The 72,089-nt window shown below is 41.4% G+C and overlaps 1 protein-coding gene across 1 annotated transcript; it reads right to left on the bottom strand.

The window, feature by feature from the left end:
• Positions 1-26,914: 26,914 nt before the first annotated feature.
• Positions 26,915-42,518, bottom strand: LOC145397078 (putative glutamate receptor). The gene is made up of 6 exons (XM_080270285.1): positions 42,425-42,518; positions 41,644-41,691; positions 40,588-40,753; positions 31,276-31,514; positions 27,518-27,702; positions 26,915-27,184 (listed from the first exon to the last, which is right to left on the bottom strand). The coding sequence occupies exons 1-6, from the start codon at positions 42,516-42,518 to the stop codon at positions 26,915-26,917; spliced, it is 1,002 nt and encodes a 333-aa protein (XP_080126411.1).
• Positions 42,519-72,089: the final 29,571 nt, after the last annotated feature.

Raw genomic sequence — 72,089 nt, 5'->3', positions numbered from 1 at the left:
ATGGTTTGTTTATAGCAGAGGTACTCATACTTTCTCCTGGTCATTCCTCACTTTTCGCAGTGAATCGCATTGAGTCTGTCTCCACAGTAACGAAAAAGAGGTATCTTCCTTTCGAGAATTTTAAATGCCTCTATTCCAGAGTTAACTGCGTCCACTTCGCGGTTCTTCCTAACATTAATGGCAAGAAATCTAGCGGCGGTATGAGGGAGATTTTTTACAAAGTTTAGGGAGCATACTTCATTTTATACTTTTATGTAGCATGATGAATTTTTTTGAGGACCAATATTTTGATCTTATTAAAAAAAAAAAAAAAATGCCATAAGCACTGGACAATATGTACAATTTATAACTGACATTACATCGAAAACGCTACTTTTTATGCAACAGAGAAGGAATCAAAGGTTAGAAGTCAGCAAGATTGTTCTTACTATAAGTGAAATTCAGAAGACCCGTTCTCACTGAGATGCTCGGTCACATTGCCTGTAAAAGAGTGGAAGTCACAGGCAGAGGGAAATACAGACAGATGAAGACAGTTTCATAGTTGGCCTGTTTCGTAGAGCTGGACAGGAAATAGGTGGGAGTTTGCTGCAGAATGCAGTGCGTCCGCTGTAATGGAGGGGGGATGGGGAATGTAAGCAGATAGTTCATTAGAGGAGTGACTATTTAAGCAGCGATAGAGAAGAGTTCAAGATCCAGCGGTGCGGTGAAGAGACAGATTTTGAAGGGAGTCGGTAGATGAGTTAAAGGGACGAAAAGCCTTTGACTCTACCCTGTCGAGAAGCTGTGTATGTTTGGAGCACCCCACCCCCCCACACACATGAGAGTTGTACTCCACACACGGGTGAATAAAACCTCTGAGTCAACAGCTTTGCGGGGGTTAAGAAGGCACGGAGTCATCTTAGCACACTTATTCTCTTGAAAGTAGATTTTGCAAAATAGGTGATATAACCTTTCTGTGATAATTTCCAAGATAATAAAATCTCTAGTTTCAGTCTCTCATCCCTTGGAATATTCAGATTTCTTTCCAGGAGTAATTCCTCCAATCTGAGAACTGCCGGTCCATAGGATTAGGTTAATTACCTCAAAATTTAATGCTGGCTTATGCTGAGCATTCTGTTTGGAAATCGCTCTGTTCTCCCTGACCCTGCCTGCGATAATCTGCTTGAGCCACAGCTGCATGATCCCAGCGTCCTCCAGGCGATGAATAAGTTGCATAAAACGATGGTAATACGGCGACCCTTTCCTGAGGATTAATGTAAGGAATGAACCTATCAACTGTGTAATAAACATTGGCATAGTTATAGGCATCAGCTGCTTAAGCATGATATTAATTATTACGGAAATCATATGAGTCATCATAGTCCTCGGTGTCTAAATCATTGTCTGTTATGAACATTAAGAGTGTGATCATAAAATTCATCAATCATTAACACCATATTTACACCACCAGATTCGATTACACACCTTTTATATTCGTTTTGCCTATAGCTGGTTGTATTTCTTAGCTCGTTGAAGACATTCCGAATTAGAAAGGGTTACATATACGCTTCATTAACCCTTTCACACCTAGCGCTCTGTCGTAAAAAAAAAAAAAAAAAAATGACAGGTAGCTGCAACGATATAGTCAACAAGCAGGAACACTTAGAGTGCAATATTCGCATCCGCAGTTGTTCCAATGGCCGACCATTTGATTTTACCCTGTGAATTTAACCTTCGACCCATTTCCCTAAAATTCCGATTGCTCCAGTTGTGCTTTACCCTCAGTCCTTCCACCAACTTTCACCTAAATCGTACCAAACTTGTGAGTTGATCTTGTCCTGTGACTTTGGTCATTGTTATGTTGCCCTCAAATTAAAATTTCTTCATCCTTCTCTGACCCTTAGACCTATGACCATGTAAAGTCGGAACACAGCCAAAGCTATTTTAGTTACAGGACCGAACATATGACCTTGTCCTGTGATCCTGACCTTTTCTGATTGTTCTCAAAATAAAATTCCTTCACTATTGCTCCACCCAGAACCTACCAGCCAAAATTTTGTGTAGCCTACATTTTATCGGAACTGAATAAGATGACATGCATGCTTCAGTGACTGTTGACACATCCCTATGACCTTGACATTTGATTGGTTTCAATATAGATTTCTTTTTATTTTTTGTAGCATTATCATAAATCTTTCCAAATCTAAATCAGATAAAAGCTGTTAAGTTGACCTTGCCATGTGACCCCTGACCTTTTCTTACCGAGTTTTGTCCCAGTCAAACTAAACCTGTTCATTTTGTTCACATAGTAACACATGGCTTAAAATATGGCCTTGTCCCGTGACCGTGACCTTTGGCTGACTGTTTTCAAATACACCTGGTTGTTCCGCTATACATTTAAGCATTCCAAGAAGTTAGCCTAAATCAGATTAAAACTGGCTATGTTGATCTTGCTAAGTCAAAATTTGATATAAGCCCCGCGACCTTGATCTTTGACCTACTGTTCTAACCCTGAGTCTTTCCATCATGTTTGATTAACATCGGATGAAAAGTCTGTTTGTCTGTCTGTCTGCTCCCTCTCTCTCTCTCTCTCACACACACACACACACACACACACACACACACACACACACACACACACACACACACACACACACACACACACACACAGTCCAATAAATTGCATCATTTTAGGGGTGCAAACATAAAACTTCCTTCTTCGGATGGAAGCAGTTAGTCATCAATATACTACATACAGCACAAGATTATCAGCATTATTAGGTTAATACTCATCAATAAAAGTCTTTGATTCCAATTGTTGTAATAATTACCTAGGCACTATCATCCTGATAGCCAGTATTTAATGACGTGGGTATAATCAAGAAGTACAATCAAGCAAGTCGCTTACCTCAGTCCCCATCCAAAGGTTGTCATGAAAGAGATGGGCTTCTTGCCAATGTGGTAGGGAGTGCGACCACGTTCATCAGTGTACAGGGACTCGATGATTATAGTGATATGATTCGCCATGGTGACTAGTGTGTAGCCTCCTCTAGACACCTTCTCTATGGCGTCTTCATGGTTGATATACTGAGAATAAGAGACATGGTTTTAAAATGAGGAAAAAAATATATATACCCTTATACTGAAACTGCATTAACTGAAGATACAAATGTTTCAGTCTGGAAAAAGATAGTTCAGACAGGAGGCATGATGACATAATGCATATGAAACGGAGAAAAAATAAAAGGGTGCATTATGTGATATGCATACCTTCCTTTCTTAGTTACCTTTCATGACAATAGTATCATATTCCACAACTGTGCTTACGTGGTAGGCGTCAGCGACAATGTTGGGCTTGATGTGTACTAATGAGTCAGCCCACCATAGAGAACTATTAATTATCAGACTGCTAGACTACCTTTGTCCACTCACCTGGCTTTTCTTCAGCCCTGACTTCGACTTCCCTCCAGCCATGGGGATAAAGAAATTAGAGATCGCGCACTCGCAGCCCACCTCCCGTCCAGTTGACACCTCCACACCAGTCCGTGGCGGGACCAGCCCCCCTAGCATCACCGAGGAGGCTAGGCCTGTCCTTTCGACTTGGAGGGCCACGGCCTAGGACCTGCCGACCTGGAGGTCGAGAGAGCCGTTTTCCTCCCTCCGCCCATCTTGACCAGGGCCTGCCCTCCCTACGACCGTGTCTGGGCCTCCCTCCTTGGTCTCCATTCGCTGCTGGGCTGGGCGAGTCTTATTGCCTTTCCATCAGGGCATGGGGGTTGAGGGCAGCGTCAGGGCAGTTTCCTATCTTAGCACTTCGTCGACGCCCCTTCCACCGGCGCCACGCAGTCCACCGTGCTTCGCCGTCCCGCCCTGCTTCGACCATTGTGTGCTTGTTTGCCCAACCACCGCGCCTCCCCCTCGCCTTGTTCGCCACCTCGTCAGCCGTTTTGTTGGCCCAGCTATGCTCTCATTTGGAGGGCTATTTATCTGCCGTTTTCCCTGACGGGCTCTTCTGTTTGCCCGTTCACCACCAGAGCTGTGGGGAAAAATATTTCACAACAGAGATCGCGATATTATAATGAAACTTCGAAAAATTGAATCGCTCTCACTCTTTTCGTACCGTTTAGTTACACATTCCATCAAATGTCTGTATTCTAGATAAGCCCAGACTTCTTAAAATAACTGAGGGAGATCATCTGTAGTAGAGTGAAATTAATTTTCACTGTCGATCACAAGACTCAACTCACAATAGTTACATCATTTATGTTAAGGTTAAGTAAAGTACTGGTCTACGATTGACTACTTCAGACTACATCGGTGCGAGCTTGTGTTGGAGACCATCTAGGTAGCAGCTTTTAGATCTATATGGGTAGAACGGTTTCTGCTGAATAGTATTGTGATCTAAAATGCCAATTTTAGTTGTTTGTATGGTGAGACGATCTTAAGCAGTGAACCAAGTTCAGTCATTAATGTATAGAACGGGTGAGCGGTTATCACCAGGGCAGCAGTGAATGTTGAAATAAGCCTTTCTTGCTTGGTCGCAGGGAGTGCAGACGTGTTTTCGTGTGCTCTCTTCTCCAGCTTTCAGGATTGGCCCAGCGGCAGTAGCATCTTTTCTTCACATTTTTGGTGACCATTAGGGGAACTACTTCTCATTCTCATACGCTTCCAGTCAGCTTGGAAGAGTAGGTGTCTTTACCTTTAAACTGAGTTTACCAATGCTTATTCCTCTGGAGGATCCCTGTCACTCAATGATTGCTCTTATGTGTGAGTGGGGAACTTGTGGAAATTGTCTGCCACCAGATGTTTCTCACTGTTTAACCCACGCCGTCCTGGCGACGTGAATTAACGTCCGCACATGATGTGCACTCATGTTCCGGCTACATGAATTAACGCAGCAACATTGCAAGGTCCCTAATTTGCACAATTTTCAATTTTCGCGAGTGATTTTTGGCACGTATATACGGGACACCTTCCTCTATTCTTCTACAAGATGCCAAGCAGGGACAATGCCTTACACCGCATAACCTCTCCCCCCCCCTGCACGCCATTGTCTTGGCAATTGACTTGTTACCAGTGACCTGGCCAATAAAGACATTCAGGGCCAGAGTGATTCCCCAATGATGACAATGTGGAGGACAAAGTTTACATAGAATTAGAGGAAGAAACAGTCAGAAATGATGATCAGGTAATGTGGGGAAAAAAGGTCATGAATGGTGATGAGTTAGTGAGTGAAACAATGCTTATAATGCTTATATTACTGTTTGAAAACCAATATACTTTTGTACTACATATAAATTCGTACCAAGTAAATAAATAAATACTGTTTATGAGTGGATAATATAGTTACCCTCCCATAGAACTCGTTTTCTTTGGTGCCAGCCTGTTAGAAAAGCCAGTCAGGTAAGGAGGTACTCGTACCTAGATCGAGTATTTTAAACCTCAGGTGAGCGATTTCTCTATGAATTTGCGATGTTTCTCACCAAAAGCGGATGTTTGAGCCAAAAAAAAAAAAATCCAAAAATGTCGGGACTGGGGAGTACCACTGCCCAGAAAACGTCGGGATGGGGCAGGTTAAGCCTTTTGCGCGCAGATAAATTAATAAGTTTTCTGTGCCATGATGCATCAGCTTTTCTCCCCTCCCCCCTGCACTCTGCGGGCTCCAGAAAAGTGTATTCTCGGCTTATTTTCACCACCCAAACATAATTATTTTGCCTCCAAACCCACATATTCCTATTCGCCGATTTTCGTTCTACACGATAAGCAAAAAAAAAGAGCAAAAAAAAAAAAACACACTATACGTACGTTAGGGCCGTGTGAATAAACATTCAGGAACATACATCTCACTTCCCAACATCCTAAGTCGAATGTTTACGAAACAATCTCTACTTGTTAACCATCATTAGAAAGAGAATTTTATTAGCTTTCGAATGCCGGAGGTACCACTTTGATACGATGACTAGTGTTCGAGTAATAAGCGAAAAAGTAAAACCCATTTCTGACAGACAACAGATTTTTTTTATTCAGGGAGCTCTAGCGAAAAACTTTTCTTGCCACTGTTATGTTTTTATTTTATCATCCTATGCAGAATTTCATTGGCTTTCACTTGAGACCACAACGGTGATCCTAGGTCTCATAGTTTCGAGAAAAATGCAAAAAACTACAGTGTACCCACACCATGTCTTGACTGTAGGGCGGTTTCCTGCCTTCCTCTAAGCTACTGCATGTATTTCACCAATTCTGTGTACACTAGATATGGACACTATATTCACATAATTCACTAACACTATTTTTTATAGTTGAATGCTCACATTTGGTGCAGGGTGGTGGCAGCGCAGTTGATTAGAAACAGTAGCAGTATCTTCATTGGGCCAAAGGCTGGTAACGACCAGGAATGTTTCACAAACACCAAATTTCCTATTGCAAACACCAAATCTAATCACAACAATGCCCAAACACTATACACAAGCACTACTGGCATAGTGAAATATGTTGCACAGCCTGAACGAGGGTAAGAGTGGAAATTTAAAGGGACTGAACCACACAGTAGCTTCCCCACTCATAGCTCATTTAGTATTGAATAACCTGTCTGCTCTCTTGCTGGTATAGAGACCCAAAGTTGCCAACTCATTACTTTTGACGAGGAGCAGGGACGCTATGACACCTCCATAAATGATGTCAATTGGTCAAAAACTTTTTTTCTGATGAAAGTTTTTATGCTTTAATGATGACAAAAACGTCAATGTGTATGGGCACAGCCACACCCTAATGACGACAAACACATCGTCATGTGCGGAGGGGTTAACAACGTCTTCACCCTGAGTACATGTAATTTACTGTGATTTTTCTCTGTTGATGTGAGAATCTGTGGGAAAATACTATTATCCATGACTGAAGTACTGAGAAACCTTCGTAACAAAATTGTAACAAAGGAGAATACATTGCTCTCGTGGTTTAATTTCCCCCCAAAACGAAGCCTGAATTTTGAAAATCTGGCACTTATATATTTCTTTCTGTCGTTTTTAATGAAGTAGCCACAGAGTTGAGTTAAATCTTGTTTCCTGAAATGTTCAGTTTACACAGCAGTCTTAGCCAGGCACTTGTTTTGCTTGTGTTAGTCTCTCTTTTGGCGGAAATTTAGTGATGATGTATTAAATCATTCTACATTAGCCATCGGAGTTCAGAGACAGTCCCTGTTCCAACCTGAGAGTGGTGTGAAAGGGTAGTCTCAGACTTGGGTGTAGTACCCAGGGTTTATTGCCCCTTGCTTGTCTTTCTCTTTCTTCTCACTTCCCGCGAGAGAGGGAGGTGGTTACTAAGGTGAACTCACTACCTTCTCCCCTCTCCTCCCATCTTCAGGAGGCTAGGTGGCCATGATGATCGAACGAATGCTGACCGGACTGACTGTCCCCAGATGAACAGGCACCAGACTCATGCCCTGCTCAATGTACTATTGGCAACATGTGAACCTAGTACATTATAAGAGTGTACCTTCGGTGTGGCAGCTGATCGGCCTGCAACCCATGACATACTCATGCGTTTCTTGTGTCAAAGAGGATGAATGAATGGGTTGCCGATTACTGGTTAAAACTGAAACGTGTTTACAGTGCATATATCTAGAAGACTATAGTATAAGTAACCACATGCACTGATGTTTTCCATTAATGCCAAAACTCATTTAATTGATTGATAAACTTCGACTGCAATGATAATCAAATATTAAGAGATTTTTGTACGAGAGATTAATCCAATATGTGCCCATTCATCATAAAACGCTTCTGTCGTACATTGTCAGTTGGTGCAGCACACTCTTCATTAGTGCTTTGAAAAAAAAAAAAAAACAAGTTTTCCAAAAAGTATAAATGGTATTATCTAGTTGTATGTCATACACAGATATGGTTACTGGCTATAATATAATCCTTCCCTTCTCTTTCCTTTTCTTTCAAGTTTTTCATTGCTGGTAACTCATTCCCATCTTTCCCCCACCCCTCTCACTCTCCTCTTCTGTCTCTCAGGACCGAGATCCTCTTCTACCCCCCATCCCTCTCTGACCCAGGGAGGTGAAGGTCGCAGTATCTGCTCTTCTTACATAATACCAACATAGTGGTAATCTAACTTAATGACCATAAGGCGGACTATAAGCTGTTCTTATTGACATTCTCTCTTTCTGTCTCTGTCTCTGTCTCTCTCTTTCTGTCTATCTGTCTGTCTTTCTATCTGTCTGTCTGTCGTGTCCACATTAACTTAAATTGGCAGTCACCCCAACTGCAACTGATCAGGGTGTGGGTATCTGAAAGGGAACTTGATGTAATGTGATGCTCCCACACCTTTTACACCCGCAGCAGCGAGGCGGCACCGAGGCCTCGGCCTTAGAGTTGTTTAATGCACCTGATAGTATATATATATATATATATATATATATATATATATATATATATATATATTTATATATATATATTGTTACATAGCCTATGATTTCATCATCCTTTGTGTAATTCTAACGTACAGTATGCTGCATGTTTGATCACGAGCGTGTTCTACCTCACTCCCTCCCTCCTCCCTTATAGTAGAGTAAGTTGTTCTTTCCGTTGTTCAGAGCAGGAGTGTCAACTCTTTGTCCCCTCTGGCTTCATTTGCACGTCCTTCTTATAAGTTGAATCAAGCTCTGCCAGCCCCTATATAATGAGCTCAGTCTCTGCATTAACCCGCCCCGTCCCGACCACTATTCACCACTGGTACCCCCCAATCCCGACCATTTTTGGACCCAAATTTTTTTTGCTAAAACTTTCGCTTTTGGTCAGAAACAATGGTCAGTCACGAAGAAAATGTTCACCGGGGTCCATAAGTTGCCTAAACAGGTATACCTTCGTTACACCTGGTACCGTGTTCTCTGTAGGTGGTCTGAGGCTCTCACGTTTTCTATGGTATTATAAGTCTGGGAAACCAATGAAAGTAAGTAGATATGTATTTATTACAAACATAAAAACATGTGATACAAGAGTAAATTGGATTTTGTACAAAAATAGAGGTGAAATAAGCATTGTACCATCGTGCGAACCGAGCGAAATCGGCAAAACTGTTCACGATGAATCGCTAACATTGCTGAATCATGATACATATCATTTTTTCTACTTACATAATACATCTCCAATAACATTATACCATTTTACATTTTACTGAACTGTTTTTACGTATTCACATGCCTTTCAATAACATTTAGCATAATGTTAGCGCTTATTTACATAGTGAGTGAACTCGCTGTGACTGTTGTTTCAACTCGTATTGTTTTTTCAACTTACATGATACTTTCCTAATAACATTATACACTTTTCCACTTTAGAGAACTGTTTTGAGATAGTTTCAGGCCTTACGTAAATATTTAGCGTAATAATAGTGCATAATAACACAGAGGGTGAAGTCGCTATGAGTATTATTTCAACTTACAACCTATTTTTGTATTTATATAATACTTCTCCACTAACATTACACATGTTTCCACTTGATATAATTGCTATCACATGATTGGAGACCTTACTATTCTACTGAGCGTCATATTATCGCATATTTACACAGTGAGTGTTATCGCGATATCATTTGTTTCATCTTACACTAGTGTTCAACTTATAAATTACTTTCCTACTAACATTACACCCTTTTCCACTTTATATCATTCCTATCACATACTTACAGACCAGAATGTTCTACTGAGCGTAATATTTTCGCAGATTTACACAGTGGGTGTACTCGTGACATCAATTGTTACAACTTACACTATTTTTCAATTTATACGTTGCTTTCCTGCTAACATTACACCCATTTCCACTTTATATTCTTGCTATCACATATTTACTGACCAGAGTGTTATACTGAGCGTCATATTTTCGCAGATTTACACAGTGGGTGTAGTTTTGATATCACTTCTTTCAACTTACACTATTTCTCAACTTATACATTACTTTCCTGCAAACATTACACCCGTTTCAACTTTATATAAGACTTAGAAAATATTGACTGGCCTTACCATTATACTGAGCGTCATATCGCCATCCCACACAGTTTCAGTAGTGTAGGAAGTTATGGTACTCTCTGAAACATGGCTGAAGGCACAACGCAACATTGGTGGTGGTGGGGGAAGATGGGGAGGTGGAGAGCGGCGCCTTTCATCACTCGCACTTCTCTTCCCTCTCCCTTTTCCTTTACCCTTTCCCTTCCCTTTCCTTCCTTTCCCCACATCCTGGGGCTGTGGGGAGGAAATCTGGAAATATTGTGTGGCGAAAGACGTGCTGAGGAGTGGCTCCACCTCCTCTCCCCTAGGCCTACGTGCACTATGTGCTCATGCTGCCTCCCTCACACCACTTTCCCTTTCACCCTGCACTCCTGCCACACCACTTTCCCTTTCACCCCGCGCTCCCGCCACACCACTTTCCCTTTCACCCCGCACTCCCCCCACACCACTTTCGCCTTCCCCAGACGAAACACTAGGACCATACCTTATTTGCCTTCTCGCCCCACCTTCTGATCCTCGGGGTAAGATTTTTTCCTTCCCCAACCACGAGGCAACATCACGTCCTAAGCCGCCGTCCTCGTCCTCATCCTCGTCCTCATCAGAATCTCTCTCTAGGAGATGGAGAGAGGTCCGTGCAGGTGGTTTGGGTGCAGGCTGGCCTTCCCTTGCCTTACGATACGTGACATACCACTTTTTCCGGGGTGAAGGGACCTCCTCATCACTGCTTGTTATTTCCTCCTCAGGCTGCATGTAATCTCGATCCACCACATCATCATCAAGTGGAGAATCACTATCTCCAGTGAAGGCATCCAGGGCGGATTGTATTTCGTCGTCTGAGAGACATTTACGCGCTATGTCTGACCTGGGTCACTGCTAACAGGTGAGTGACCGAGACAAGGGCGAGCACGGGTCACATAGGGACTGGGATTCTGCCCGCCTGGCGGCAGGTAGGGGAGGCTTGGGTAGGTGGGCGAATCGAAAATCTCGCGTGAATTTTGAAAATTGTGGAAATTATGAACCTTGCAATTGCAGGACGTTGAAGTACGTCAACGGGATTGGCAGTGACAAAACGTGAGGACATGGAAGTACGTCGACGGGACACCGTGGGTTAATTGCCACTTAGATCTACTCCTCATTTTGCTCACATCTCTGTCCTCCCCTGTACAGTTGTTATTATTGTGAGTGCTCAGAAAGTCTCCAGCCTTCTAGCAGCTGTGTAATTTGAGAATAAGTGTTATTGCATTTTTTCCTTGTACTGTATAGCATAAGGTGTTGATTCGTAGGCCTAGTAAAGCTTTTGTAATTCATATTGTCAGCCAGTGGTAAAAATATTTTGTATCTGTAATAATATATCTTGCGTTAACCGAGCATTATCCAGTGTTTTTTCATTTTATCAGGGCTGACTTAGATAAATTTACTCATGCTAATTTCGTGTTAATAGAGGCTATTGCAGTTAACGATATATTTAACCTGTTTTTTGCCATTACATTATCCTTATGAGTCCTGAATGTTTTGTTGTTAGTTTGAGCATTAAACTTCAACTTGTAATTTTACCTAACTCTTTTGTTTTGAACCTGGAACTTTACGGGACAGTAGTGATTTTTAGTATTCTCACTTAAAGTGTACATTATCTTTCTTTGTTCCGTAACATAAATTTGGCGACCTTGCCAGGATATTCAGGATATCATCATAAGGATATTGCTTGATATTTTGTGACTGTGATTTATTCATGATGTCTACTATTACTACTCTTGATGAAGCCAAAGATTTTTTGTCAAATGTGCAGTGTGTGATGTAGAAAACAGAACAAAGAATGAACTTAAGCTTGTTGCCCAACAATTGGGAGTTGTTGTTCGCTCTCATCATTCTAAAGATCAAATTGTTGACATGATTAATGAAAGCTTGTTTAATGTAACTCCTCCAAATGAGCAAACACAGATTGAATTAGCTAAGTTACAGCTAGCCCTGCAGGAGGCTCGTACTAAGGAGGCTGAATTTCAGGCAAATGCTCGTATTCAGGAGGCACAGGCTCAGGCACAAATTGAACTTGCTAGGATTCAGGCAGACCATGAGTACCGTATGAAACAAGGTGGAACTGGATCATCTAGCTCTGATGATTTTGATGTGGCTAAAAATGTTAAACTTGTCCCTCCTTTTAATGAATCTGATTTAACAAAGTATTTTCAGTTGTTTGAGAGGGTAGCTACAGGTTTTAATTGGCCCAAAAAGTATTGGCCAGTACTCCTTCAAAATGTTCTCACCGGTAAAGCTCAAGTAACTTATGCATCTTTGCATCAGGATCAATCTGATAATTATGATGTAGTTAAGAGCTTGATTCTTAAGGCCTATGAGCTTGTTCCTGAAGCCTATAGAGTAAAATTTAGGACAACTTATAAGCAAGATAAGCAATCCCATGTTGAGTATGCAAAAATCAAAGATCTGTTAGAGCAGTGGTTAAATTCTAAGAATGTGGAATCTGATTTTGGTAAATTTAAGCAGATGATTTTGCTGGAGGACTTCAAAAGGTGTATTAATAAAGATGTAAGCATATATCTTGATGAGAGAAGAATAGATAATTTGTCTGATGCTGCAGTTTTAGCTGATGAATATGTTCTCACTCACAAGAGATATTCTAGAGAAAAAAGGAAAGCTGAGAGTAAGTACGTTGCCTCTACTCAGAGTACAGGTAACAGGAAAGAGAATAAAGATGATGTTTCTCAGGAAGTAAATACCAGCTTCACCTCTAGCTTTCAGAAAAGTAAATGTACTTATTGTAGTAAGCTTGTCATACTACGGAGAAATGTTTCAGGAGACAGCGTGATGTGAACAAAAAGGAGTCTTTAAATATTCCGTCAATTGGTCTAGTGTCCACCCTTGAGAGTTCCCAGAATTCTTTAACTGAGTTAACTGAACCTGCTTTGAGGGGTAAATTAAATTCTCATGATGGAGCTCCTCTTTTGAGCAGTAACGTGGGTGACACTCTCAAGAGTTCATGTGCTAATTTCCTGTCTGATGGTTTTGTCAGTCCTCTGGACAGTAATGACAGGAAATCAGTTGAAATATATCGTGCTACAGGTGCTTGCCAATCCCTTATGCTGACCAGTGTTCTTGGCTCTAATGTTAATTCCTCTGATGAAACTGTAATCTTACAAGGTGTAGGGAATAATTACTTCTCTGTCCCTCTGTGCAGAGTGAATTTAGAGTCTGGTTTTGTTAATGGTTCTGTTATGGTTGGGTTGGTTGAGACACTCCCAATGTCAGGTGTACCTTTCTTACTTGGAAATGATATTGGTGGAAGTCAAGTGTGTCCAGCTCCTCAGTTGTCTAGTGAGCCAGTGGCTGAGGCCCAGGATTGTGATGTCCCTGATGTGTTCTCTGCATGTGCTGTCACTAGGGCTATGTCTAAAGTTACTGGTGACTTAGAGGATAATGATGATGATGATGTTATCCTAGCTGACACTTTTCTTACTAATTTGGACCACTCACCAGATGAGGCAGTACCCCGTAGTGTTGATAATTTGTCTCGTCAAGAGTTGGTTGAGTTGCAGGTTGCTGACCCTGAGTTGAAAGGGCTAGCTAACTCTGCTTGCAGTGAGGAAGAGTCACCCGGTGCTTCTACTTGTTATTATATAAAGTCAGGAGTACTTATGAGGAAGTGGAGACCCCCAACAGCATCAGCTGACTGTGAATGGGAGGTTGTACATCAAGTTGTCATCCCTCGTGTTTGTAGGTAGGATATCATTAGAGTGGCTCATGATTCCAGTTTGGCAGGACACCTTGGAGTGAGGAAGACTGTGGCACGCATTTTGAAACACTTCTACTGGCCAGGTATCTTCAGGGATGTTTCCTGGTATTGTAAGTCTTGTCACACCTGTCAAGTTGTGGGGAAGTGTAATCAAACTGAAAAGGTTGCACTTCTAGTTCCCATTCCTCCTTTTGAGGCGCCATTCACCCGTGTGTTGGTGGATATTGTGGGCCCTCTTCCTAAGGCTTCTTCAGGATTTTATTATGTGTTGACCCTGATTGATATGGCTACTCGTTATCCTGAAGCCATTCCACTTAGAAATATCTCAGCAAAGAATGTGGTTAAGGAAATGCTATGGTTCTTCACAAAGTTTGGTCTGCCCAAGGAGGTACAGTCAGACCGGGGAAGTAATTTCATGTCAAATGTTTTCAAGCAGTCTCTGAAAGAGTTGGGCATCACCCAGATCACGTCTTCAGCTTACCATCCCCAGACCCAAGGAGCGTTGGAGAGACATCATCAAACACTCAAATCGATGCTCAAGAAATACTGTTTGGAACATCAGAAAGACTGGGATAAAGGTCTTCCATTCGTTTTATTTGCTGCGAGAGACTCTCCAAATGAATCACTGGGCTTCTCACCTTTTGAACTACTGTTTGGCCATGAAGTAAGAGGACCCCTTAAGTTACTCAAGGAATGCTGGCTGTCGGAGGAAGATGACGTCAACCTGCTGGAGTATGTGATGAAGTTCAAAGAACGGCTGTCCACTGCTTTACAGCTGGCGAGAGAGAATTTAGGAGCTGCTCAGGAGAAGATGAAGACTTGGTATGATAAGAAGTCCAGGTTATGCGATTTTCAACCAGGAGATCAGGTTTTGATTCTGCTACCAGTGCATGGGCAACCTCTTCAAGCCAAGTTTAGTGGTCCTTATTTCATGTAGAAGAAACTCAGTGATGTCAACTATGTTATCGCCACACCAGATCATAGAAAGAACAAGCAACTTTGTCACATCAACATGCTAAAGTTATATCACAGGCGGGACGAAAATAACCCAGTCTGCACTGTAGCTGTTCCACCCGAGTCTGCAAGTGAAGTTCTCCCATGCAGCATGAGCCTGAGTGATCGTTTGGGGAAGAATCCTGATATCATGAATGATCTCCAGACTAAGCTTTCTCATCTACCTCCCGAGGAAAGGCAGGAGTTTTCGGCATTACTGCAGGAGTACCCGCAAGTGTTTCGTGCCACTCCAGGAAGAACCACTGTGTTGATGCATGATGTCGATGTTGGAGACGCATAGCCAATTAAACTGCCTCCTTACCGTGTGAACCCAGTGAAAGTTCCTCTCATCCAGAAGGAGCTTGGCTAGCTGTTGGACCACAAGATGATTGAGCCCTGTCAGAGCGAGTGGAGTTCTCCTGTCACTCTAGTCCCTAAGCCAGGTGGGTCACAGCGGCTTTCCATCGACTACAGACGTGTTAATCAGATAACCAAAACAGACACTTACCCTCTCCCTCGCGTGGAAGATTGAATAGACAAGATCGGAAAGGCTAGGTACATAAGTAAGTTTGATTTGTTAAAGGGATACTGGCAAGTACCTATGACTGAACGTGCTAGGGAGATCTCATGTTTTGTAACACTAGGAAAGACTTTTGCATGTTCTGTACTGCCATATGGTATGAAGAATGCACCAGCCACATTTCAGAAGCTCATGAATGTTGTAACAGAGGGTTTGGCAGGGTGTGTTGTTTATATTGATGATGTATTAATCTTCAGTGACAACTGGAAAGATCACCTATGCCATGTCAGTAAATTTCTTGAGCGTTTGGTTCAGGCTAATCTTGTAGCTGATTTATCAAAGTGTGAGTTTGGTCAAGCTAAAGTTCAGTACCTTGGGTACGTAATTGGTGATGGACATGATGCACCACCAGGAGCTAAGGTTCAGGTTATAAGTGATCTTCCCAGACCTAAAAGTAGGAAAGAGCTACAAAGATTTTTGGGAATGGTAGGTTATTACAGGAGATTTGTTCTTAATTTTTCAATTCTTGTATCACCACTTACAGACCTACTGAAAAAGGGAGTTAAATTTGTCTGGACCGATAACTGTGAATCCTCTTTCAGCAAACTTAAAGCTATCCTATTAAGTCAGCCAGTGCTCGCTACTCCAAATTTTGCTAAGCCATTTAAGATGGCTGTTGACGCAAGTGATACAGGAGCTGGGGCTGTTTTGCTGCAAGAGGATGATCAGGGTATTGAACATCCTGTATCTTATTACAGTAAGAAGTTCACTCCACCTCAAAAGAACTACTTAACTATTGAGAAAGAGCTTTTGGCCTTGATTTTGGGTTTACAGCATTTTCCATTTTATTTGTGTTCTGGTTTTGACCCCATAGTCATTTATACCGATCATAACCCACTGAAATTCCTTAGTAAGTTTAAAGATAAAAATCAGAGATTGACAAGATGGAGTCTACTTCTTCAGGAGTATTCATTAGACATACAACATGTCAAGGGGAAAGAAAATGTTATTGCAGATTGCTTATCTAGACTTTAGACAGATTGTTTTAGAGTAAAAAGAAATTTCGTTTGTAAATTTCTTTTTCTTTGTGGGGAGGTGTTACATAGCCTATGATTTCATCATCCTTTGTGTAATTCTAACGTACAGCATGCTGCCTGTTTGATCACGAGCGTGTTCTATCTCACCCCCCCCTCTCCTCCCTTATATTAGAGTAAGTCGTTCTTTCTGTTGTTCAGAACAGGAGTGTCAACTCTTTGTCCCCTCTGGCTTCATTTGCGTGTCCTTCTTACAAGTTGTATCAAGCTCTGCCGGCCCCTATATAATGAGCTCAGTCTCTGTATTAATTGCCACTTAGATCTACTCCTCATTTTGCTCACATCTCTGTCCTCCCCTGTACAGTTGTTATTATTGTGAGTGCTCAGAAAGTCTCCAGCCATTTAGCAGCTGTGTAATTTGAGTATAAGTGTTATTGCATTTTTCCTTGTACTGTATAGCATAAGGTGTTGATTCGTAGGCCTAGTAAAGTTTTTGTAATTCATATTGTCAGCCAGTGGTAATAATATTTTGTATCTGTAATAATATATCTTGCGTTAACTGAGCATTATCCAGTGTTTTCTCATTTTATCAGGGCTGACTTAGATAAATTTACTCATGCTAATTTCGTGTTAATAGAGGCTATTGCAGTTAACCATATATTTAACCTGTTTTTTGCCATTTCATTATCCTTATGAGTCCTGAATGTTTTGTTGTTACTTTGAGCATTAAGCTTCAACTTGTAATTTTACCTAACTCTTTTGTTTTGAACCTGGAACTTTACGGGACAGTAGTGATTTTTAGTATTCTCACTTAAAGTGTACATTATCTTTCTCTGTTCCGTAACAATATATATATATATATATATATATATATATATATATATATATATATATATATATGTGTGTGTGTGTGTGTGTGTGTGTGTGTGTGTGTGTGTGTGTGTGTGTAAAATACCTATAATGCTAGACACAATGGAAACGTTACCGATATTTATCACAAACCAAGGCGTCCAGGCAAATTACAATCCTTGCACGGGGCAGATGTGTAAACGATGAACCGGCAGCAATGCACTCTCGTCCTTCGAGGGCAAACTGTTGGCAGGCAAGAATGGGAAGTCTACGGGGGAGATGGCCAACACCCTTGGAATATCAAAGACAATCGTTTTATTATGCCTGACATGCTGGACAGAAAGTGGAGACCGGAACAACAACCCAGGGGTACGACCACCAATGCAGACCGCAGCCGAAGTCGATCGACAGATAAGTGATAAGAAAAATTTCTTTAACGACGCGGCGGCCATACGAGAACAAATGAGCTAGATGTGAGTGTTATGACTGTGTGATGGCGGTTATATGCCGAAAGTATTTATCACAGGACACCAGCCAGCAAAATAAAAACAGCAGCTGACATCATGAGGAAGACGTAGATATGTAGAGTCATGTGCAGGAAGATGATAAATACAGGACTAGGGTTATATTCACCGACGAGAAAACGTTCTCCCTAACAACACATTGGAAGATACATTGCTGGAAGAGGAGTAAAAGCAGGTCTAGTATTACAGAAGACATCATACGTGCCTGTACATATACAAGTAAATAAATGTAACATGTGCATTCCACTTATGAAATAAATGTAACATGTAAAATTGTCATGTAAATCAGAACATCTTGCAAGTGCATGCAAAGATGGTTTAAAAAAAAAGAAGTAAGTTCATCTCAGTGTGAAACATCCACGTCACACAATTTGTCTATGGTCGCAGCTTTTGACTCTACCCTGTAACCTTTCCCTTTGACCAAGTATCCAAAAAATCCAGTTACTATATGTATGCCCGTCCTTCAAACACTTAACAAATATTGGTTCAAATTTGATTAAAGACATTTACGTTGAACTTGTCTTCGTGACAGTGACCTTTTCGTTATTGTCCTCGATGTTGAACACTTCATCCTTGTCTGACCTTAACCCCTTCCAGACTTTGTCCAGAGAACCAAAGGTAGCTGAGAAAAAGGACTGAATCATTGCCATTGCCCTGTTTCCCTTGCCTTTGACCAATAGTTTCGAATTATTATTCAGTCCATCCGATGCTGACCCTCAACCATTATACCACATTAGGTCAATACCAGGTAATATGAAGTTAACTGACCGTTTCTTTGAACTATGACTTTGTTCAGCCATAATAGTACCGTTTCTGCTTAGTCTTCTATTTATTCCTTATTTATGATATTCCGTTCAGTAAGATTTTCACACCCAGAGAATAGACAGCCAAACCAACTGAACCAAGAACATACGCCACTGCATAATAACCACTAGTGTAATAGCTCACCAAATGACATTTGTCTTATTTTCCCAATAACAGATAAGACGCCCAAAACATCCATGGAGAAGCACGTAGCCAGCACGTCAAATGAAACTTGTGGGGATGTGAATGTCCCCATGGCGTGGATTTGTCTCTCTCTCATTGATGGACGCTTTACAGCAGCAAAGCATCTTGAAGTTCTTGAAGAGGAAGTTTTTATTTCTCACTTTGAGGAGGACTACCCTTTTCCTTAGGCAGACATTGTTAGCCCATGACAAACGTCCGGGGCACAAAGCCTGGAACGTCCAGAGATGGTCTGACGAACCATCCACACCTGGAACTACTGGACTGGCGGAGTTGGGGATGTAATTAAGATGCAACAGTGCACCGAAGGATAGCGGTTGAAGGAAGCAAATAAAAGGAGGAAAATTAACTAGACGAAATGCCTTTGACTCTACCTTGTTGAGAACGGCTGTATACGGGAAGCTTCCTCACACATAAGAGTTGTGTTTTATGCAGGTGCGAACAAAACATCTGTATAAAGTCAACAACTGTGCAGCGGAAAAGAAGGAGTCGGCCTAGCAAATCTAATATTTTGGAAGCAGATTATACAAGAGACGTAACATGATATTTCTAGGATTAATCCGAAATTAATAAAACTCAGGTATGCTCAGTGACGATGCACGGTGGAGCTGGACATTGTCAGCAAAGAGAAGATACTCCTACGTAAGATTTTGAAGTTTCGAAAGATGTAGGATCTGAGTTTTTGATGCATTAAAAACAAAATTACCTTTACCCAAATCAGAGATATGTGTGCCAAGTCAGACATTCGGTGTGCCATAGCCTCATCACTTTTTTGTTGCAACTGCTGAGTTGGACGCTGTGGAAAGCAAATGGAAAGGCTAACGGGTGGAGTCATCACTGTATGAGTGGACAGGGTTAGATGTACAGCTTAGAAGGTCATTGATGAATATAAGGAAGGGTTGAGTTGGTGATAAGACAGAACCAAGAGGAACACCACTATTGACTGCTCTAAGAGAAGTGTGATCGCCGTCTACAACAGCAACGACCTGAAAGGAAGTTAGAGATGAGGGCACAGATGGAAAGATAGAATCTTTAAGGGGGCAAATGGATATTAAAGTTTTATTCCAGACTCTATCGAAAGCCTTTAAGAGTCATGTGCAATGGCAAAGCTTTCGCCAAAATCCTGAATGGTTGCATAATGTGATATATATATTCTAGAATATTGTCATTAATTCTATCATCTCTATGTAAATACTTTTGCAGTATTTCAGTGCTAGTGAAGAAAAGGGTGAATATCCAACAAGGTAGTGTCAGATATAAAACGCATATGAAACCTACTACTGTCTATCTATGATGTATAAAAGTTATACAGTCACGATAACGTATATAATTGTTCATACCAAATTCATGGTGGGTATACCAGATGACCAGTTGCCCGTGTTTTAGTCAAAAACACATTGTTGATATTTAATGCCATTAAACATATGTGTAGGTAAAATAACAAGTATTCTACTTTTAATCGGTTTGTCTCTGATGCAGTTGAACTAACACAGACAGTGAACGACAATCAGAATTATAAAACTGAAACTGACGTGAACTGGATATTTATTTATTTATTTATTTATTTATTTTTTTAAGTAGAAGAGAACAAATGGAAGGTTAGAGTTGAAGCCTGCAGATGGAGATAAAGGAACAGACGAGGGAACTTGGTGGACAAATGAATATCGCCAGTTGACTAGGACTGGATGGTGAAGCCGGTGGTCGAGTCGGTAGAGAAATGGTCTCAGGTTCCATAGGACGTGAGTTCTATTCCCGTTGCGGCAAGGAACAGAATACGAGTATAAAGTTTTGTTAAATAACAAACCTCCCTGATCTACCATAGGACCTGCAAGCATGCCTTAAGAACACCCTCACAAATACTAATACACCAGCCCTATAGAAGACAGCCCTAGAATGGACGATGGGTGTTAGAGCCGAAATGGCGACATGTGGTGGCGTATGGTTACAGATGTCAAAGAATTGAATGTTTGATAGCAACAGTGACAATCAGCCCAGATGATATTCCCTGATTTCATCCAACATCAAAGAAATAAAAGGAAATTCAGCTTATGAATATATTGCAAATAAACAAAACAAGTTCACTCAATACACATGCCACTAACACACAGTATACTCATTCTCACAACAATGATATCATTCAATATTACAAGTGCACAATAGTCCAAGTATGCAACTCAGCACAACAACCACATTCACATAACAGTTCACTCTAGAGTTCGCCGGTTTTGCAGTTGAGTAGTTGATCAATGGAAGTCAGTTCATGCCAACATAGTAAATAACACAGCTATCCTTCGGGCAATTGGTACTGCAGACCAGGAAGGAGACTGTTTGATAGCTAGGTCCCACCGGCTCATCAATATAGTCTCTCTGGCAGAACGCTTCAACCCTGCCTGACTGAACCTCTTTGCCCTAAAATCCTGTGAAGACACCAGTCCCGGACCAGATACAATCACATACGGTATGATCCAGGATCTTAATCAGGAACCCTGATTATGCTGTAAGGATTTTACATTGAGCTTAGTGCGTTGTTAACGTTCCCAGACTCATGGCATCGTTAGCATTCCCATACTCATGGCACTTTGTGCAGGTCATACCAATATCCAAATAGGCTGGTCGTTTTATGAATCCTACTTAATTTTCTCCTCTTATGTTGACTTTTTGTCTATATAAGGTCGTGGAACGAATGGTTAATAATATTGGCCTCTTTTTGTTTTAGAGATGAAGAATTCGTTAAATGATCGACAATGTGACTTCAATAAAATCAGTTCATTATATACGAGTAATTTAATGAATTTGGAACATTGTGTTTTGTAGGCATCTGTCAATAAAGAATCCATGACAAGTGGTCTTGGACACCCATAAAGTCTATGACATGACGTGGTGACACTGTATACTAATGAAGCCCTACAATTTTTATACAAAAAAGTAATTTGCCCGTCCTTCTTTCCAGATATTTGAGGAAAGGAACTTTATATAGGAATTTGCCCCATAACATAATAGCAGATGGGTTTACCCATTAAAACGGAGTGCCTAAGGGCAACTTACTTAGCCCTACCTTGTTTAATAGTACGATCAATGATATTCTGTCAAAAGCTCCCATCCCGAGGAATCTTAAATACCTACGCCATGCTGACAGTTGTAGAATGCAACACTCCTCCAGTAATGCACAATTTTTGGCTGGGCGGATTCAAGCAGACCTTGATTCCGTCCACCAGTGGGCCTTGCAGTGGGGAGTTAAGTTTTCTCTTCTAAAGTGTGTTGCTCTTGGTTTATCACTTTTAACGTCCCTGTCTTGCATTTGACATTGGATATCAGGCGGTACCTTTTCAGAATTCTGTAAAACTTTTGGGCATACATTATGATTGATGATTGACCTTTAAATTTTATTTCAATGATTTTCTTGTTCGTTGTGCTAAACCATTGAATGCCCTTAAGTACCTAGCGATTACTATTTTGGAAGCCGACAGAAAAACTGTATTAAAGGTGTATAAGTCCCTAATTTTATTAAAGCTGGACTATGGCTCGCCGGTGCATGGGTCAGCACCTGATACCACACTGAGGAAGTTGGACGTGTAATAGAATAAATCTTTGCAAATGTTTGTTGGAGCCTTAAGGTGTACAGGTGTAGCTCATAATGGAAGTGGAGGTGATGTGATTGCACAGACACAAGTTTCTTCCCAGAGTTTGACGAATACATGGCGGAAAAATCAAAGCAATTGAAAGACGCACTGGTATATCGCCAGTTGTACAGTTTCTTCAGATGGAAGTGGGAAGATCATTGTTTCTTTGAGTGTACCTCTTCTTTATATTCGTCAGGATCATCTTTTCTCATACAGCATATGAACCGTTTGAAACAGTGATATAGGCAATGTGGCCCCTACTCCCCCTGCATCAACACCCCCGTCTTATGCAGGGTGCTCATTGGCCACTTGCCGCTCACATCCACTTACTGACACAGAAACTTGGCGTGGACATGAATGACTGTGGCTAGATGTTTAAAAATATACTGCCATGGGAACCACCCAACTTCAGTGGTAATATATCATGGCTCCCAACATCGAAGACCAAGGCTTCGGGGTAGGAGGTCCACCACTTAATTGATAACATCATCAGGCACCATCTGGGGTCCCACCAATTGTGCACCGATGGCATGAAGTCGAGTGAATGTGTGGGTGCTGACTTGTGATTGAATGAATATGTCCTCAGGTTTTAGTTGCCGACTTATACATCTGTGCTTACCTTTGAACTTTTTGCGACAGGCAAAACCATAGAATGTGCTCTTAATTCTCGTTATGGTTCATTTGTCATTTATTGAGATTCTACATCAAACCATTTGGGATTTCTTGCACTACTGATTCTCATGAGATGAAGGGCCGCATCATAAATATTCATGGAACAAGACCTTCACACTGATCTCGGTGACTGGTCATTGTCGTGTTTACGACACTGAGCAGGCTGACTTACTTACGAAGTCGGCTGTGGAACTCGCTGAGACTTGGAACGTTCCTCATGATCTACTATCGAGTCTCTTCCTCGGAAAGCAATCATTAACTTTTCTGGGGCAAGGTCAGTGGACTAGACTTAATATTCCAACGTGCAAGCCACTCCTTGACAACGGTGATACTGCACATCATCCCAGTCGCCTGGAGGAAAGATATTTGACGTGGTTAAGGGTAAGCTGCACGTCCATTACCAATATACTGCCATATATTGATAGACGGTTACTGACTAATTCATACAGAAAAACACCTAACCAAAAATCGTAATACCAATAAATCCTCCAGACAAACAGCTACCCTATAGAAAGGTCCAAAAATACAAATGGCTAAACCTGACTAAATAGCCAGTGTGCTTACAACAATCGGTAAAATACCTCGACCGACAAAACACAGGCGGCTGCAAATATATAATGCCTCTCAACATTAAATATTTCATCACCTGCTGACTGTCAGGCGAGGGACAGGCATTAACATACGGAACAACAATATTTGAAAGACAACCAAGTAAAGAGCTGTTCCATGTACATCAACAATTAAGAAAACTTGAAAAAAAAAGATACAAAACATCAACATATGTACAGTAGTGGTCATAAATAATCACCTATCCTCCGGTACCATGTGCCTCAGGCTGGCTCCTTTGTGAGCGGCAAGTCACACTGGAGTAAGAGAGGCTGAGAGGGAGGGGTTAGAGAGAGAAGGGAAGGTGGGTGGGGGGACGAGTGATGGTGAGGGAACGAAGTGAGAGAGGGGAGGGAGGGTATGTACTGGTGGGAGAATGATATGCGAAGTGGTGGTCACATTTGTCTATTTTCTATCATTCAGGGCATGACATAAAGGAGATAATATTCGGTAGATAATACAGCATTACACTTTGTATAGTGGCACCATGTAACAAGCTTTAGATATATGGTGATATCGATGGCTGGCTTGTGAGAGAAATAAACTGACGTGACAGATCAAGCATTAGCACAGAGCCATCGAGACTGTGTGGACCCAGATTGTCAATGCATGGAAGCCACAGAACGAGAGGACACGGACCCGCCTCCTCCAGCATACCAAGGACGAGTGGGTGCTGTTCAAACGAAACCAGCAAACCATCAACAACATTGTTTCCTCGGTGCCGCGAAGACTGCAAGAGGTTATTGGGGAAGGAAACCACTGGAGCGCTTACTAAGGCTTTCCTGGTTGCTTTGGCTTGAACAATGTCTTCAAACATTGACATAGACATATTTTGAAAATCTGGGTAGGATTTTGTTTTATTTTTATTTAAATTGCTTTTTCATATAGAGATGCCACAAAATAGTTGACATGATGATGACTGTATAGAGGGAGTACATAGCGAGAGGATGGTCATATTTACTGTGAACACAGCCGTGTCAGAGGTTGCATATGATATTTATTTCCAAAATTTAATTAAATGTAATGGTAAAGGAAGTTTCTTATATGAACATTATGGAAGTTCAAAGCCATCCATATTCCATTCTGCGTCCGAAGTCAAAATACACAGATAATCAGAAATATCTGGCTCCGCACTAATGTTTGATCTGTCACATCAGTATTTCTCTCTCCTGCCAGCCCTTCATGTCACCACCTATCTAAAGCTTGTTATCTGACGCCGCTATACAAGGTGTAATGCAACATTATCTACCGAATATTAACTCCTTTATATCATGCCCTGAATGAAAGAAAATAGACATTACGTGACCACCACTTCACATTTCCTTCTTCCTCCCATACCTACCCTCACTCCCCTCCCTCACTACACCGTCGCACTATCACTCGTCCCCCAACTCACCTTCCATTCTCTCTCTGGCCCCTCCCTCTCAAATCCTCTTACTCCACTGTGACTTGCCACGCATAAATTAGCCAGCCTGAGGCACGGGGTACCGGAGGATAGGTGATGATTTATGACCACGACTGTACAAAAGTAGAATTATATCGCCCAGTAGGATCCCCATCGACTGTACGTAAACAGTACCTCTTTGTATTGCACACTTGCATTCATCAACGGGTGTCTGTCAGGTGAGGCACGTGGTTAAATATTGGGGACATCAGTATAAGAAACAGAACCGTCAGAACCAGGAACTACTCCAGGTAAGTCAACTGTCAGCCCTAATTAAGTCATACAAAATATACAAATGTTCATTCGGAAAAAGAATAACCAACACAGTAAGATGGCTACATTACTCTGACCAAACCAGTCTCCGTCAAGAAAGCCATCAATTTATTAATCATAATGAAATCTCCATCAAAGATGGTGGGAAGGGTGAAGGGACGTCTGCTGTGCTGCAGTATTAAATCGCCGACAGCGCAGGATGTTATGGCCAGTAGATAACACCGCACCACAGATGTCCCAGTACCTTAGGTTAGGTTGGGTTAATTAAAATGAATGGCAAGTTATGTTAGTCAGGTAAATATAGGCTTAACGTTCATCTAAATTAACCTAAACTTACCTAAACTTAACCTAGATTATCCCAGCCTAACCTAACCGCAGCCTAAATTAACCTAGCCTAAATTATCCCAACTCAATTTGCACTCATTTCACGAACATACTAGGTATTTCACGAATTTATTGAGTTCACAGTCTGTCTGTAACACACACACACACACACACACAATCACAGGAAAAAACACATTATACCAGTATGATATATATATATATATATATATATATATATATATATATATATATATATATATATATATATATATATATATATATATATAATTCAATTAAATGTTTCACGGTGGCGGCGACTGCGCCATGCCATAATCGGCATGTTGCGAGGGTGTTGACTGCTTCTCTGATTATACTCCTTGCAACTTACACCTGCCTATGTACGATTGTGATACAGATGGAAGAACATTGGCTGAAGATGGGTGTGATGATTTGGTGTTGACTGTTTTATATTTTCACAGGGTTTTCACTGAGGTGGTTTGGCCATGTGGAGAGGATGGAGGGTGAGAGACTGACGAGGAGAGTGTATGTGAGTGAAGTGGAGGGGGGTAGAGGGAGGGGGAGGCCGAGGATGATGGAGGGATGGAGTGGAGAAGTATATGAGAGAGGGGGGTGTGAGTTGGAAGCAGGGCAGTGAAATGACGGGGGACAGGGCGACGTGGAGGCGATTTGTTTGTGGCCACCCCGGCACAAGATAGATTGATAGATAGATAATAACACCATAATAGCTCTGTTTGACAAAGATATTTCAAGTGCAACTGTATCATACCACAATTACAGTGTATGTGTTAAATATTTACCGTTAATCAACGGCTCTGTGAAACCAAGAAACCTTAAATGAAACCCACTTTTGCTATCAAAGACTAATTTCAGTATCTTTTAACTCAGTATCTTTAATGACATTTTCCTGATCAGTTTGGTCTTTTGATAATTTCGGTTTACTGACCTGAAATGTTTCAGATACTGCTTCCTCAGTGGGATCAGTATGCAATGGTGTGTAATGCCGTGGGGTAACATCTAACCTTACTAATACAAGAATACAATGGATAAGAATTACTTTACCTGAATGTGTTAAGATGATGAAAACAGTTTGGAGATTTGTAGACTAAAACACCTATGTCCTCTGTCTGAAGAGGTTTATTACTTGTTTAATTATGGATCATTCCGACACTTTTCACTAATATTCAAAGTTTACTGGGGTTTAAGATGGCATCGGTGAGTTTCAAAAGAACTGTCCACTACCTCGTTTCTTACTGCAGAGAAAGCAGTGATACTCATACCTTTATTTATAGTCAACAATAGTCAGTATGCTTGAATCAGATTTAGTTCACTTGCCTCAAATCCTTCATATACGGCTTTGACAGTAGGGTCAGTGTGCGTTAAAAAGTAGTGGAGAGGAGCCCCCGTCATCAGCCATACTTCAATACCCCATTTCCAGCCTGGGGTGTTTAGCATGTCTTGAAATGTCTCCACCGGCTTATCCTTGTCCTGGACGGTGAGGTGAGCGATCAGGGCAGACTTGAACCCCGTTGATATGATGAGGCAGAACACCAGCCACCAGCCAACCAACATCTACAACATGCTCAATTACAAATCAGTCATTATAACAAATCCGTGTACATACTGCTTTGCAACTGTATTAAGCATCAATTATAAAATACTATAGGCCACTTGTTCATCCGTTCAGTACGATGAAACAAGATTAACTTAAATGTTTTGCGTCAAAACTATTTTACATGAGGAGAAAGCCTTTTGTAGTGAAGTGCATGGAAATAAGCTCCATTTAGTTCATCTACTGTAAAAGTTCTCTAAATCATAATATATTATACTCGAAGTGTCAGGAATATCCAAGGGCAGCAGATGAGGATGAAATACTATGTTTTTTTCCAATATTTAAGTGATTACCTGTCCAGAGACATTAACGGATGGATCCTTAGGCGGTTCTTCCAAGAGGATGGCCCAACCGTATAGGAATGTGATGATGAACTGTACAGTCTTACCTCCTGCCACCTGCACCCACAGCCTCTGCAGCATCCATAACACCACTGCCCACACCAGCAGACTCACCAGGATGCCCAACCACACCATGACTGACAGTTTTGGAGATTTTCTTGCATATTAATAATAATGATAATAATAATGATAATAATAATAATAATTCATATCAATATAATCAAGATTTCTTTCCTCAAATGTTGGGTTTCAGGGCTGATGGAGCAACAAAAACGAAATACCAATAACATAAATATACATAATGGAAATCCAAAATTTCTGAACGAGCATAGTTGCAGGAGTGGGTAAACATGGCAACGCCAGAACCAACACTCCTTGCAAAAGAAGAGACTCCAATAGCTATCCATATTAGAAGGGTTGATATCCACCATACCAGTAAAGTGCACTTTGTGAGCGCGTGACGATCTAGTGAGTGCCATGTGATCACAATTTCCCTCAGTTATAAAAGTATAGGCGGAATCTCCGATATTTAATTGAAGAGCTGATGCCAAAAAAACACAGTGTTATGACTGAAAATCTATTTTAATATGATTTTGTAATAAATTTTAATGTGATTCGTTCACATTTAGAGCCGAACAGTCCCATGGAGAACTCTGGATTCCAAGAGGTTCCCACGCCTTTATGGGTGAGTTTTTAGATGATAAAATTTATTGAATGAAAGTATCACATGCAGAAAGAATTTAAACTCTACTTCACAAAGGAGTAAAGTTATTAGCTTCTGCTTAGCGTGACGGTCGGGTTGGGCCAGGCCACCCATTTCCAGACTTAACTAAGAGTAAACATCATTCGCTCATATTGCTCGCTCGTTTGTAATCAGTATTAGAGCTTGATAAAATACTTTTAATATCTATCTATCTATCTATTGCCAGACTCCTAAATCCCGTAAGGGGTGGCCACAAAGAAATCACCTCCACGTCGCCTTGTCCCCCGCCATTTCACTGCCCTGCTCCCAACTCACACACCCCTCTCCTATATACCTCTCCACCTCATCCCTCCGTCTCATCCTCGGTCTCCCCCTCCCTCTTCCCCCCTCCAACTCATTTACATACACTCTCCTCGTCAGTATCTCATCCTCCATCCACTCCACATGGCCAAACCACTTCAGTATGTTCTTCCTAACGTTTCCTATCACATCCACATCCACACCACAACGCTCCTTTATATCCTCATTTGTCAGCCTGTCTCTCCATGACTCCACAGGCTACTCTTAAATAACTCATTTCCACTGCTGTCACTCTTGATTTGTGTCCTTCCAACAACGTCCAAGCTTCACTTCCATACATTAGAGTTGGTATCACAATACTGTCACGTAGTAACTTTTTCACTTCCATGCTCACTTCCCTGTTTCTTATCACTGCTTTCAAGGAACCAGCAACCTTTCTTCCTTGTTGTACCCTTTCAAGTATTTCACCCTCCAAACTTCCATCCTTACTCATCACACTACCCAAGTACTTAAACGTACTCACATTTTCCATTTCCTCACCATCCAACCTCAATATACATTCATTGACTTCACCTCTCTCAAAGACCATCACTTTACTCTTCCCTACATTCACCTTTAGATTCCGTTTCTTACAGACTCTCCCAAACTCATCCAACAAGCCTTGCAGCTCCCCTTCGTCTTCACTCAACAACACAGTATCATCTGCAAACAAGAGTATAGGGAGTTTCCAAACACTACCCTCTCTCACTCCAACATCCATTGCCCTACCTTGTACCTGTTTTGTTACCCCATCCATGTACAGATTGAACAACCATGGAGACATGACACATCCCTGTTTCAACCCAACCTTCAAAGAGAAAAGTTCACTCAGTTCACCATCCACATGCACTGCAACCTTAGCACCATCGTACATACTCTTCACAGCATTAAACAACTTCCCATCTACTCCATATATTCTCAATACTTTCCACAATCCTTGTCTATCCACCCTGTCATATGCTTTCTCAAAATCCATGAAAGCCGCATACAACTTTCTTCCCTTCTCTAGAAACTTTTCCACTAAAGATCTAAGAATGAATATCTGATCTACACAACATCTTCCCTTCCTAAAGCCTCCCTGTTCTTCTCCAACTAATTCCTCTGTTCTTTCCCTAACTCTGTCATTAAGTATCCTACCATACACTTTTCCTATTACACTAAGAAGACAAATGCCTCTATGATTACCACACACTTTTTTTCTTCTTTCTCTTTGTGCAAGGGAATAATTATACCTGACTTCCAATCCTTTGGGATTCTACCTTCCTCCCAGGCCAATCTGCACATCTTCCACATCCATTCTACTACTATCTCATCCCCATGCTTCAGCATTTCACCACACACTTCATCAATTCCTGGGGCTTTCCCCAATTTGACTTTCTTCATTGCTTCCAGAACTTCTGTCCTACTGATTTCTTCCTGTCTTCTCACCTCCTGCCTTCTCCCAGCCATTCCCCAGCCGCTTATACTAGCATTACTTCCATTCTCTATGTTCAGCAATTCCTTAAAGTGTTCTCTCCATCTGCTCACTTTTTCTCCCTTCTCCACTAGTAATCTACCATTTTTATCTTTCACTCCCCTGCTAACTTCACTTCCACCCTGTCTTACTCTTTTCACCTCTTTCCAGAACATTTTCTTACAGTCCCTCCAATTTACACTCATTTTCCTTCCAAATTCCTCATCCAATCTCTTCTTACTCTCTCTTACTAATCTTTTCACCTCTCTCTTCCTTTCTACATATAACTCTCTCGTCCGCCTCTCAACTTCTTCCACGCCCCTATTTCTCATCCATCCAATCATTGTATAAATTATGAACAATGTAATTTTGTATTTTGTACAGGAATGTACTCAGCTAATGGTACAAAATAACAAGAATTACAATTACATGGTGGCATCGAAAAATTAGTCACGAAAGGAAAGATGCGAATTGGTCATAAATTAGGCTGACAAATAAGGTTGCCAGCTATTGTACTGGTGGAAAAAAAATACGATTTTTATGCAAAACTTTGGGTAAATTCTTTTTTCTCTATTAGCACGATGTAGAGACCTAATTGGGTCTAGAGTAATTAAGCGCAAGAATTTCTTGCAATGGCATTTACATTATTCATTGTAGAAAATATAATTCCTGTTTTATCTCTCTACTCCATATTTCATTTTGCCTCTGAGCTTCTTCAAAATTCTTTTCGCTGCAGAAAATTTTTAAAATGCCTTAAATAAGGACTTTCTACGAAGGTGGGCATCACTACCTGGTGTTAAACAAGGTAAAAATCCCTTAGTAACCTCGTATACGTAGAGTTGGCTGATGTGCTTTCTTGACAAGCAGAAAGTCTCTCCACTCACCTGGTTTCATATTAAAACATTGTTTTGTTCCGTTTTCTGTCACTGCCTCTGATTCCCTTTCCCTTTTGCACCTGTCGCCCCTCCCACCCACCCTAACAGACACTCATTACACTTCCCTAGACCACACTCAGATCTCCACCGATGCTTATATAAATGTTCACATGCTGTTGACGATAAATGCTCATGTGCTGTGGAAGATGAGTTGGAACAAGTGTACGGTTATAAGGTCAGACAGGTAGCTGCACATGAAAACCAGCATGGTGAAACAATGACATTTTGACGAACCTATGAGTGACGGGCAAAGGACAGTGAGAGCTTTAGTGATTGTTACCTGTGAATGGTCTGACAAGGGCGAGGTGTTGTGGTAGAAGAGATGGCTTCAATGACAACACAGTCATGAGGTCTGGTGGGTAAGTCCTCAGGAAATCCATCATGGTCAGCCGCTCTCGTAAAGGGGTCACCATGGTGCAGAAATCTACCTCGTGTCTCTGGAGTCGGCCCATCATGCCATCATACACCCCATTTTTCAGGTTACCCCACAAGCGGTCTATTTCCTCACGAACAACATAGCTAAAAGAAAATACTGATTTAACACCGATTACCCAAGAATCGTCTCAGTTATTAATTTTTTAAAGTACGACAGAAATGAAGGGGTAGAAGAAACCTAAAAATATTTCCTCAATTTTGAATAAAAATTCGTGTCCACTTTGTTATCGCTATCTCCAAACTACCTTCCTTAGCTTAGAAGAGACTTTTCGAAGTAAAGGGAGGAATTATAGATGGACCAGCATACTTTCACTACTGGTGTGATGAAAATGGCATCGTAATCTGTGGTAACAGTCTAAAAATTAAATAATTTTTAGACTGTTACCACAGGTTGTGATGCCATTTTCATCACTCCAGTAAGAAAGTAGTACTAGTCCATATCTAATCCCTCCCTTGGCTTCGAAAAGTCTCTTCTGAGCTAAGGAAAGTGGTATGGAGATAGTGGGAACAGGGTGGAAATGAGTTTGTATTCAAAATGGAAAATGCTTCCGAGACAAAAACAGTCAAATTTACTAATTTGGGGTCACTGAAAACGAAAGTCATGCTTATAATGTCTGATCGGCTCTACTTTTTAAGATATTCCACTTGCTCAGTATTTACGATCATTGACTTGAATAGCTAAGATACTTGAGTACTAATTGGACTTGGTTCTTATTTCAAACAAGAAATGATCCAAACACTGGCAAGGATTTGACTGAATGTATAAATAAAAGTTTTACTGAGTTTGGACAGCTTTGGCTGTTTTGCCAAAATAATGCGTGATGCCACCTGAAATTGTTATTGTGTCATGAATTGCATCATATCATTCTGAGACGTCACTAATGATACAATCATTATTCAGGTTACATCACAAAATATTTTGTCCTATATAAACCCTGCAGATCAAATGGTGTCGTTCTTTTATATATATATATATATATATATATATATATATATATATATATATATATATATATATTTATATATATATATATATATATGCACAGAAAAAGAAACCAAATGACAGAAGTCCGCAAAATGTTCCCTCCAAGAAAAAAATACAAGCAAGATAACAGAGAGCCATATTCAAGATCCATTAATTTCGAGATACCTTGACTGAAAGTCATGTGATAGATATATAGTAGCAAACATAGATATAGAACGATAGCTGCAGAGTTGAACTGTTGCATACATGAACGACCGGGAGTAATGGTTAACTCCTCCATTAGAGAGTTGGACAGAAAAAAGGATGACAGTTTACTGCTAGACGGGTGTTATGCACACGTTGTAGTGGTGGAGGGATGCAACCAGACGGTTCAGAGGAGTAGTGACCATTGAATCAGTGACTGAAAAGAGATAAAGATGCAACGGTACAACAAGGAGATGCAAGTTAAAGGGAGCCAATAAGAGGAGGAGAGCTAAAATGAGGAAAAGCCTTCGACCCAACCTTGTTGTGAACTACTGTACGTGCGGATCCTCCTCACACATGAGAGTTTTACTGTACAATGAAGGGATAAAGTAGGCAATGATTTATTTGGCTTACCATACCTAATCTCTTGAAAGCAGGTTTTAAAAGTGAGATAATATGATCTCTCCAAGTTAAATTCCAAAGGAATGAAATCCAAAAATGATCAAAGACGATGAAAGAGTTAGGCATTTTTAAAATTCGAGGATATTCCTGTAGCAGATTTTGACGAGTCGAAAGATTTAAGAACTGCGTTTCTGATGCTTTAAAAATAACAAGGTTATTTTTTACCTCAATCAGATTCAAGCCAGTCATTAACTTTCCCATCTCCTCGTCCGTTGAAGTAACTGCAGAAATGGACGCTGTGGGAAGTGGATGGAAAGGTGAAGGGTGGAGTCATCAGCATATGAGTGGATAAGGTTAGATATTCAGCTTAGAAGGTCATTGATAAATAGAAAGAAGAGAGTTGGTGATAGGAGTGAGCCCTGATGAACACTGCTATTGATAGCTCTAGAAGAACAGTGGCCCTCTAGAACAGCAGCTATAGAACAACAAGAAAGGAAGCAAGAGACGAAGGCTCAGACAGAAGGACAGAAACCATAAGAGGGCAGATTGGATATTAAAGATTTATATCAGACTCAATCGAAAGCCATTGAGATGTCAAGTGCAATGGCAAAGCTTTCGCCAAAGTCCCAAAAGGAAGATGACCAGGAATCTGAAAGGAAAGTGAGAAGATCACCAGTTGAGCGTCGCTGGCAGAACCCATACTGGCAATCGTGAAGAAGATTATGATTGGAAACGTGCCTTAAAATAATTTTGTAATGGACAGATGCAACAACTTTAGAGATACAAGATGCTAAAGCTGTTGGACGATAGTTAGAGGGTTAGAAACGGTCACCCTTCTTCGGGAAAGGCTGAATGAAAGGAAACGTCCAGCAAGAAGGAAAGGTACAAGTTGATAGACAGAGGCGAAAGAGTTTACCCAGGAAGGGTGTAGCACAGAAGCACAGCTCTTGAGGACATTCGGAAGGACACCTTCAAACCCATATGCCTTGATAGCATTGCGGCCATTTAAGACAGAAAACACATCGCTTGAAGATATTTTAATGTCAGCCATGAGTAAGTCAGAAGAAGGGAAGCGATGGAGGAACGGCACCAGAATCATGTAAAGTGTAATTGGAATGGAAAGTCTGAGCTAAGAGCTGTGTTTTATCAGTAGAAGAAACAGCTGCAGAGTCATCAGAGCGAAAAGAGAAGAGAAGGTTGATGAAGTAAAGTTGTTAGAAAGGATATTGATAAGATGCCGGAAAGAGTAGGAAGAATTTGATATTGAGAGTTCAGAGCATTTAGTAAGAATGAAATTATTTTTTGCAGAGCAAAGGACAGACTTGGCACGATTCTGGACAGAAAAATAAAAAAGATGAAATTCAGGGAAGGATTGGCTCCGGTAATTTTTGAAGGCTCTCTCCTTGTTGTAGACAGCTGTAGAACAAGTGTGATTATTATTATTTTTTGTTTTCAATAGACACAGGATAAGAGAGGATTGTATGCTTCCATGCCCAAGTGAATAACCCTCATAATGTGCAAGTCATACTGAGATGGATCACGGCCATAGAAGCGATAATCATTTCAGGGAAAATCAAACAAGTATATACTGCCTGAGGGCTTCCCAATCAGCAGCTCCACAGTGCCAAAGCTGCCTCTCCTTGGTAGGGTCCACAGGCGTGACTAGAGTGATAGGACAGGTTAAGATGACAAGGTCATGGTTGGAGGGGCCTAACAGAGAAAATATTTCCAGCATAACAAGATGGATGAGTTGTAAGGAAAATGTCAGGTATGTTTTAACTCTCTCCAAGGCAGTCAGGGATTCAGGTGAGATATTGACCTAGCTGCTTTAGGTCATTAAGGACAGAGAAGATGTAGACTTGTTCAGCAAGTGGACCAGTGAAACAAGAGAGTCAAAGGTGGTGGTGAACATTGCAGTAATTTAAAATAAAGATTTCAGAGAAAAGAGAAATTGTGAGGATGTGTTCCATCTTTGAAGTAAGATAGTTAATGAATTTTTTATAGTTAACAGAATTAGCAGACAAGTAAGCAGCACACACATATTAGTCAGAGAATGACAGAATAGCTGAGGTCAGAGGGGAGGGGAATCAGAAGATTCAAGTTCAGGAACATGAGAGTAAGATATGTTGTTGCGTACATATGCACAACAGCCACTTTTGGCATTGAAATGAGTATAGAGAACGAGTTGAACAGAGAGTGTTGCGATGGTTTGGACATATGGAGAGAATGGATGAAGAGCAATTGGTGAAAAAAGATAATGGGGTCGGATGTGAGAGATGTAAGGCTGAGAGGAAGACCACGAATAGGATGGATACACAGTGTGAAGAGAGCATTAGATGCGAGTATGATGTTTGTAGAGAAAGGAAGAGTGGCTGCACGTGATGGGGATGGCTGGAGAAAAATTGTGAATGGATAAATGGTGATGCAGCCTCGAGAAGATATTCTCCCACATTTGGTCTGATCAGCTGATCCGGTCAGATATGGGTAAGGGGATGGGTCCATTATGATGTGGCAGAGATAAACCAGCTCTGCTGTTGGGCTCTGCAACGGCTGTAGCTTATTGGACTGCACAGTTGACCCTCGTGCAGTGTGGTGCAGTGAGAATCTGTTCCTTGTGCCCTTGGGACTAAGATGTCAGTAAATGTGTGTGTGTGTGTGTGTGTGTGTGTGTGTGTGTGTGTGTGTGTGTGTGTGTGTGTGTGTGTGTGTGTGTGTGAGTAAATTAGGAGTGTATCGTTCTGTCTTGGCTAAGGGGGGGGGGGAGGGAAGCAGCCTACGTATATAGATAGAGATAGAGAAGGCAGGAGGATATAGAGATGGGTTTGCTATCAGTCGCCTCAGACAGCTGGGTCTCATTAAGGAAGAGAAGGTGAGGTTTAGAGGACAAGACTTGGTGTTTAACAGATAAGAAATTAGAGGAAAGGCAGCGAATGTTAATGAAAATGAAGAAGTGAGTCAGACAGTGGTTCCAAGCAATTCTCTTGGCCGTCACTGGGAGAGGCGAGGATGGTGGGAGAATTTATGCCCCCCCCCCCTCCAGGGCAATAAAGGCTGGATGCTGAGATGCCATTTACTTAACATAAAAAAGAAGTGTGGTGTGTATTGTGCACGTAGTTTGGTGTCGACAGTTGGAGGATATTCTATAAGAGATTATGCTGGTCCATTTTCTGTTACTGAAATAGTGAAAAAAAAAATCAATAAAGGGGGATGGTCAGAAGTTATTTCCGTGGGCTGATGAAATGGAAGATCTAGCTCTCCCTATCACTGGCTTTCCATCCATCTTCGGACTACTGCCTTGTTCGACTGGTGGTACAGTCGATGTCCTCTTTGTATATTACTGTTTGATTTTGCAAAGGGACATATTTCTGTTTAGCCAAAGTGAGCAGTGATGCCTCGTACTTGATTTAACGAAGCTGGTAATTTCTGCTATATGTGTGGCGAAATGACATCTGAATCAAAAGTATAGTATTACCGCTGTGGTTAAGAAAAACTACCACCTGTAATGTGGCTGTAAAACTGGAGATCAAGACAAGAGCCGGGCTCCAGCTATATGTTGCAACACTTGTGTAACAAATCGTCGCCAGTGGTTAATTAAGAAAAGGAAATCTATGCTGTTTGCTGATTTGTCGAGAACCAACACATCATTAAAGCAATTGCTACTTCAGTATGGTGCCCCCCATTCAGGAACGGTCTGTCAGAGCAGATAAAGTGGAATGTAAAATATCCACACATTCTGGCAGCTATTCGCCCAGTACCCCACGGGGATTGGTGCCTGTTGCTGAAGCACCAGAATCCTTCCTATTTGAATCAGACGAGGAGGAGGGGAACCTCAAAACATCTACCTCTGCACCATCAACGTCACTTGACTCAGATTTTGACCCACCCTCTTCCACGAATCACACCTCATAACACAAGTTGAACTGAATGATCTTGTGAGGGATTCGGAAATGCACAAGAGCAAGACAGAGTTGTTGGGCTACAAACTACAGCAATGGAGATTCCTGTCAGATGGTGTTAGGATTTCCATGTTCCTGACGGTCAAAAGAATCTTGTCCAGTATTTCTTCATGGAGGATGATCTTGTAGCCTGCAACAACATCGATAGTCTGATGGCAACACTCAACATCGTCCATAATCCAGCTGAATGGTGACTCATCGTTGTTTCATCAAAAACGAGTCCTAATGCTGTTTTGCTGCACAACGGTAATGTTTTGCCATCCATTCTAGGTGGTCATGCAGTTCAGGTAAAGAAGAGTTATGACAACATAAAAAACACTTTTGAGGTGCATAAACGACGACCGATATCAGTGGCAGCTTTGTGGTGACCTGAAGATTATTGCCATTTTGCTTGGTCTGCTGAATGGATATACAGAGTATTCCTGTTTTCTCTGTGAAGAAGAGTGTCGTGCAAGACGGTCTCGCTACACCAAGAGAGACTGGTTGCTCATTCGATAGTCAGTGGAGCCAGAAAGGAAGAACGTTCAGCATTCACCACTTGTCAAAGCGCTGGACAAAATAAAAAAAGCCTTCAAGTATCTCTGTGTGAAATTCCCAGGGTTAAGTCAAACAAAAATAAATAAATGCGTTTTTGTTGGTCTTCAGATTCCTTAACTTCTTCGAATTGATTCATTTGAGAGCACAATGTGTGGCAAAGGATCCTTGACAAGCCTTCAAGCTAGTAACAACAACATTTCTTGGCAACAACAAGGCAGACAACGACAGGGAGTTGGTGGAAAACCTCCTTACGACATACGGCAAGCTTTGCTGCAATAAGTCACTCAAAACACATTTGTTTGCACTCTCACTTCGATTTCTTTCCAAAACTGCGGAGCAGCGTGCGACGAGCATGGCGAGTGATTTCACCAGGACAGTTCAGTAATGGAGAAACGGTATCAGGGCAAATGGGGCCCACCAACGTTTGCGGGCTCTTGTCAGGGATGCTCCATTATATGAACACATGAAGCAAGTCCATATGCACAGTTCAGAAGCTGAGTAATGGTTGAACTATGTACGGAGAAATAATAAGAGTTTTATATACGTGGTATGTCACATATATTCATGTAGCATCACAAACAGATGGGAATACATTGGTTTGAAATTTATGAGTAACAGTGTACTGTCGGCGTTATGTACATAAATGTAATATATAAAACTTATTTTCGAAACACTTGCAAATCAGCTGCTTTTTTTTTTCATATTTGATTTCAGTGCATTGAAAATCCATAAGAAACAGCAATTTTTATCTCCAAAGCAGACAACTTTTAAAAATTTATAGACCAGTCAAAAGTGGTAACTGGACATGCTGAAGGGGTTAATGTTTCTGCTTTGGTGAAAACTAACAACTCTGAGCCAAATGTGTGAAATCAAATATACTATAGCGGGTTAGAAGTGTTTTCCGTATTGCTCGTCTGTTTCTCTTTGTCATTACACAATTATCTTTCAAATTTCGAGAATCCATTAATCGAGGACAAAGTTCAGTCCTCTCCAGTTACAGTCAAGATCCTGGTATTGTTTATTTTCGGGAATGTATTACGAGTATCTAACATATGGCAAAAGGGCTCTGTTTTTTTTTTTTTTAGGACAGAAATCATCCGTATCACACTAGCTGAGAAGAAGAAATAGGCGGCAGTTCGCTTGGGTCAATTCCCTCTCCACATACCTCACTCCAAGTACCGTAATATTAAAACCAGGTACGCAAAGGTGTAGGTCAACTCATAAATTATTTTCAGGCATTAAAACAAATCACACACTGGGATATCATTGGATTGCACTCCAATTAGCATAATAGCATTGAAGTCTAAGTAGAGACGTCAGACGTAATTTTTCTGTTACTGGTCACTGTTCCCCTGAACTTTCTGCTTGCATCCCTCCACCTCCACGTCGGACACGTAGCACCCGTCTAGCAACAAACTCTCATCCCAATTCTGTCCAACTCTCTAATGCAAGACTTAACCGTTACTCCCAGTCCTTCATTTATGCGACAGGCCAACTCTGGAACTATCTCCTTCTTTCTGTTTTTCCTACTTCATATGATCTCCAGTCTTTCAAAAGCAGTGTTTCCATGCATCTCGCAATGAACGGATCTTGAATTTTGGTCACTGTTGTACTGTTTTTTTTTTCTTTTCTTTTCTTGGAAGGAATGGTTTGCGGGCTCCTACCCTTTGGTTCCTTCTTCGTCGCATTAAAAAAAAAAAAATCTTTTACAGATATGTTAAAAGGTGAATGTAGGGAAGAGTAAAGTCAGCGAATGTACAATGAGGTTGGATGAGGAGGAAGTGGAATATGTGAGTTCGTTTAAGTACTTGGGGAGTGTGATGAGTAAGGATGGAAGTTTGGAGGGTGAAGTGCTTGAAAGGGTACAGCAAGGAAGAAAGGTTCCTGGTTCCTTGAAAGCAGTGATAAGAAACAGGGAAGTGAGCACGGAAGTGAAAAAGTTACTACATGAAAATATTGTGATACCAACTCTAACGTATTGGAGTGAAGCTTGGACCTTGTTGGAGGGACACGTCAAGAGTGAGAGCAGTGGAAGTGAGTTATTTAAGAGGAGCATGTAGAGTAGCATGGAGAGACAGACTGGCAAATGATGATGTGAAGGAACGTTGTGGTGTGAATGTGGATGTGATAGGAAGCGTAAGGAGAAACACATTGAGGTGGTTTGGCCATGTGGAGAGGATGGAGAGACAGAGACTGACGAGGAGAGCATGTGAGGCGGAGGGGGGGAGGGAGGGGGAGACCAAAGTTGAGATGGAGGGATGGAGTGGAGAGGTATATGAGAGAGGGGTGTGTGGGCTGGGAGCAGGGCAGGGAAATGGCGGGGGATAGGGCGACATGGAGGCGATTTGTCTGTGGCTGCCCTTTACGGGATTGAGGTGTCTGGTAATAGATAGAGATAAATTAAAATGTTGGCCTGCTTTTCTGTTCTTAGGCAGGGTAAAGATGGGAAACATAATTCCGGAGACAGCATTTACCTAGCACTGGTTTTCTCCATAATGCCTCGAAGACCCAGCAGTAACGTAAACTTGCCTGGAAATATGAATATCCTCAAGCTCTTGATTGTTTGACACATGATCTGCTTGACTGGCACGTGATCAACAGGAAAGAATGAGAAGTCAGTGCATAACTTCTTTTAACACTGAGAATGAATATTCGTTTTTAACATTTCTATCTAGCTTCTATATGAGGAAGACTGAAACACATAATTCAGTAGAAAAGAAGGGGGTTTAACTGTGGAATAGCTACCTACATTAGTCAAGAGTAGAGGAATTTTAATAAGGAACTGTAGTAAAAAGCAATGTACAGGAAGTGCAGATGTTGATGTAACATCTGGACAATTTACGAAGAACTGTGCGTTCTCTATCTGAGCTCTTTTATCCTTTATGAAACTCCAGGCCAGAAAGTTGCCAATAGGAACAGACAGTGTATAAGTAAGTAAACAGTTTAAAGAAAAGAACTTCACTTCAGTACAATCCAATCACCATTTAGCAATGCAGGTGCGGTAAGAGTCAGAATAGTAACTTCCACAGAGAAAGGACAGGTACACAACCAGCACGGTCAACATTCTTGCCGAGTACACAAAAGAGTTAGTTACGTGAAATTCAACTTTTTTGAGAATTCCTTGATGAGTCTGGCATCCATGGAGTCCTTGAGGGTGGCAGTGCTGTATGGTTCATCAGTGTTCGGGGTGTAGTCCGCGTAGGGGAAGTAGCCAGCAGTAACTATCTTCATCCCGTGACCGTTCATATTAGGGAACTGATCTGTGGAAAAAAAAAAATATATATATATTACCCCACCAGGTATGGCAGTAGCAAATAGGATAATGATGATGATTCTGATGATGAGAAATGGCGTACCCTTTACATGAGTGGAAAGTAGTGATGATGCACTACCTTTCCCGGAACTGTAGTTTTAAATGTTTATGATGGTGATCGTGATGATGAGAGATGGCGTATCCTTTATATCAGTGGGAAATGGTGATGTACTATGTAGCCCACAATTGTAGTTGTAATAGTTGTGATGATGATGATGGTGATAAGAGATGGCGTACCTTTATATCAGTGGGAAGTGGTGATGATGTACTACGTTGCCCAGAATTGTACGTGTAATAGTTATGGTGATGATGATGATAAATGATACACTGTTGACCCTGTTTACCAGTGGGAAATGTAATGATAATGATGATACTGCTGGAAATGATGACAGGTTACGAAGTTGGTAATCAGTGTCTTAAACCTGGTAATGATGATAAGTTATGAATTGTTAAATCTGTCCCGTAATATGTATTTTGTGTTGAAGTTATCTCACTTTGAGATATAGTACACCATGATTTTAACCTCTTTTCATCATACTTTTAAAGCATGGGTAATATTTGGAGATAATCTGACTTGTCTCTCATTCATATACATGCGTTAATTTTAACACTCCTGTATAGTTTTTAAATCCTTCACTGTTTCACACACCTTCCGTCACTCATTCTGGTTCTTATTCTCATATTGTCTCGTATGTGATTTTTGCACGATGTGTGAAAACATAAGCCTACATTCGAACAAGGGGATGTCATTCCGAAGAAATGTGCTTTTCCTCAGTGATGTTAAATTTCTTCCGAACAGAAACTGAATGTCCGCTTGCCCAGCGTTGCAGTACATACAGCGGCGGTACACCATCAACTGTTGCAGCTCTCTTGGCTCACTCACACCTGAAAAAGAAAATATACTGGTATATTTTGAGTACAATGTATAGTTAGTGGTTGCCACAGTTAAATAGTGTATTTTTCATGCATGGAAATTGAAGGGATAATGAGAAAGAAAGGATAATCTTAAACAAAACTTCGCCGACATAACTGTCCGCATTGTGCCCTGCCCTCCATACTTCTCATTTTCCCAAAAGACACACACTGTGCATCCTTCTCATGCTTTAGTTGTGTACTTCAAAGAGTATTACATTCACATAAAAATAACTCATGCAATACATCTCGTACCACAGCTGGTATAAAATTGCCACTGGACATCTGCCCATGGGGGTGAATGTGGATGTACTTCCTATGACAACAGTACTGTGGCCAGACGGTACAGGGAGTAAGGGGATTTAATCTGTAGATGACCAGAGACAACAATGAATGTTGGCCTTTGACCAATGGTGAGGTGGTTGATGTAACAACGAGAGGTATTTAAAGAAGGTTATGACAAAAGTAAGATAAGATGTGACAACTTCTTTACAACAAAGTATACAGCCTATTAAATAATCCTAATAACACTAGATTTTTCTGGTCACCTCTTAGTTTTTTCAGTAACTTTAGCACGTCATCAAACATTCCACTACTAAAATCTTCAGACAGAAACACTATAAATGATCTGTGTAGAAAACCAAACATCCTTGCCAGCGCATTTCCCAAAAATCCTACCTTAACCCGCCAAATGCCGGAGCTGTACCTGTACGGTTTGCAATTGCAACCGGCGGAAACACGTGAATATTCAAATTTGGCGGGAGATGACTGGTCTGGACACGGACGCACCCTCCCCACATGCGTACCCACGCTATGAGTCACCCAGGCTGGTCTCGTGAAGCACGGGAGGCCCGCTCCTCAGTCCTACTTCGTTACTGCCTGTGTGAACATCATGTCGCACCACGGTCATTCACAGCCTGAGAGTGATGCCCTTTTGTTCATCCCTCATAATGGTAATCGTGATTCGCTAAAGATGACGTTGAACCGGTCGTTGAAAGAAGCTGTGATGAAGGAATACTATCGCCAAGAAAGGCTAGGTATATGATGTATAGTCTAGCCACCACCCATCCTTGTGTGCCATGACACAAACCATGCCACCTCCACCACATCGCACTCGCCCTTTGGATGAATCATCAAGTGATGAAAAGGCAGTGGAAAGCACCTCCAAGCTGCCTGAATTGATGGGCTTACCCAGGAAAACAAAAAGGAGTGAGGAAGGCATCCAAAGGAAGAAGTACAGGATGAGTACTTCTTTGTTCTATTCATCTGGCTCAGGTCGCGCTACAGCCCGGTCACCACGCCGCACACCCTCACACCAGAAAAGCACCTCCACCACCCTGCCACCACGTGCTGCCTCACCTCTGCCTCACCTCTGCCTCCCCGCCCTTCCTTCCCACAACCTCAAACGGTGGGGAAAGCAGGAAAGGGGAAAGGCAGGGGGAAGAAAAGCGAAGGTCATGGAAGCAGTGTGGCTAGAACGCCTTCTCCCCAACCTACTCCCCAACTTCCTCCTCAGCTTCCTCCCCATCAACTTCCTCCCCAACTTCCTCCCCATCCTGATGGTGGTGACTGTGCCCCAAGTGGTGATGAAGGAGGCATGGAAGGAGGCAACGACATGACCTGGGAGTGGGATGATGGGAGTGATTTTCCCTCCATCATTCATCCCTTCACTACCGGTAATAGGGCTGGCTGTACTGTCCCTGACTTTACTCCAGCCTCAAGGAAGATTGATTTTTTTCAAGAATTTCTTTTCAAGAGAAGTACCTGTAGTCTTGAAAATAGTTCTCTTGACCAATGCATATACCTCCTTCTGCCGTGGGGGAGCAACACAAACACCCCACAGCTGCCTCTTCGACGCCAACGTGTCTTTTAATGAGATATACCTGTTCCTGGCCGTGGTTCTCCTGACAGGGCTAATGAAGAAGAACAGACTACCGTCCTATTGGACTGTTGACCTCATAATGGCAACGCCCTTCTTCGGGAGAGTTATGGGCAGGAACAAGTTCCAGTATATACTGAGCCGCCTGCATTTCTTTGATGCTCTCGGCCCTGTGAACCTTAACAACATAGACGAGATGCGAAGGATTCGGTTGGTTTTCGATCACCTGAAGGAGAGGTTCTCTACCTCTTTCTATCCACACCGAGACTTGGTCATAGACGAGAGTCTTGTCTTGTGGAGAGGAAATGTTTCCTTCAGGCAGTACACATCCAGCAAGAGGCACCATTTTGACTTCAAAATCCTCGCTATGTGTGACTGCAAGACTGGATATGTGCAGGACATAGTCCTGTACACCGGTTCACAAAAGGAGATTGTGGAGGACAGAACTCTTGGACTTTCAGGGACCGTGGTGAAGACGATGATGGAGAAGTATCTTCATCATGGGCACATACTGTACCTGGATAACTGGTACACCAGCCCCCTTCTTGCTTTGTTCCTGCACCTGCAGGAGATGGGAGTGTGCCGTACCGTAAAGAAGTACAGATGGTATATGGTGCATGTGGGCTGGAAGCTGGTGAAGAAGGACATGGTGTTTTATAAGGCCAGTAATATCCTTGCCATAGCCTGGCACCACAACCGAGAAGTCAACCTTCTCTCTACAGTGCACCACCCTCTGATGCACCTAACAAGTCAACTGACTATCAGAGTGAGAGTCAGATGCCAGTGTGAAAGCCTGAAGCCGTCCTAGAATACAACATCAATATGAGGCTAGTTGACAAGTCACATGCCATGATATCCAGTGTTGACTGTGCTAAGTCCATAATGAAATGGTACGAGAAATTGTTCTTTCATCTTCTTGATATCACGGTCCTGAATCCCCACATCCTTTACGCCAATTCAACGGGAACCAGCGAAACCATTGAGACATTCATTAGAGAAATGTGCAGGGAACTCATCGGCACCCATGGGCATGATCGTATGACCTCTCGTCAACCCCACTGCAGTGACAAACCCCTGCGACTCACCGGCCATCACTTCCCCAGCATGTGCACAGGAATGTGCAACGGCACTGTCACGTGTGTCAACACAGCACCGTCAGGCCCCGTACACAGCAGTGGGTCTATGTATCATTCCCTGCTTTGAGGAATACCACACCCTCCTCCACTACTAACTGAACAAAAGAGGAATGTGAAAAAAGACGCAAGTGAAATGTATATATTTGTAAATAAAATGTCATGTTAATCATCTCATAAGTAAGTGTAATATGACAAGAAACTAGTGTTAGTGATATTATAATAGTAACTGGAGTAAAATAAGTTACATGTGTGTGTGTGTGTGTGTGTGTGTGTGTGTGTGTGTGTGTGTGTGTTCTTACCTACCCAATTGTTCTTACTTAATTGTATCTTTACAGGAATGAGTCAAGCTCGTACTGTCCCGTGTCTTGAACCATAGTTATCGTACATATCCTTAAATTTGTGAATTGTTTTGGCACACACTATTTCATTCGGTAGTGCATTCCATTGATCAATTGCTCTGTTTGGGAAACTGAATTTCCTTACGTCTTTATCACCTCTCTTCTTATGCATTTTTTTGCAGTGTCCTCTTGCTGATGCTTCCCCATATGTTAAGTAATCATTTATGTCTATTTTTTCCTTCCCTGATATGCATTTATATAGCATTATCATGTCACCTCTTTTCCTTCTCTTCTGTAGTGTTGGTAGATTCAGTTTATTTAGTCTTTCTTCGTAGCTTAGATCCCTTAAGCTTGGTATCCATCTTGTAGTGGCCCTTTGAACTTTTTCAATCTTGTCTATGTGTTTTTTGAGATGAGGACTCCAGACTACTGATGCAAACTCCAGGGTTGGTCTAATGAATGATGTTATTATCCTTCTTATCATGTCTTCATTTATGTATGTGAATGCTATTCTCATATTTCCAAGCAGTGTATAGATGTTCCGTACCTTCTCGCTGATGTGGTCAGCCGGAGACAGTCTGTTATTGATAATCACACCTAGGTCCTTCTCTTTTTCTGATGTGTGTAGGGTTTTATTTCCTAACGTATAATCCCAATCAGGTCTTTTTCCACTTTTACCAAACTTGATTACATGACACTTGTCCACATTGAATTCCATTTGCCATGTATTACTCCATTCATGAAGTTTAATTCTTCTTGTAGCTCTTTACAACAGTCTGTGTTAGTAATTCTCCTTTGTATTTTTGCATCATCTGCAAACATATTTAGATAGCTTTCATTTCCAGTGTTACTATTTATATAATTTATATACACTAAAAACATGATTGGTGCCAGCACTGAACCCTGTGGTACTCCACTAGTCACTTCTTTCTATGATGAGTAGTTTCCCCTTAGTACTGTTCTCATTTCTCTTTTTATGAGAAAATCTTGCATCCAACAAAACAGTTTGCCTCGAATTCCTCCTTGATGGTACAGTTTCCATGAAAGTCTTTGGTGTGGTATTGTGTCAAATGCTTTCTTGAAATCTAAATAGATACTGTCCACCCATCCTTCTCTTTTCTGTGTTGTGTCTGTTACTCTGTCATAGTAGCTCAACAGATTAGTAACACATGATTTTCCTTTTCTGAAACCAAACTGTCTTTCTGTTATCGTACTGTGTTCTTCTAGATGATTTATCCAAGCTTTTCTTATAAGCTTTTCTAATACCTTGCTTACAACACTGGTCAGTGATACTGGTTGGTAGTTGAGTGGATTTTGTCTATTCCCTTTCTTGAATAAGAGGACAATATTTGCTTTCTTCCAAATATCAGGTAGTTTACCTTGACTCAAGGATTTATTGAAAATTAAAAATAATGGTATACTTAACTCCTTTGCACATTCTCGTAGTCCCCAACATGAAATTTCATCAGGACCACTTGCTTTTCCTCTGTCTAATTTACTTAACTCCTCCTGTATTACTTTTTCTGATATTTGTATATCTGGTAGTATGAGTGGACATGCATGTTCCACATAGTCCCTCTCAAATTTTTTTTCTTCTATAAAAAATAATTGGAAATTCTTATTTAGCGCTTCACAAATATCTTTCTCTTGTGTATAGGTGATTCCCTCGTCCGTAATGGATTGTATTATATCTTTTACTTTGGTTTTGCTTCTGATGTAGCTGTAAAATAGCTTTGGTTGATCACTACTTTTATTTATTATATCCTCTTCAAACTGTTTTTGGGCTTCCCTCCTTCTATCTATCTATCTATTGCCAGATGCCTCAATCCCGTTTGGGGTGACCACAAACAAATCGCCTCCAAGTCGCCCTGTCCCCCGCCATTTCACTCCCCTGTTCCCAGCTCACCCCCCCCCCCTCTCTCATATACCTCTCCACCCCATCCCTCCATCTCATCCTCGGCCTCCCCCTCCCTCTTTCCCCCTCCACCTCACTCACATACACTCTCTTCGTCAGTCTTTCACCCTCCATCCTCTCCACATGGCCAAACCACCTCAGTGTGTTCCTCATAACGCTTCCTATCACATCCACATCAACACCACAACGCTCCTTTATATCCTCATTCGTCAGCCTGTCTCTCCATGTGACTCCACAGGCTCCTCTTAAATAACACATTTCCACTGCTCTCACTCTTGACTTGTGTCCTTCCAACAACGTCCAAGCTTCACTTCCGTACGTTAGAGTTGGTATCACAATACTGTCATGTAGTAACTTTTTCACTTCCATGCTCACTTCCCTGCTTCTTATCACTGCTTTCAAGGAACCAGCAACCTTTCTTCCCTGCTGTACCCTTTCAAGCACTTCACCCTCCAAACCTCCATCCTTACTCATCACACTACCCAAGTACTTAAACGTACTCACATTTTCCAATTCCTCACCATCCAACCTCGCTGTACATTCACTGACTTCACCTCTCTCCTTATTCTTGTATAATCGTTTCTTGCCTGTTTGTAATTATTATATGCCCTTTCACTCTCGTGTCTTCTGTATCTATTCCACAACAAATCTCTTCTTTCTTTTGATTTTTTACATTCTGTATTGAACCATTTCTGTATTTTCTTATCTGCTTCCTTCTGCTGTGGGATGTACTTGTAGACTCCTATTTCATAAAATTCACAGAATTTTTTATATACAGCATTTAAATCTTGTCCTCTAATCTCATTTTCCCAATCAACTTCTAAGAAATACTTCTTTAGGTCTTGATAATTTCCCTTTTTATAGTTTAGGCTCTTTTTGTAACTTTCATTGCTGTTAACTATGTCATATGATATCCTGAAGTTGTAATTTAGTACTGCATGATCGCTTTTGCCGAGTGGATGGTGATATATTAAACTGTCAATATAATTTTCTTGCCTAGCAAATATTAGATCTAGCATTGAAGGTACATCGAGTCCTCTTTTTCTGGTGGTTTCCCTCACATGTTGCGTTAGGAAAAACTCTTGCACGAGATCCAGGAGCTTTTGGTCCCAGCAGCTTTATATCTAGAGTATTCCAATTTATATTTGTATTAAAATTTCCAGTTAGTATAATTCTTTCCAATTTCTCTTCCATTTTATGTAGTGATGATCTTAAACTCTGAATTGTACTCTCTGCCAGGTCCTCATATTCGTTTCTTTCCCATGTGTTTGATCAGGGTGGCATGTACAAATTGGCTACAATTACTTTCCCTTCAGATGTGTTGATCTCTACTGCAATCAGTTCTACTTGTGATGGTATATCTAGTTTTATTTCAATGTCTTTTAGATTTTTCTTAGTTAATATTATAATTCCTCCTCCTTTTTTTTTTTAAGTTTCTGTCTCTTCCCCATATTTGTATTCCTCTAAGTTTAGCATGTCATTGGATATCCTTGGTGTTAATTTTGTTTCAGTTAGGCATATTATTTGTGGTTCATTTTCTCTGACATGATCATTCATCTCTAGTAATTTAGATACCATTCCATCCACATTTGAGTACATCAACTTTATCATCTTGTTTATATACTTGTCATGACATGGTTCTACTACCTTCCTCCTTTTTTTCCCTCCTGTTTGCGTTTGTGTGTGTGTGTGTGTGTGTGTGTGTGTGTGTGTGTGTGCGTGTGTGTGTGTGTGTGTGTGCAAGAAAATATACTAAATGAAATGACACTGTGTGAGAAATTGCCATGTGAGAAAAGAGAGAATGGTAGTGTGTTGAGAGTGCGAGGAAAAACACCAAGACTGCGTAGAATTATAAGTTACGTGGAAAACAAACATGTACAGTACATTATGTGCGGGCACAGACTTTCTACCCCAGAAATGTAGAATAAGAACTATTACAAACATTTTATGGGCAATCCATCTCACTCACTCGCTTGTCATAATGAGCCAACATACATACCTATGCCTGGGAACACTTCCTATATCATCTGTATACCCAACAAGAGTGTCCTTGGCTCGAATACCATAGTTACCAACGAGGAAAATGCAGACCTTCTGCCTCCTCTCACTCTGTGGCAGTAGTAGACGGTGAAGTCTACAGGTGTTACTCCAAAGTTTTCAGCCGCCTGCTCAGGGAGAATCGACCTCAAAATCGACCTAAATGGCTTCTTATTCGTTCTCCATGTTTTCTAATCATTCCTAACCTATTGGAAAAAAAAAAAAAAAAAAGGTCAAAAACTGTCCGGCACCACGGCTCCATTAGGGTCCAAAGTTTGCCGACACACGGTGGGTTAAAGGAAGTCAATCAGAATGTCGCTGTACTAGAACTTGACTCTCCCGAAATCGCTACACATAAGATACAGACTAGTTACGTAAAAATAATCCATCCTGGACAATCTTCCAACCAACAAAGCAACCAGGTCCAGATGGCATTCCAACAATCATGTTGAAAAAAAAAAAAAAGTGTTCCCTAGAACTTGCTCCTGTTCTGCTGTAGTTAAATTATTCAGACTATTCAGTGGTACTTTTTCATTCCCTTAATTCTTGGAAAGAAACCAACATCCGTCCACTTCCAAAGAAAAGAAGTTCATCGGACCCGTCTGATTACAGATCACAAGCTATCACATCTTCTCTTGGTAAAGTATTTGAGACTGTAATTAATAAAAGCATTGTTACATATCTTGAATCAAACAACTTAATTAGTGATAGACAGTATGCTTTTCGCCATGAAAGTCCATGCTTGATATACTCAGTCTCTTGAGACATTCCATCCATTAGTCATTTGACCATCACTGGAGAAACTCATGCAGTAGCCCTTGATATTTTAAAGCTTTTGACTGAGTGTGGCAATTCCCTGCTAGTTAAACTTCCTTGCTATGGCCTATCACCTTTTGTTCCACTTATTTCATCTATCTCAACTGCAGACAAAAGAGTAAGAGTAAATGGTGTGTTTTTCAGTTTTCACTCAGTTATTGCCGGCATGCCACAAGGATCAGTTCTGACTCCAACCCTATTCCTAAATTATAGTAATGATCACCTATCTACCACCAATAATCTCATTCACTCGTATGCAGGTAGCTCAACGTTTCAAAGTTCATTCACACTTAAACACCCATTCACAAAAATTTAATAACACTCTCCACTCAGTACAGCAATCTCCATAAATCAAGACTTATCTTAAATCACTGAATAGGGACAAATAACATTGTCTCATTTAATGCTAGGAAAGCGAAATATATACAGTTCACTATTTAACAGATAATGCCTGATTTCTATATTATCTTCAGTGCTACTAATAATAATATCTCTAACATTGACAAAATTCTCAGTGTCTCAATAATACCCACAGCTGGACCTCTGACTACCTTACACTCACTCCTGGAACTGAAAGTGAGGGGTCAGATAATGTATAATATTGAAAAATTCCATTTGGTCACTGGTCGTCTACTAACTTAGTGTTGACGACTGATTTGGTATCCTAAGTGGCTGTACCAGCAAAGAGACACACACAAACAGAGGGTGTAACTAGTTGGCAGTGAAGGTGTTGGCCACTGGGTCATGGTAGGTCCAAACTAGGGAGGAATGCTGTATTCTCGGTGGAACCATTGGTAATACCAGTTGTAGTACCCGTGTTCAGGATCACCACTATGGCAGTGGAGTGATCTGCTGGGTGCGGTTGGGTCTCTGATTTGTTGGTGCAACTCCTTTCTAAGAGATAATACTGGCCTATGCCCAGAGTCGGACACAAACACACACAAAAAAAAGTGATGGTGGTGGTGAGTTCCAACTAAGATGATGCTGGCCCTAGGCGTGAATGAAGGAATATGGGGTACACAGAAAACAGCAAGGATCATTTATGCAAACAAATTGGAAAATTAAGTTAAAATATGTATTCTACAACAAGATTGTGAAAAAGTTGGAGTGGTCTATAGGATGTAGTTGTCAATGCAGTTACTCTGACTAACATAGCAAATTGGATGGTGTGTGGAAAGACAAAAAAGAGAAACCATATTAAAGAACAACTGCCTTGTTCACAAAGTCCACACGACCATAGAAAATACTGGAAGTGATCGACTCTTGTAACAGCAGGCGCACTGAGTTTCTGCCAGGAATCGTTTAAGTTTCCTTTTTTTCGCTTCTCTATGTATGACACTGAATATCAGTGCTCAGTGAAGTATATATATATATTTTTTTTCGTATATCCTCTTCTCGCTAATAATTTTATTTCGCGAGGATATGCAGTCCTGCCCCACACCAAAATAACGGACCACGCGCATTGCACCACACAATTCCAGCAGTTGTAGAAAAGAGATTCGACTGAGATTATGAGAGGCATTTTCATTCACGGCGATTCTCGTGATGTTAATGGGACCACTAATATACACGCTATATTATTGACACATACAAGGGAACTGAATAGTGTTATAACCAAATTCGGACCCGCAAATTCCGTAATGCAACAATTGAATTTTTATTTGAGACCTAACGAACTTTACTCGATTTCATGAAAACCAACAAAACAAAATGTTACCGACAATTCCAATGGATTTTTTTTATCCCACAGACCAAAAATAAATAAATATATCAAGAGATACTGCCTTCATTAAAGTTTATTATGGTTGCGTAATTGGATTCAAAAACCGTAAAAATGAGAAATGTGAACTTTGCTCCTCTTCCTGCATTAATATTCTCAACAGCTTATGTCGTTCTTTAGGTCCTCTTCCTTACTAGTAATTCTCTGCAGATTGTACGATAGTAAATGCTGTGACACTTGGACCGTTATGAAATGCATGGTGCAAGAGGGTATGACGGTTTCAACAAAGAGGGAGTCAACACCTTCTGCCAGTGAATGTATTTTTCACTTTACTCATGATATTCCCGGACGATTTTTGGCCTACATTTTTACAGTGAAGAAAAATACAACCTTTAATGACTGTTTACCATGAGAGGTTGTCTTATGCTGAATAAAATCATCTGTTAATAGTGTCACTGATGTAGTTACCCCAGTAGCGAATGGGTGATATAGTTAAAAAGTGATAACGTAAGGAGACAGACGAACCATCAAGAGGATAAATTCTTTTCCTCATCAGTTTTGCGGGATGACGACTCGAGCTGCCTGGAACCACTGTTTCACTCTCTTCTTCTTCATTTCTGCAACATTCGCGGCCTTTCCTCTAACTTTCGCTCTGTTGAGCACCACCTCTCCTTCTCTTAACCTCACCATCTTTTTCTAACTGAAACTCAGCTGTCTGAGGCAACTGACAGCAAACCCTTTTCTGTATCCTCCTACTTTCTCAATACTCATTTCAAAGCCAAAGGTGGATGTTAGGTATATGTACGCAACGACCTATCTTGTTCTCATGTTCCTGAACTCGATTCTTCTGAATTCTCTACACTCTGGCTTCGGCTTTCTTGTCATTCTCTGACTACATATATCTGCGCTGTTTACTTATCTCCTAATTCTACTGACTATCAAAACTTCTTTGACTATCTTACTTCTAAGATGGAACACATTCTATCCATTTCTCCTTTCTTGGAAATCTCCATTCTAGGAGATTTCAATGTTCACCACCACCTTTGGCACTCCTCTTCTTTCACTGATCCACCTGGTGAACTAGCCTACACCTTCACTATCCTTAATGACCTAGAGGAGCTTGTACAGCACCCTACCCGTATCCCTGACCACCTTGGAGAGAGCTCCAACATACTTGACCTCTTTCTTACTACTAATCCTTCTGCTTACACTGTTAATTCACCACCACCTTTGGCTCTCCTCTTCTTTCACTGATCCACCTGGTGAACTAGCCTACACCTCTATCCTTAATGACCTAGAGGAGCTTGTACAGCAACCTACCCGTATCCCTGACCGGCTTGGAGAAAACACCAACATACTTGACCTCTTTCTTACCACTAATCCTTCTGTTTACACTGTTAATCTTTTCTCTCCGTTGGGCTCCTCCAGTCACAACCATACCACCTTAACCTGTTCTATCGTTCTGGTACGGCCTGTGGACCCTCCAAAGAGACGTCGTCTGTGGCACTTTGGAGCTGCAGATTGGGAGGCCCTCAGGCAGTACTTCTTTCATTTTCCTTGGAATGATTATTGCTTCCATGGCCGGGAGCCATCCTAGTGTGCCTTGCGCAATTCGGAGGTTATTCTCTTGGGCATGGAAGCATACATTCCCTGCTCATATCTTTTGACTAATGCAAGAAAGTCTTGGTTTAATCACGCTTTTTCTAATGCTTTCCGCAACAAGGAGAGGGCCTATAAAAGGTACTGGAGCCAACCCACCCCTGAATCACATCTTTTATATGTTTCTGCCCAGAATCGTGCTAAGTCCGTTCTTCGCTCTGCTAAAAATAATTTCATCCGTACTAAATGCTCTCAACTCTCCAACTCGAATTCTTCCCGCTCCTTCTGGCACCTTGCCAAAAACCTTTCTAACAACTTTACCTCATCATCCTTCCCTCCTCTTTTCTACTCTGATGGCTCTGTAGCTATTTCTTCTACTGATAAAGCAGATCTCTTCGCTCGGACTTTCTCCTCCAATTCCACCTTAGACGATTCCAGTGCTGTTCCTCCATCACTTACCCCCTCTGACTTCCTCATGGCTGACATAAAAATTTCTTCAGCTGATGTACTGTATTGTCTGCCATTGCTGGCTTCAGTACTAATTAGGCATATGGGCCTCATGGAGTCCCTCCTGTTGTTCTCAAGGACTGTGCTTCTGTGCTTACACCCTGCCTAGGCAAGCTCTTTTGCCTTTGTCTGTCAACTTGTACTTTTCCTTCTTGCTGGAAGTTTGCTCTTATTCAGGCAGTCCCAAAGAAGGGTGACCATTCCCAACCCTCTAACTATCGTCCAATTGCTTTAACATCCTGTGTCTCAAAAGTTTTCGAGTCAATTCTTAATAGAAAAATTTTAAAGCATCTTTCCTGTCACAACCTTCCTTCTGATTGTCAGTATGGTGTCTGTCAGGGACGCTCCACTGGTGATCTTCTCTCCAACCTTTCAGACTCATGGTCATCCTTCTTTCGGGACTTTGGCGAAAGCTTTGCCATTGCACTTGACATCTCTAAAGCTTTCGATCCAGTCTGGCATAAATCTTTAATATCCAAACTGCCATCTTACGGTTTCTATCCTTCTATCTGTGCCTTCATCTCTAGCTTCCTTTCTGGTCGTTCTATAGCCGCTGTTGTAGACGGCCATCATTCTTCTCCTAGATCTATCAACAGTGGTGTTCCTCAGGGCTCTGTCCTATCACCAACTCTCTTCAATTTATTGATCAATGATCTTCTAAGCTGTACATCTAATCCTATCCACTCTTATGCTGATGACTCCACACTTCACCTTTCCATTCGGTTCTCACAACATCCATCTCAGCAGTTACTTCAACAAACAAGGGATGAGGCTATGGCACACCTAATGTCTGACTTAGCTCGTATCTCTAACCGGGGTAAAAATAATCTGGTTGTTTTTAACCTGTCCAATCCCGACGTTTTCTGAGCTTTGGTCCGCCCCAGTCCCGGCTTTTTTGGACCATTTTTTTTTTTTTTGCTCAAACATTCACTTTTGGTCAGAAACTAAGGAAAATCACAAAGAAAGGTGTTCCTTGGGTCCAGAAATGGCTTACCTGGAGCACATAAGTTTGACAGGTGCTGCCATGCTCTATGAGTAGTCTTTTCGCCGTACGTTTTCTATGGTAGCACGGGTACTCTGAATTGATGCAGTATACGTTTATTATCATGTATTCATATGTTGGAAATATGTATACCACAAGTATATTGGGTTTTATACAGAAAAAATGAGAAATAAGGTATGTACCATTGTGCGACCCTAGCAAAATTGGTCGATTATGTCACCGATGGTAGCAAACATCGTTATTTCATCAGCTATTGTATTTTTTCATGTTCCATATTACTTCCACAATTACATCATACCTTTTTCAACTTTACATAATTGTTTGTACATATTTTGAGGCATTATGACAAGAATTAGCATAAAAGTAGCGCTTATTTACCAAGTGAGATCATTTTATGTCATGTTTTTTCAACTCAGATTCTATTTTTTCACCTTTTAGATTACTTATAATATATAACCCACTTACATGTTATACAATTAGTTTTATAGATGTACTTGCTGTACGAAAAGAATTAGCATAAGAATAGCGCTTATTTACCAAGTGACAACTTGGTCTTTCATACTTTTTTCAATTCAGATTCTATTTTTTCACCTTTTTGATTACTTATAACATAATATATTACCCATTTACATGTTAGACAATTGCTTTTACAGAAATACATGCTTTATGAAAAGAATTAGCATAGAAGTAGCGCTAATTTACGTAGGTAAATCATGTCATTATTTTTTCACCTCTGAATTTATTTTCTCCCCCTTTATAGTACTTCTCACATTACATTTTGGCCTTTTCCAAGTCAGACATTTGCTTTCACAGTAGTACACGATTTACAGTAAGCCTTATCCTAATAGAGAGAGAGAGAGAGAGAGAGAGAGGTGGGATGGTGGTACACTGGGAGACAGCTTATCCCATAATTGGTGGCTAAATTAGGAGCCACTGGGGAATTCTCCACTCATCTTACACCGTGAACAGAATTCTTCCTAGCACTTATTTACTTACTGAATGTATGTCGTATGACTTTCAACTTAGACTATTTTTCAACTTACTAACTTTACAGTAACTATACAATTGCTTTTATAGATGTACATGCTTTACGAAAAGAATGAGCATAGCAATAGTGCTACAACGTGACTTCAGGTACCGTCATTATTTTTTCAACTCAAAATCTAATTATTCACCTTTTATAATACTTCTAATATAACATATTACCCATTTACATGTTAGACAAGTCCTTTCACCTTCTGCTAACTCACACCACGCCTAACACGAACACCACGTTGACGTGTTGCCTCCCCCACACCACTCTCGCTTTCATGAATCTGTCTGAGCTCTCCCACCCCAACACTTTCACTTTCTACTGCCCTAACCATCCCCACACCACTACTTCCTGCCACAAAACACATAAAAGGAACATACCTGTGGAACAGTCGCGATGTGCCGTCTGTCCCAGTCCCACGTGGCGATATCTTCTCCTTCCCCAGCCAGGAAAATACGCCACCATATACTACTTCCTCGTCCTCGTCCTCATCTGATGGTAGGTGTTGCTGCCTAGATGCAGCATGTGCTGCAGGCTGACTGTCCCCTGCCCTTCTATATGTAATATATTTAACTTTCCTTGGGGAAGGGACCTCCTCATCACTGCTGCTGGTTACCTCCTCAGGCTGCACATAATCGACATCGAGGGTGTCATCGTCCATTGGGGAATCACTATCCCCTGTAAAGGTATCCAGGGCGACTTGTATCTCCTCTGACAGCCCACGACGCACCATATCTGACTTGGGTGACTGCTGAGAGGTAAATGGAGGATCAAGGGGTCTGGTGAGGTTAATCTGGGTCTAGGGGATTATCCGCCTGGCGGGGAGTAGGTGAGGCTTGCGTAGGAGGGCGAAACAGAAATCAGACGCGATTTTTGAAAAAATGTGAAAATTATGCAACTTGCAATGTTGCCGCGTTAATTCACGTCGCCGGGACATGAGTGCACATCATGTGCGGACGTTAATTCACGTCGCCGGGATGGCGCGGGTTAATGCATCAAAGGCTCAGTTTTTACACCTATCAACCCAAAAAAATCTTCCACAGGTATACCTACTAAAGTTTAATAATATTCAGCTCCATCCTACATCATCCTTGAACATGGTTGGGGTTTTATTTACTCGGGACTTATCTTGGAAAGATCATATTACATCTCTTGTAAAATCTGCTTCCAAGAGATCAGGTGTGCTAAGCCGACTCCGTTCCTTCTTTACCCCTGGACAATTGTTGACTCTATACAGGGATTTTATCTGTCCCTGTGTGGAGTACAACTCTTATGTGTGGGGAGGCTTCCCACATACAGCTCTTCTCAATAGGGTGGTGTCAAAGGCTTTTCATCTCATTAACTCTTCTCCTTTTATGGACTCCCTTCAGCTTCTGTCTTCTCATCTCACTGTTCCATCTTTATCTCTTTTCTATCGCTACTTCAATGGTCACTGCTCTTCTGAACTGTCTGCATGCATTCCTCCACGTCTATGACGGGCGCATAGCACCCATCGAGCAGCAAACTCTCATCCCTTTGCTGTCCAACTCTCTAATGCAAGAGTTAACCGTTATTCTCAGTCCTTCATTTATGCAACAGGTCAACTCTGGAACTGTCTGTATTTCCTGCTTCCTATGATCTTCAGTCTTTCAAACACAGTGTGTCCAGGCATCTCTAAATGATTGGATCTTGAATTTGTCTCTCTCTTGTATTTTGTTTTTCTCTCGGAAGGAACAACAATTGTGGGCTCGCGGCCTTTGGGTCCTTCTTCCTCACAAAAAAAAGAAAAAAAAATTCGTTCCCACCCGCGTTTACTTAACGGTCACTGGACTGATAACACACCAGATGGTTTTCTCACAAATTACGCAGAAAATCCTTCTTGTCCTTGAACTGTGGGTATAACTTAAAATGTGGAAGGAACTAAAAGAGAGTATTTGCCGACAGAAGCCTAAATAACGTTTGCTCTACCTTCTTAATGGCACGTCAGTGGTCTTGTATTGTTTGTATAACTTCGTCATCAGCTCCCCTTCGTAGCAGGTGCCTCTGTACTTGGTGAGTGGCTGTAGATATTCCATAAGACAGCCTATGGTTAATTAGCTGAGAGAGGCAGAGTAAGTCTGCTTTATAAGCTCAAGGAAAATGTGAAGAGACACTTTTTTGTCTCATTTTGTACACACATCCCTGTACACATTTTTTGTTTCATTTTGTTCACACATCCCTGTACACATTCTCGTCTCATTTTTTGTACACACAGTTCTGTACACATTTTGTCTCATTTACTGTCATGTTACACTTTTGTCACACTGTGTTGCACTTTTCTCCAACACTACTCAATACATAACTTTGATTACAAAGCACACTGTTTGTGCACCATTTCCCAGTTTTAGTTCACTCCTCGATTTACACTAGTGTGTGATTTATTTCTGGATTATTTCACTGAAGTCTCCACGTTTCCTCGAGCTTTGTGAGTACTTAGCCTCCACTGAGTGTGTTCTGGTTAGTTAAGAAGTGACTTGTTTTATATTTGTATTCTGAGGCCTATATGAATCCTCCCTTTGTAAAATGAACCCTGGTTTCTTCTTTGGTTGTGTATGTTATAGCGTACAGTAAAGTTAAGTTAGTTTTCTTGTAAGCTTTACCTCATCCCTTTTGGTGATTTTTTATGGGCTAAGAGTGCACCGTAATATACACCCCCATAACAATTTGTCTACCTCCTGGCCAGGATAGCTCTGTGACATAATCTTGGCAACGTTGGCCACATACACAGTGCTTACTCTTGCCTACTTAACTATAATCAGTAATCATGGCCCTAATGAATGATAGTAATGTGAAAGCATTTTTGGATTTTAAGCCTTCCTCAACCAGAGTGAAAACACTCACAAAACACGAACTCATATTGCCTGCTCAGGTCTTACAGTTGAGATATCCTGCCTTAATCACTAAGACTAAGTTACTTGATTTAATATTGGACACCATGTTTGAGCAAAGTGAGTCCTCCATAGCTACTTTTGAGCCATTTGATACTGCACAAGGTGTTGACCCTGAGCCTTTGGCATCGGAGATACCTGGCCCTAGTGATTTTTTTACTCATGGTACTGTTGACAAAGTGCAACTTGAATTAGCGAGAATTAAGCTGCGGGAACTAGAAGTGCAAGCAAAAATGAGAGACCAAGAATGGAATGCTAAAATGAAGGAAATAGAATTACAGGCTCAAATGAGACAAAAGGAAATGGATCACGAATTCTGATGGAAGCACCCTTATAGTTTACCTAGAGCTAGTAGTTCATCTGCCAAGGGATCTTTTGATGTTGCCAGGAACATTAAGCTAGTACCTCCCTTTAATGAGCAAGATGTCACTAATATTTCCATATGTTTGAAAAGGTGGCATGTTGTCTCTCGTGACCAAAAGACTCTTGGACAGTACTGCTGCAGAGTCTTTTGAAAGGAGAGGCCCAAGAGGCTTATATTTCTTTATCTGTTGATCAAAGTGCTAACTATGATTGTTTAAAAGATGCCATTCTCAACGCATATGCACTCGTGCCAGAGGCATATAGGCTTAAATTTAGATCCACCTTTAAACAGAAAGATCAGACTCATGCGGAATTTGTTAGAGTACTCACAGACTTATTTGATCAATGGTTGCATTGTAAGAAAGTTGATCATTTCTGTAAACTTAAAGAATTAATGATCTTGGAGAACTTCACTGGTAAGATAGATAGGGATGTGGCTACATACTTAGTGGAGAAAGATTTAGATACCCTAGCTGAGGCTGCTGTTGTAGCAGATAACTATAGTATATATAATTCATAAGCATGAACGTAAGCCTCAGTTATTTGATAAGGGTAGGAGAGTGAACCAACCAGTTTTTGTGAACCCTTCTTCTGGTAAAGGCAAGTTAATGTCAAGTGACACTAGTGGGGACACTGCAACCCCAGAGCATGTTAGTTCTACGAGTGTAAGTGAGGACAGTGTTGCCAGAGGATCAAGAAAAAGTGTCAGGTTTTGCCAGTATTGCCAGAAAACGGGGCACATGGAGGATTGGTGCTGGAAAAAAAACAAAGGAAAAGTACCTCTGTAAAACCTATTACTGGTAAACTCTTGGGGATCTTTTGACACCAATAGAGAGCAGCCACCCACAGATACAGTTAGCGGTAGTCAGTCACAACCTCAGCAGATGCATATCGTTGATAAGGCCAGATTGGAACTGTCAGTGGTGGATAGACAGACTCCTGTAGAGCCATTGTTAGACACTAGTAAGACTTGGGCAGTGCAGCTGTCAGGTTCAAGTGAGAGTCGTAATAAGATTCCATCACAGTGTCCTCCCGCAAGCAGGACTCAGTGACTCCTCCCCAGGTCATTTATTTGCTAACTTTATTTCTAAGGGGTTAGTTTCAGTTGATGGAAAAGGTGGTAAGGAAGTCACTGTACTTAGAGACACAGGACCTTCACAGTCACTAATGTTGAAGGGGATTGTTGATGTAGGTGACCCTAATGAATGTGTCTTGTTGCAGGGTATAGCTGAGTCTGTATCTGTTCCCCTAGTTGAGGTGAAGCTCCAGTCAGAGTTAGTTACTGGTTCAGTGCATGTGGGTGTTGTTGACCAGCTTCCTGTACAAGGGGTCACTTTCCTTTCGGGTAATGATTTGGAGGGAGGACAATTAAGTGCTGTTCCCTGTGTGTCAAAAACTCCCCTGAGTTAGAATAGGACTAAAGAGTTGGAAGATACTTGTCCTAAATTGTTGCCCACATGTGCTGTAACTACAGCTATGACAGCAAAAGCCATCCACGAGAATGTTGGTAGTAATGGCACTAGCAATGCCGATGATGATATTGGGCTTGGTGATACCTTTTTTGGCCAGTTAAATGACTCAGAAGTTGATGATTTTCCCTAGACTGATGCAAGTGCAAAGTTAGCTGATGTGCAAAGATCTGATCCAGAGATTGCCACTTGAAGTGACTCAGCAGTTAGGGAAGATGACTGTGAGTCTGAACTGACAGAGTGTTATTATTTAAGGCCAAATAATGTGTCAATGAGAAGATGGAGGCCTCCTAGTGTTGCTCATGATAACGAGTGGGAGACTGTACATCAGGTGGTGGTTCCAAGACCCTATAGGCAAAAAATTATGTCCATTGCTCATGACTCTTCCTAAGCAGGTCACTTAGGGGTAAGGAAGACTCTCTCCCGCATCTGGCAGCATTTTTACTGGCCTGGAATCCCTTGAGATGTCTCCCGGTTCTGTAAGTCATGTCACACCTGTCAGCTAGTCGGTAAGAGCAATAAGTCCATCCTTGCGGCTCCTCTGATTCCTCTACCTGTATTTGAGGCCCCATTTACTAGAGTCCTTGTGGACATTGTTGGCCCTTTGCCTAAAATCTCCTCAGGCCACCAGTACATCCTCACAATGTTAGACATGGCCACTAGATAACCTGAAGCCATTCCCTTGAGTAATGTTTCAGCTAAAATGGTTGTAAAGGAGATGCTGACCTTCTTTACCAGTTCTGGTCTCCCTAGGGAAGTTCAGTCGGATCAAGGCAGTAATTTTAATTCCAAACAGTTCAGACAAACTCTTAAGGAGTTAGGAATCTCACAGATCACTTCCTCAGCATATCATCCTCAGAGTCAGGGTGCATTAGAGAGGTATCAGCAAACTTTAAAGAGTATGCTCAGAAAACTATGTGTTGATGAAAAAGAATGGGACAACTGTTTGCCTTTCCTACTTTTTGCAACCAGAGAGGCACCGAGTGAGTCTTTGGGCTACTTCCTATTTCAGATAATCTTTGGCCATGAAGTAAGATGTCCTCTTAAACTCCTCAAAGAACAGTGGGTCAAGAATGATGACCAAATTAACTTGCTAGACTATGTGTCAAAATTTGATGGAAGACTGGCCTATAGTATGGAAGTAGCCAGGGCACACTTGGAGTCCTCTCAGGAGAAGATGAAGAGGTGGTATTACCACTCTAAAAAAGCTAAACGCAGAATGTTTCACCCAGGTGATCAAGTTCTTGTCTTGCTTCCTATTCATGGTCAGACTTTGCAGGCAAGTTTTGCCGGCCCTTATGTAGTAGAGAAGAGGGTAGGTGAAGTCAGTTATGTCACTTTAATCCCAGACCGGAGGAAGGAAGGAAGATTGTGCCATACATATATGTTGAAGGAGTACCAAGGGCGAGACGTGAACCCCCCTAGTGCTGCATGCGTGGTGTCGGCTGTCGAGTTGGCAGAGGACGAGGGCTGCCCTTTGACTTTGGACCAGACGAACAGTTGGAGAGAAAACCAGGATGCTTGGAGTACACTGACTGATAAACTCTCCCACTTGACTGCAGAGCGGTGTGTGAAGCTTGTTGCCCTTCTCAGGAAGTTCTCTGATGTCTTTTGGGACACCCCAGGACGGACGGAAGTGGCACAGCACGACGTGAACGCTGGAGGTGCCAGCCCCGTAAAGCAGTCCCCCTACTGTACTAGTCCTCAGAAGCAGACCATCATTCAAGAGGAACTGAACTACATGTTGCAGCAGGGGTTAATCGAGACCTGTCAAAGTGAGTGGTGCTCCCCGGTCATAGTGGTTCCAAAACCCAATAGGTCACATCGCTTTTGTACTGATTATCGTAAAGTCTACCTTGCCAAGATTGATACTAACCCACTTCCTAGAGTAGATGATTGTGTGGATGCGATAGGCAATGCTAAGTTTATCACAAATTTAGATTTCATGAAGGGATAATGGCAAGTCCCACTCACAGAAAGAGCCCGAGAAATATCCTGTTTTGTGGTTGGTGGCAATACTTATAAATGTAAGGTCATGCCCTATGGTATGAAGAATTCTCCTGCCACCTTCCAAAGGCTGATGAATGATCTCACCAAGGACTTGGATGGTTGTGTTACTTATACTGATGATGTTATTTCTAGCAACACCTGGGAACAACACTTGAGCCAACTAGATGCCTTGCTACAGAGACTGTCCTCTGCTAATTTAGTGTTTAATATAACTAAATGTGAATTTGTGAGGGCTCGAGTCCAGTACCTAGGTTATGTGGTCGGTTTAGGCTAAGTGAGTCCACCTGGTGTTAAAGTTCAGGCCATTGTCAAATCCCCCCCAACCCAAAAATAAGAGTGAGTTGCAACGATTCATGGGTATGATAGGGTACTACAGACATTTTGTCCTGAACTTCTCTGAATCTTGTAGCTCCCCTCACTGATTTGTTAAGAAAAGGAGTCAAGTATGAGTGGAAGCCAGAATGTGAGGAAGCCTATTCTAAAGTCAAAGCCATCCTGTCAAGTCACCCAGTGCTTCAAGCTCCCAATTTTGATAAACCCTATAAATTAGCTGTTGATGCCAGTGGCCTAGGGGCTGGCGCAGTTTTGCTTCTGGATAATTGAGATGCCTGTGTGCTATTTTAGAAAATAATTCAATAGATCCCGGAGAAATTATTCAACTATTGAGAAAGAACTCATTGCACTCACACTTGCCCTTCAACACTTCTCTGTGTATGTTGGTCCAGGGTCAGGTGATGTTGTAGTGTACACTGATCACCACCCTCTGATATTTTTGTCCCGATATAACAACAAAAATCTTAGATTGACTTGTTGGGCCCCTTTTTTTGCAAGAATACTCCCTTGATGTAAGACATGTAAAAGGTGTCAGTAACGTTTTAGCAGATTACCTGTCCAGAACTTAGATTGTACAGTATCCAGAAATTTCCCCTTTGGAAATTTCTTCTCTCAGGAAGGGAGGTGTCACTGGCGTAGTTACTCCAGTAGCGAATGGATGAAATAGAGAATAAGTAATAACGTAAGGAGAGACGAGCCATCAAGAAGATAAATTCATTTCCTTATCAGCTTTGCAGTCTGTAAGGGGTAACCCTGCTCCCCAGCTGGGTTTACTTAGTGTTCACTGGACTGATAACACACTAGATGGTTTTCTCACAAATTACACAGAAAATCCCTCTTATCCTTGAAATGTGGGTGTAACTTATAGTGTGGGAGGAGCTAAAAGAGAGTATTTGCCAACAGAAGCCAATGTTTGCTCTCCCTTCTTCATGGCACGTCAATGGTCTCGTATAATTTGTGTAACTTCACCATTGGCTCCCCTTCGTAGCAGGTGCCTCTTTACTTGGTGAGTGGCTGTAGATATTCCATAAGACAACCTACTGGTTAATTAGCTGAGAGAGGCGGAGTAAGTCTGCTTTATAAGCTCAAGGAAAATGTGAAGAGTCATATTTTTTTTTGTCTCATCTTGTACACACATCCCTGTACACATTTTTGTCTCATTTTGTACACACATCCCTGTACACATTTTCTTGTCTCATTTTGTACACACATCCCTGTACACATTTTTCTCTCATTTTTTGTACAGTACACACATTTTTGTACACATTGTGCCTCACTGACTGTAACGTTACACTTTTGTCACACTGTGTTGCACTTTTCCCCAACACTACTGAATACATGACATTGATTACAAAACACACTGTTTGTGCACCATTTCCCAGTTTTGGTTCACTTCTCGATTTTCACTAGTGTGTGATTTATATCTGGATTATTTCACTGAAGTCTCTACATTTCCTCGAGCTTTGTGAGTACTTAGCCTCCACTGTGTTCTGGTTAGGTAAGAAATAACTTGTTTTATATTTGTATTCAGAGGCCTATATGAATCCTCTTTTTGTAAAATGAACCCTGGTTTCTTCTTTGGTTGTGTACAGAAAAGTTAGTTTTCTTGTAAGCTTTACCTTATCCCTTTAGGTGATTAAGTAAGGGCTAAGAGTGCACCGTAATATACACCTCCATAACTATAGCGAGAATATCCAGCAAAAATACCTTATCCTCTTCTGGTGCTTTGTTATACGTGCAAAATAAATTGCAGCGGTGCTTCAGGTTCTTCAAAACCTACAACCATAAGGCCCTATACCTAACTTTTTCTGACAATGTTGAGGCCACGGAATTTAAAGTAGGATATCAGCGGTGTAATGGCGAAGTACACAGCATGAAGACTGTTGCGCAGGAGAGGGTGTAGAAGAACCAACTCCATGCCTTTCCCTTCACCTACCACCACAACACGCGTGTCTGCTTTCTTCCACATTCCAGCTTCTTCAAATAGACTGAATGGCGGAAACGGTGAGATTAGATCTGGCATCTATTAAGGGAATAAGAATAAACATGAAAGAGCAAAAATTGGGATTACCATGTTCTGCAAAAGGAAGGATTATATTATTCGAAAATACATGAATGACAGAGGTCAGTTTGTGACGAAGCTCTTTAACCAACACAAAGCAGTTGGTGATGAATTCTATACAGATATTAAAGATAAACAGGAACAGATTCCTGAATCGATGCCAGTGATTCTGGAGAGATAGAAACCACAGAATCGACTCGAAAACATGAGAACCGATTCCCCTATAGCAATTCGGCCAGCAGCTTGAGAGCAGGAGTTTTCAATTACCGCCACTGACTCATGTCACGTGCTGCTGGATACGGAGAGTAAGTAAAGTCGAGGCCAGTGGTGAGAAATGGCCACTCACTCCGGTGTAGGCAAGTCCAGCGATTCAGAGTTAGCTTCAGCGGAAGTGTCCCTGCCTTGCACACATCGGGCGTGATGTAAGAATCGATTCCAAAAACATAAACATTATGACTCCCGTTAGTTTATCTTTCAGCTGTAAACGGGACATAGTTAACCGAGAATTATACAATGAAGGTATATTTATAGAAGAAAAATACAGTTATACATAATTATATTTCTGTTAAGAATTTTAAAACACGAGTTCATTATAGCTATGCATTAAATAATTATTTGTGTTTTCAGTCTCCCACGGTGCTATCAGAAATCGCATTCATCGAGTTACTCTGCCTCGTATAACAGACAGTTGAGGAATCGATTGTGGAATCTACTCCAGCGAATACATTGGTACTGGGTATCGGAACTTTTGATTCTGAATTTATCGTTTCTTGTCCAGCGCTTGACAAATATATTTCGTCTCATAATACAGTGAATAACTGTATGACCCATTTCACTATGCATGCTATTGATTGTTCGTTCCCTTTCGCACTTTATCTTCATGTGTTTCTGGGATCTATCGTACTTCACGAAGAGGTGGGAAAGATTGGTGCAAAGATTGCAGTAAATTGTTAATGGAAAAAATAAGTGAAAACTGTAAAGTGGACTGAAAAAAAGCTTTGCAACTTATTTTCCGTATTTTATTGGAACTACGTTCATATTTACGAACTTATATCTGTTCCAAAGCATTTGTATGTGACTACTATCATAATCTATTGTTAGCCTTTTGATTTAGTTCAATAGTGAAGACGGAGAGATAGTAGTTTTAGACCAGGTTAAAGCAGAGAGCTGAGTGACTGAAGTAAAGCTAATGTTAGGAAATCTGGTAAAAAAAAAAACGAGGTGGTTTGTGGACTGGCAGAGGATGTTATGAGAATCATATCATACAACATATTTCCCAGGCTTTCAAGTTAAACAGAATAACTAATATAATTCCTTCCATTCTGTACACACATAATACCTGAATGCCTCGTTGGTGTTGTTTGTGTTGGTGTCAAGAACGAAGATGACAGATCGGCAGGTGATCCATCTGTCCCCCCGCACCCAGGCTGGAAGAGCTTCTTGATCCGGGGTTCCATCTAATACCATAACTGCAGGACTCACTTGCCTGGATTAAACATAATATTTTCATAACTATACGCAATGAGTTAAGGTAACTTAATTATTCAAGCCATACAGCAGCTGTTTTACACTAGCTAACTTCAGGGAAATTTATTCATCAGGCAGATCCAAGCCACAGTCAGAAGAGGCGTGTCCACAAAGCATCGAAACTGGTTTTAATTTCATGTTCAAAGATGTTCTGAGTCATGTTATGCAGCCTTAACTTGCTCTTACACGTCTGTGACTATAATTTTCGTACACTCTTTCCTCGGATGTGTGTGTACTGCAATTGAAGTTACTGTTTTTGCAGTGTGGTATTTGCTATGACAAAGAAGCAACGAATGTGCACTATATATGCGAGATATTAGGCAAAATTTTTGAAACATACAAAATGCTGAATAATAGATTATGGAGAATGTGCAATGAGGCGTGCTTTAGTTTTTGTTCGTATCGCCGTTTCTAAGAAGGGAGAACATTGAGGAAAGTGAGGAACATTCAGTGATGGCCTTCACAAGCAGAAATGGCAAGACATTTGAAAGGGTGCGTGATTTGGGTCAATCGGACATAAGTATGAAGATAGAGCATTATGAGATGAAGCCGAAATTTCATTTCAATCATACAAAGCAATTTTAACTGATGATTTCGGCACGAGACATTGAAGCTTGTGCCACGACTGCTGACGCCTGAGCACAAAGGGTAACGGATGATCACATCCACTGAAATGCTTCGTTATGCAGAATCTGATGCAGACTTTCTCAGATCAATAATTCCTGGTGATGACTCGTGCATCTCTGTCTCTAGGCCTTCAGTGTGGAAGTCCCCATCATCAAAAAGACCCAAGAAAACTCGTCAATTTCGGAGCAGACGCAAAATATTAATAGTGTCATTGATCGAGATGGCAGTGTTAACCATTAGCACACTCTAAAGGGTCAGACTGAATAAGGAGTATTAATCATCATCGTCATCATCATCCGGGCTTCCTTTCCCACCCTAGGAGTAGCAATGTCCAGACAGCCCAAATTTGCCCAATCCAATGGGCCACGCTTCCATTTACTCATTGTCCAAGCTCCCGGAACCCTGGCTCTATCGGATACGCCAACAACATTCACCATGTTTTGTAGCTTCATATAAATGCATCCGATAGAGTCAGTCCAGACACTGCCGTGTTAAAAAAGGAAGGCCAGATCCCTATCATGCACTTCTCACAACATTCATCCAGCCAGCTCGATCTCTTGTCAGTTTCCTAGCCTCATCGACTTCCAAACATGCCTTTCTCACACACTCATCCACCACATCTTTCCACCTTCTCCTTGGCCTACCTCGCCTCCTTCCTCCTTCAAATTCGCTCAGATATACTATACCTGTTTCACCACTTTATTGTTATCCATTCTCTTCACATGACCATACCACCTTAGTACACGCTCTTTGGTTCTGGTGTCCACAGACTTCCTTACTCCACATCTTTCACGAAGCACATTATTTCGTATCCTATCCACCCTCTGTACTCCACTTACATTCCTCAGCAGTCCCATCTCCACTGCTCTTACCTTGACTTTTCATTTTCATGCCATACCATGGTCTCACATCCATATGTTAAAGTTGACACCAACACTCCTTCATGTAAGACTCGTGCAGCAGCAACACTCAAGCCTCTGTTTCTTATCAAGGCCTCCACTGCACCAGCTATTTTTCCTCCTAGTGTCACTCAACTTTCCACTTCTTTTGCACATTTTCTCCTCTTTTCTATCACTGTACCCAGGTATATGAACTCTCTTACCAATTCCAGTATCTCTCCATTCACTGTAACATCGCACTGGGAGTCACCTTTCTCAATAACCATTACTTTTCTTTTTTCTAAATTTACTATCAAGGCACGACGCTCACGGACCTCAGCAAAACTCTGCACTAGTCTACCAAGTTCTTGTCCGGTACTTTCAGGCAGTACTGCTTCATCAGCATACAACAAATTTCAGATATTCCACCATCACCATTCATTACCAGTGCCATCCCTCTTTCCATTACTCGTGTTTTTACTTCTCTCATCACCCTCCATATCTATATATTGAACAACCATGGGGACATCACACAGCCGTGTTGCACGCCCACACCAATCGTGAACTATTCACTTAGATGCCCATTAACCCTTACACATGCTTCACTACCATCTTAAAAATTCTTGAGGGGTATTACTTACATCTCTCTCTCTCTCTCTCTCTCTCTCTCTCTCTCTCTGTAGATATATATATATATATATATATATATATATATATATATATATATATATATATATATATATATATATATATATATACATAATCTCATCTCATCAGCCGTTTGAGTGTCCACTGCAGGACCGGCCTATCCCGACGGAAGTGGGGATGATACAGCCAATGTATCTCTACCAAGTGGCTTAGGCTGTCTGGTAGAGATTGTATGTAGGGTAAGAAGTGCTTGTAGGTGTAATTGTAGTGTTGTAGTGGCTTTGGATGTGTGTGTAGTCTATGAACCAAGTGTAATCGGCCCGTGCAAGCCGACTGGGTGCAAGCATACATTATACTCGTAGTATGCGACATTGGTTCAACCACAGCATCCCTTGTGTCAGCCAAAGCAGGATGTGGCCAGAAGAACGTTTCCAAATTTTATTACTCTGGCGGGGCGCGAACCCTCATTCTTCAGTGTAGGAAAACGCACACTTTACCACTGCACCACGGAGGTTCCATATATATATATATATATATATATATATATATATATATATATATATATATATATATATATATATACACACACACACACACACACAGAGTAATCCTCAATTATCTGGACTAAATAGAGCCAAAGGCATGTCTGGGTAGTGGCAAACTCCGGATAATGAACACTGTTTCCCTACCACACCCAGACCCTACCTACACCCACCTCCAACATATACCCAACTCATATGTACAGTACCTATGCTTAATTTAGGAGTGTTTTCCGGTCATTCAGGCATATTAAGCCATCAAAACACACACAGGCATATCAAAAGTCCTGGTAAACACCAAGAAAGCCATGCAGAAAAAACACTGAAAAACAGAAAACACCCTACCTATTCACTACTGTATGTACAGTACGCTTCCTTATTTTGGTACTGTTTCCAGGTCATTGTGGCATATTTTGGCATCAAAACATACATAGGAATATCCTAAATTATTTTCAACACCAAGGAAACCATGCAGAAAAACCAGTGAAAACCAAAAAACACTCTACCTAAACACTACTGTATTTACAGTACCCCTCCTTATTTTGGTAGTTCTTTCAGGTCATTCTGGCATATTATGGCATTAAAACATACTGTGAGAAATTTTTTACTTTGTATAAATCGTTATCCTCTGTCGGGGCACAAAGATGTACGAAATTTCTGGTAGGTCCATACTTGTCCCTAGTCTCATAGGGTTAGGTGAACCATAGCTTACACCTTAACTCACCTAACTATTACTCTTCTATCTCCTAGCTAATCCCCCCTTGAATATGCCAATTCGTAAATGTTACTTAGCTAGGTAGTGTCGGACAACAAATGACGACGAGCCTGCTTTTCTGTCAGTTGCTTGGGCTGTCAAGCGTCCTTGAGGTGCGTATGTACAAACGTGCTAGCTAGACGATGTTTAGGAGCAGAGAGATACAAACTGGTTGGCTTCTTCTCCTTCATCGGATTTGAAGGTGCCAACTATTAATTAATTACAATGTTAAATACAGTTAGCTTACATCATGATACATACAGGGCGAATCTAACTAATTATTCTTAGTTCAATAAAACTAACTCCAAATCAAATATTCCCTTCACCTATGTAAATATGTTAATCCTACATCTGCTTTTGTGTGAGGCTTCTCATCCTCTAGTCACGTCATCTAAAGTGCAGACTCAGTTTAGGTCAACGGAACTTTGCAAATGATTACATGGATTTAAAATATAGTTGTCCACAAGGGTTAAATGCAGTAGCATTTAATTTATCAATAATAAGAATGATTAAAGACAACGTAATTTCTGGGTTGTAAAAACCGCTTGAATAGTTGTTAACGATCTCAGGTTTTCCTCTGCCTTCTAACCAGGGATGACTATTTTGCACTGGGGGAAAATATTTCCCACACATACATAGGAATGTCCTAAATAATTTTCAACACCAAGAACACCCAGAAAACCAAAAAACACCCTACCTAAACACTACTCTATGTACAGTACCTCTACTATTTTTGGCACTATTTAGGGGTTATTCTGCCATACTGTGACCTCAAAATATATATATAGGAATATTGTAAATAAATTTTGGCACCAAGGAAACTACGAAAGAAACCTAAAGCTACCTGCCAAAAACATTCGCTTGGGGTACTTACCACCCAGTGCACCTCCGCCAGGCTTCGTAACCCACCACCTCCAGCAGATTGTCCCGTGTGGTCTATTAGCAAAAACTGGCTCCTAACAGATGTAAAAGAACTCGTCTTCGTCATCCTCAACCTGCTGGAGCTGGGTGATGACTGGTGATGTGTGGTGCGCTGATGGTGGCCTACCCACCTCAGGAGACTCAGAAGACAACCGCAAACTTACATCTAACATAGACTCAACGGCTGTCGACGTGCTCGGTTGCGGGCCCGAAGGTGAAGGTATGAAATGAGCTGGTGATAGTGATGATGGTGAGAATGGGCTGGCACTCATGGGGGTTTTGCAGGCTTGAAGAATGAGTCGATTCTGGTCTGACAATAGGACTGACGATTTTGCCAGAGAATTACAGCATCCCAGACTGCCTGCAGCTCCATCGTCAGGCAGAGCAGCACCAACTCCCTGTTACAATGTGGGTGCTCAACATACTCCAGCACCCCCTCCAGGTACCCACGGAGGACACTGAGATGAGGGACTGTGAACAGTTCAGTACTGTAGTACTATGATATGGCTTGGTAAAGAAATTACTGTACTGATACTGTTAATGTAATCATAGCATGTGAATGAATCTTTTTGTGTGTGTGGTGCGTGTGTGTCTCTTGGAGGCCCAGTGATTTTCGACCTTTGATAGAAAGGCGGACGGGTGCTGTCACTGAACATGTACTTGTGGATTATGGTCTGTGTTACAAGCGCGGTGGCCTCCTGTACCCATTAGCCAGGAACCATGCTCGCCATGTCCATTCAAAAATAACCATAGGATTTTCTCAAAAATATGCTCAATATGTTTCATCATCATCATCATCATCATCATCATCTGGACCTCCTTTCCCACCCAAGGGCAGGGTGAGTAGCAGCAATGTCCAGACAGCACAAACTTGCCCAATCCAAATAGGCCACACTTCCATTCACTCATCATTCAAGCCCCCGGAATCCTGGTTGTACCGGATACGCCAAAAAACATTCACCACATTCTGTGGCTTCACACGAACGTATCCAGTTGAGTCAATCCAGATGCTGCCATGCTCACAAGGGGCGCCAAATTCCCTGATCATGCATTTCTCCTCACAACATTCATGCACCCAACTCAATCTCTTGTCAGTTCCCTAGCATCACCAACTTCCAAACCTCTTTTCCTCAAACACTCATCCACCATATATCTCCACGTTCTCCTTGGCCTACCTCGCCTCCTCCCTCCTTCAAATTCGCTCAGGTAACCTTTTTCACCACTCTATTGTTATCAATTCTTTCCAAATGACCATACCCTCTCAGGACACTCTCTTCGATTCTGGTATCCACCGTCTTCCTCACTCCACGCCTTTCACGAATCACACTATTTCGTATCCTATCCACCCTCT

The sequence above is a fragment of the Coenobita brevimanus genome, chromosome 40 (genome assembly GCF_032717465.1).
Source record: "Coenobita brevimanus isolate Jiangsu-jjx chromosome 40, ASM3271746v2, whole genome shotgun sequence".
NCBI classification, from domain to species: Eukaryota; Metazoa; Arthropoda; class Malacostraca; order Decapoda; family Coenobitidae; genus Coenobita; species Coenobita brevimanus.
The sequence above is the reverse complement of the archived record's forward strand: the minus strand, read 5'-3'. Positions and strand labels throughout refer to the sequence as shown.

Coding starts and splice junctions, on each gene's coding strand:
- LOC145397078 (XM_080270285.1), bottom strand. CDS start 42,518: ATGTGGGGAGGGTGCGTCCGTGTCCAGACCAGTCATCTCCCGCCAAAT. Junction 27,703..31,275: donor CCTTGTCAGACCATTCACAG/GTAACAATCACT, acceptor CAAAACTGTCAG/TCATGGTGTGGTTGGGCATC. Junction 27,185..27,517: donor CCGTTAATGTCTCTGGACAG/GTAATCACTTAA, acceptor AGCATGTTGTAG/ATGTTGGTTGGCTGGTGGCT.